The 62,500-nt window shown below is 37.0% G+C and overlaps 1 protein-coding gene across 1 annotated transcript; it reads right to left on the reverse strand.

The window, feature by feature from the left end:
• Window positions 1–16,149: 16,149 nt before the first annotated feature.
• On the reverse strand, window positions 16,150–50,892 carry LOC121421199. Its single transcript, XM_041615862.1, has 15 exons — window positions 50,738–50,892; window positions 41,775–42,147; window positions 40,993–41,420; window positions 39,513–39,775; window positions 38,661–38,693; window positions 30,140–31,752; window positions 29,432–29,587; window positions 28,725–29,125; window positions 27,387–27,480; window positions 26,165–26,314; window positions 21,763–21,933; window positions 19,988–20,388; window positions 18,645–18,738; window positions 17,475–17,621; window positions 16,150–16,260 (listed from the first exon to the last, which is right to left on the reverse strand). The coding sequence occupies exons 2-15, from the start codon at window positions 42,102–42,104 to the stop codon at window positions 16,150–16,152; spliced, it is 4,392 nt and encodes a 1,463-aa protein (XP_041471796.1). The 5' UTR covers window positions 42,105–42,147; window positions 50,738–50,892.
• Between the last annotated feature and the right edge of the window lie 11,608 nt (window positions 50,893–62,500).

Below are 62,500 nucleotides of genomic sequence, written 5' to 3' on the forward strand. Positions count from 1 at the left end.
GTTTTCGCAAAAAAGCAGGAGACATTTGATTAACGATGAAAAGTTTGAGTTGAATTCACATAAAAGAAAGAGGACCGAATCTTTCTGTTCATATACAAAAAAAAAATACACCGAAGTACTGTTGTTATATTTTTTTTCTGGGACATACAGTCCATTATTGGTTAAAAGTATGAGGGACAGACCAAGAAATTTACAAAAACAAGAGCGATTACGCAAAAAAAATGGAACATCCCCCCCCCCCAAAAAAAAGGGGCGATGGTCTTTATTCCGGATTTATGATGATTAAAGTCACCCCCCCCCCCCAAAAAAAAAATGCAAGCAAATACTCTTTCTCAGAGCTATCCCCTTGACCTCTTTGCAGATTCCTTGAGTCAAAATGAAATATACGTTAAAAGATCTGATATTAAGAAATTTGAAACGACAGGACGAGAGGTAAAATTTTTTGAAGAGAAAATGATTGGAATTTACGGACGTTTCGTTCAAAAGTAGGAAGTGAAACAGAGCCCTTAATGGGTACTGGTAATGAGTTAAATAGTTTGGCTGCTATATAGGAGAATGACTGGTTTTTTTTTATACTCGGTTCTTGGTTTTGCGAGATACAATTGTTGTGATGAGATTGATCTAGTAAGATAATAATTAGGTGTCAGTGGCATTGTTTGCAATAAATATCCAGGAGCAAGACCGTTTAAAGTTTTATACATAAGTATTTGGTAATTATAATCCACCCTTTTCTTGCTAATTGTTTATAAGCCGACGTAATCCAAGAAGATTCTTTGATTTTTAACGCACTGATAGATACAGTGCATGTTTGTTTGAAAGTTCAAAAAAATGTTTTTGAATTTGTTCCGCATGACGTCAACATCAGTTTCATTCATGAAACAATCATTCCAATCGATACTTTCAACGTCACTAAGAAATGCATTTTCATTGAAAAAAATGAAAGATCGGAATCGTGAGATCTGAGAAGGTGATCTCTGTGTTTTCAATTTTGTAACAACATTATAGGAATGGTCACTAGACCCAATAGACTGCACACCTGAATATAGCTCACCTATTGAGTTTGAAACATAATTTAGATCTATGGGCTTTTACTGAAAGGGGTCACACGACTTGGGTATTTGATGAGTTGTTTGAAACCTAGTGCTTGACTAATTTCTATTAATTTGTTTGATAGTGAGTTAACTGTGAGCATATTGCAGTTAAAGTCGCCTAGTAATATCATTCTATCTGAGAATGAAAATACTTGATCAAGATTGTTATCTAATTCATCAAACATGTCAATAGAAGGATGTGGTGGAATTCGGTTTTCGATAAATAATGCCCACATACAAACTGGCTTCATTTTTAGGCTTAAGTTCAATCCAGATCAATTCTAAATTTTCACTTTCAAGATCGTGCCTCCTTATATAAGGTACACCCTGTTGAATATGGTTACAGCCGATAGACCGCGGGTCCGATGGACCGCGGGTCCGATAGACCGCGGTCCGATAGTCCGCGGTGTGTGTAAAATTATGATCAGGACAACATAGTGAAATTCATTTCATCAAGAGGTCAAAAGGTCATTGATAGGAGTCCATGGGGTTCTATAACGATGACCCACAGGACAAATCGCCCCTGACATCTACTTCAATATTTTTATCGTCGGGGACTGTTACACCCACAAATGTAATAATCGCCCACAAATGTAATAACACTATACCCACAAATGTACTAACGCCCACAAATGTAATAACACTTTACCCACAAATGTAATAATGCACTTTAACCACAAATGTAATAATGACTTTACCTACAAATGTATAAATTTGAAGTGATTTTTGGCGAATTCGTTCTCAACTAATATCCTTTAGTAATGCGTTCATATAGCACAAAAGTTCAAAGTCTTTTTTCCAGACCGGTTAATGAAATATTACAGTACAAGTCCAAGTCTTTTTCCAGACCCGGTTTTTCAAAATTATAATATACGTCCAAAGTATTTTTACCAGACCCGGTTGTTTCAAAATTATAATATACGTCCAAAGTCTTTTTCCAGACCCGGTTAATTCAAAAATTATAATGCAAGTCCAAAGTCTTTTTTTCAGACCCGGTCGTTTCAAAAGTTATAATATACGTCGGTGAGGGGTAAAGACAGCACTCTAAGCCCAAGCATTTTAAGTGGGTTTAATTTTGAAGATTGGTCTCAGCTGTCATCTTTTTCAATATTTCTTTATCTTTTAAGTAACCGGGTCCAGACGAAAGACTAAGCATAATACTCGCTTTATTCCACATGAATACGAATATGGTCTTTTGTTTTTAGGATTGTTTAAATCATTTTTAAATCACCGGGTCTGGAATAAACACAACGCTCTAAACATGTGCTTTTCTACATGCATGGTCTTAATGTGGAGGATTGTTGGTTTTCAGATTCGTTGTTGGGGGTTGAGTTTTATTGATTTTTTATTCCTGAAATAGTTGTGTCTGGAGGAAACTCGATCTTCGACAATCGGTCTTCATGTTGTTCCACAGTAATTAGATTATTGGGTATTCGTTTTAGAATATTTGTAAAAACTATTTTATTTTTCAAATAGTAACCAAGTCTGGAGAAAGGATGTCTGCTTTACCCACGCGTTATTACAATGTTTTGTAGGGGTAGTAGTATTATTTTTTAAAAAAAGACATATTTTTACTGGAAGAAACTTTGGAAATTTGGTCTAAGATTCGAAGTTTTTCAGTTACTTTTTTTTGATAGCCGGGTCTGGAGGAAAGAGTAGGTTTTAAAACTCGTGTTATTCCACGAGAATAAGAATATAAGGTCTTATGTTAGAAGATTTTTTTGTAACTGTTTTAGGTCTGGAATAAAGACAACACTCTAAACCTCTTTTAAAATAGGTTCTTAGGTTGAAGGTTTGTTTGGTCTTAGACTTTGATTTTTTTATTTCTTACTATTAGCGTTTTATTTTTTTGAAGAAAAAAATGGTCGGGCTGAAAGACTACGCTTTATCCAGCATTAATAAGATTACGGGGTCTTTATACTGTTTTTAAACTGTTATTCATAATGTTTAAATAACAGGTAACCGGGTCTGGAGAAAAGACTACGCTTGATTCTCGATTTACTCTTAGTGCATTTATTCACAATATACACCGTATAAGTTGAAACAACAAAGACATTAATTCCACCAGTTTTTATTAACTGGGTTTGGAGAAAAGACTAAGCTCGATTCCCATTTTTTCCACAGGAATATAATAATCGTATCTTAGTGTGGACTTATATTATAAATTTTGAAACAACCGGTCTGGAAAAAAGACTTTGGACTTATATCACAATTTTTTAAACAACCGGGTCTGGAAAAAAGACTTTGGATTTATATTATAAGTTTTGAAACAACCGGGTCTGGAAGAAAGACTTTGGACTTGTACTTTGATGTTTTATTAACCCGGTCTGAAAAAAAGACTTTGCACTTTTGTGCTACATGAACGCATTCCTATAGAATTTTAGTTTAGAACGGATTCGCCAAAAATCCCTTCAAATTTATTACATTTGTGCTTAAAGTCATTATTACATTTGTGGGCGATCACAAATTATTACATTTGTGGGGAAAGTGTTATTACATTTGTGGGCGTTATTACATTTGTGGGTAAAGTGTTATTACATTTGTGGGTGCAGCACCCCCCCCCCCCCCCCCGGAAATATGCCCTCCAGACGCCATACGGAGCCTCTAAAATGCCATCGACTTGACGACATGGCGAGATACTTTATTTTACCATGTCGACTAAATAAGCTTATTATGTCCTCATGGCGAGATACGTTATCTTGCCAAGTCAGTCTACTTATAAAGAGTTTATGTCAACATGGCGAGATATTGTATCTTGCCCAGTCGACTTAAATATGTTACATGTCAACATGGCGATATATCGGGATTCTTGCGGGACTTGTACACTTCATATCTCGCCATGTGGACATATCGCTTTCACAAGATAGAATATATCGCTATGTCGAAATAATAAGCTTATTAATTACTTTAATAGGCGGCGGAAGCGGGGAGGGGGAAGGGCTTTCCCCCTAAATTTTAGGTGGGAGGACTGCCCCCCCCTAAATTCTTAGTTGAGAACCTTTTTGGTCGTCAATTTCTTTTCTACGCCCCCCCCCCTAAATTAAGGTAGACCACCCTAGAATATTTTTGCCCCCCCCCCTCATTTGGTTGATAACCTTTTTTTTTTCCTTGTCAAAATATTTTAGTGGTCCCTCCTAAAATTTTGGTTGATTTGCTTGTCAATTTTTTACCTGTGTCCATCCCAAAATTTCAGGTGGATCCCCCTAAATGTTTTGCCTTCGGCCACCAATGATTAATGAAGACATGGTAAGATAAAGTACCACGCCATGTCATCACGTTAAGGCATTTCACAATTACTAGTATTATTTTCCTAATTATCTGGGGTAATTGTCTGAAGAGTAAATTTTCGGGGCGGGGTAACAGCATAGGCGGCGGAAGCGGGGGGGACGTGTCCCCCCCTAAATTTTAGGTGGGGGGGACGGTCCCCCCCTAAATTTTGTTTTGATAACCTTTTTTTTTTTTTTTTTTTTTTTTTTTTGCTTGTCAATTTTTTTTTCCTGCGTCCCCCCCTAAATTCACGTGGACCCCCTTGACACGTGTGTTGTCCCCCCTAAAATTTAGGTTGATGACCTTTTTTTTTTTTTTTTTTTTTTTTTTTGGTTCTCAAAAATTTTTGGGCGCTTGTCCTATTTTTTACATGTGTCCATCCCAAAATTTCAGGTGGACACCCCCTAAATTTATTGGCTTCCGCCGCCAATGGGTAACAGTCCCCGGCGGTAAAAATATGGGGATAACATTTTTCTTGAAGTAGTTGTCAGGGGGTGATTGCCCTAATTGGGTTATTGTTATAGAACCCAGGCGCGGATCCAGGATTTCAAGGGGGGAGGGGGAGCAAATTTGACCTGATGTTTGGCGCCCATGTGTACTTATCGAAAAATGGCGCCCACTCCCTCCCGGCCAGGCTAACTAAAATTATCTTATAATCATATTTACAAAAATAAAGAACACTTTTTAATGTGTTCTTGAAAAAAAAAACATGAATACATAAATACCAAAAGGTAGGTAGGTGAGACACAGGGGCGGTTCCAGGCTTCGCCAATAGGGGGGTGGGTGGAAATTTGTTTCAGCCATATTTTCCCCGATCGGCAGCTCAAAGATGATTTTTGTTTGTTTCTTTGAAGGGGTAGTCCTCATTAGTCACTTCTTGGCTTTATTCTTATGAATTAATACATAATATCATTATCCTCATTTATATGATGCGAGCGCGAACTAATTTTTGGGGAAATTACTACGAACGCAAAGCGCGAGGGGAAATAAACTGATGACAAGTGGAATGCCTCTGGCCGTCTCACCTGCATCACGCGGTTCAATATAGCAGCAGTGCTGACTTTGAATACTACTCTAACTCGCACAAGATGTTCAGTGATACATGGTTACTCTTATGTCCACTTTTTATGAACTAGACCAATAAACTTACAGAGATATGATGGTTATTCAACAAAAACCCCAACATGGCCAAAGTTCATTGACCTTACATGACCTTTGACCTTGATCATGTGATCTGAAACTCGCACAGGATGTTCAGTGATACTTGATTACTCTTATGTACAAGTTTCATGAATCAGATCCATAAACTTTCAAAGTTTTGATGGTAATTCAACTGATACACCCAATTCGGCCAAAGTTCATTGACCTTTGACCTTGGTCATGTGACCTGAAATGCGCACAGGATGTTCAGTGATATTTGATTACTCATATGTCCAAGTTTAATGAACTAGACTAATAAAGTTTCAAAGTTATGATGGTAATTCAACAGATACCCCCGATTCGGCCAAAGTTCATTGACCCTAAATGACCTTTGACCTTAATCATTAGGCCTGAAACTTGCACAAAATATTCAGTGATGCTTGATTACTATTATGTCCAAGTTTCATGAATCAGATCCATAAACTTTCAAAGTTATGATGGGAATTCAACAGATATCCCCAATTCGGCCAAAGTTCATTGACCCTAAATGACCTTTGACCTTAGTCATGTGACGTGAAACTCATGCAGGATGTTTAGTGATACTTGATTGACCTTATGTCCAAGTTTCATGAACTAGGTCCATATATTTTCTAAGTTATGATGACATTTAAAAAACTTAACCTCAGGTTAAGATTTCAATGTTGATTCCTCCAACATGGTCTAAGTTCATTGACCCTAAATGACCTTTGACCTTGGTCATGTGACATGAAACTTTAATAGGATGTTCAGTAATACTTGATTAACTTTATGGCTAAGTTTCATGAACTAGGTCCATATACTTTCTAAGTTATGATGTCATTTCAAAAACTTAACCTCAGGTTAAGATTTGATGTTGACGCCGCCGCCGCCGTCGGAAAAGCGGCGCCTATAGTCTCACTCTGCTTCGCAGGTGAGACAAAAAGGATACCTGTTAAAGCAGCATTTAACAATCAAATAATGCGAGCGCGAAGCGCGAGCTGAATCTTTTTGAAATTGTCAGCCCCAAAAAGGAAATTCTAAGCTTTTTTTAACTCAAGCAGAATAGGTATATGCGTAAACAATTAAAGCAAGCACGAAGCGCGAGCGGAAAATTTCTAGATTTAGTCCTATAATGTTTACTGAACGAGACACTCTATTTATGATTTGTAAATTCTAAAAATATGAGTATTAATAATGCAAGCGCCAAACGCGAGCAAAAAAATTATACGTTTTAAACTGGTACCTGTTAAGGACTGCTTGCACTTAGCCATTAAGGCGTCACATATTTCAACAATCAAAAATGCGAGCGCGAAGCGCGAGCTGAACATTTTTGAACTTTTTAAAAGAATGGAAAATTTCAATCAGTTTTTGTAATCGAGAATAGGAAAGCTAAGTAATTTAACGATTGATGAGAGAGCGCGAAACGCGAGCAGAAAAAAAATCGAGATTTAGACCTAAAAGTGTGCCACTCTGTTCATGTTTTGTAAATCATCAAAAGGACGAGTAATATGGCGTCTTCCTACATTAATAATGCGAACACAAAGCGCGAGCAGAAAAAATATGATATTGTGATCTGGACCTAGATAATGATTTAAATTAAGAGAATAAGTTGGGTATCTAAATAAACATGCGCGAGCGTGTTTCATATTTAGACCAAGAATCTAGGCATTCGAAATACAACTTTAATCATGAAAATCATGAAACTTTGATAGACCGATCTGAAAAAAAAGAGTCAATTTCAGCTTTATATTTTTAGCACTTTGTTGAAAAATTGTAAGGTGGATATGGATCGCACTTAAAAAAGAGCTGATATTATTATTACTTTTAGTTTTGACATAGGACCGGGACATCCTTACGACATGCCATCATATGAAAATGAGGACTATCTTCCTATTCATTTTGATAAGCGCGAGATGAAACAAAGGGACAATTCAATTATTAAATTGATATCATATTTATTAATGCCTAATGAGGGCGCGAAATCTGATGATATCATGGCATAAAACTGAATATTACACTTTTGTGATTATGAATAGGATGCATCAGTTTATTGTTACGATACTGCAACAAATAACAATCAGAAAATGAGATATAAAGTTTAAATTTTCCTTTTTTTATTACAGGAAATTGATCATGTACTTAAACGAAATAAAACCAAATAATCTTACATTAATCTCTTGAAGTGGCTGATGTACAATCCAGGGTTATAGTTCACTGTTATAGTCCAATATATATTCCAGGTAGGCTGGGAAGATTCCTTATTGATGATGGCGATGATGAAACTCATGTTGAAGTACGATGAATAATAAGAGTCACTGTAACGAGTTGAAGCGTCCGTGAAGACGATGTTGATGTTGATTAACAGTCAAGTTCAGCAATCCATGGGTCGAAGAGTGTTCAATAAAACAGGTTGATGATCTCGATGAGAACTGAGAATTCCTCTCTCAAAATAACTGCAAACAGTTCATTGATGGCGGGCAAATAATTCCACACAATATAGATATTCCAGGTGGAAATAAACTGCTCTGATCTGGTGAAGTGATCTCATATGATGTGGTGATCAAGTGATCTAATATGATGTGATGATGATCTTGAAGAATCTGCCAGCTTTATATACTCATTACAGCTATCCTAGAATTCACTATAATGGAAAGTTCTAGCATTGTCTTCCAAAAGAATATTCTTCCTCTTTCAGGAGCCTTCTTCATTTCTAAAACATTCTTGAGTGACCTCATTGAAATCAACATGTGTAAACAAAATACCTAAGCCTATTCATTTCCACTACCAATACAATTCTATTGTTTGGCTTTTCCCTATTCAACAATAAAACTCCTTGGACTTTAAATAGGCAAGGCCTGCATAATAAAAGACATTCTGGAACGTTCTTTACAAATCTTTGCTATCCTTAAAGGAAATAACTAAGAGATGAATGTAATTGCTTTTAAAATTATTTTACAATTATTCTTATGTATAACATTATATAATTTTAACCATTAATGCGAGCGCAAGTCACGAGCCATAATTTTTGATAAACTCATGAAAAGGGGATTTTAAGTAGTTTGTTGTATAAACAATATTGGAACATTTATATAACTCGCCAATCAAAATGCGAGCGTGCAGCGCTCTAGCTGATGCGCCTTAACAATCAGACCCAGGGTGACCAGACGTCCCGTATTTCCCGGGATCGTCCCGTATTTTGCTCCTTTGTCCCGGCGTCCGGCAAACCTTCCCGGGACGCCTATTTGTCCCGTATTTCAGAATATTGAACAAAATATAGTCAAAACATAAAGTGACAAATTTTCATCAAATAACCAACATAATTATGACGAAGCAGAGACTACAATAAAATTGAGAACTGTAAATTTTGGGGAAGTTGTGCGGTAATTTACTTATCTTCATACATTGCAAACAAACTGGCCTCCTGCCTGTGTGTGACAGGCTACTATATAGGTAGGCATTTAGGATCGGAGCAGATTCTCAATGGTGCAAACAATCTCACATGATAAACAGTTTTTCCACCAAAATAATCACAAAATTGGCGGGAAATATTCATAATCATATCACTTAATAATCATATTACTTCATAATCAGATTACTGATATGGAGATGTAATCGGAGGAACAAGTTATTAAGTTTTCATAACTAGATCTAGTTGTTTCAACTTTCGTTTTGAGTCTTGTGATCTGTGCGAACTTATAATGGGATGGAAGAGATGTCTCTGTATGATGCCGTAATGTTTCATCTAATTATCAATTTTGACAATGTTTCACTTTGAAATTTAACTCATTTCCAAAACTTTTCATTTATTCAATTTAAAAGAAACATTGAAAAACAACAAATATTATTATGATTTTTGTTTGATTAGATTTTTTGCTTGAAACTTGAACTTTGTCCTCTTTCTTTCTTTTCTATCATTCTTTCTTCATCTTTCTATCCTTCCTGATTGCCATTTTCGTTCTTTATTTCCTATTTTTCCTGATCCTTTCATCTCTCTCTCTGTTCATTTTTCTTTCTTTCCTTCTTTCTCTTACTCCTTTCCTTTTTTTATTTCCTTTATTCCTTCTTTCCTTAAACTTTTCTTTGCGTCCTTCTCCCTTCCTCTCCTTTTTCTTTTCTTTCTTTCTATCCTTTATTTTTTTCCTTCACACATTTATAAATCTTCCCTTCTTTTCTTTTTTTCCTATATTCATTTCAAAGAATGACGGAAACTTTTTTTTCTCTCTTTTGTTATTTTTTCATCCTTCTTTTATATTCTAACTTTCTTCTATTTTTCTTATTTTTCCTTCATTTCTCCCTTATTTTTTCTTTCTTTCTTCTCAATTCATCTCTTTTCTTTCGCCTATTCTTTCTCTCCTTCATCTCTTCCAATTCTTTATATATTTTTTTTCATTTTCCCTTTATTTTTTTCTTCTCAATTCATCTCCTTTTTCGTCTATTCTGTTTTTCATTCTTTCGTTCACCCTCCCTTCCAATTCTTTATATTTTTCACAAGTCGAACATTGTAGCCTTTTTGGTGATATATTTTTATTAAGACCTGGCTTGGTCCATCCGCTCGTGCAGCGTGCTTTGACGATTGTCCCGTATTTCATTTTGTAAAATCTGGTCACCCTGATCAGACCAGAAAAGGGATATTTTAAAAACTTTATGGATTACACAAAAAAATAGGTACCTGATAAATCAAAATATTTGCGAGCGCGTATCGCAAGCAGCAAATGTTAACATTCAAACCATAAATTTGACATTTTTTACAGAGCATTTTTTAAAAACCAATTGTAAATTACACAAAATAATGAAAGTTCGATTTCCGAGGTGAAATATGTGTTGTATATTGACTTCCAAATTTGATATTCGAACTCCATATTGAACAAGATACGTAAATCACCTATTAGGCAATGTGAGCGCAAAGCGCGAGCGAAAGTTTTATATAGTTGCAAGAAAGATTGTTTTTATTTTCAAAGTCTTCCCCTCATCTTATTTTATGCCTTCGTCGTCCTTCTCTTCCTTTTCCCTCTCTTTTCCTCCTTTTTCTTTCTTTCTTTCCTTTTTTTCTTTTCTTGCTCCGCCAAGAGGGGGCGGGGAGCTCGACCCCCTGGATCCGCCTATGGGGACAAGGAACAGGGGGGAAAAGGTTATCATCGCCAAAGTAAGGTCATCTCGTCCCAAAAATGCATGTTTAATTTCGAATTAGAATGATGTATTTCTATGTTTATCAAAGACCAAAATAGGGGGACATTGTGTCCCCCCTACTATTTTAAGTAGGTAGGACACATCCCCTGGGATTTCCGCCCATGATGTAATATCAATGGGTGCGCAAAGCACAATTGATGGGGGGGGGTTCAATTTGGTTTAACTTCTCACCAGAGTAGGCCCTACTAGAATATTGTGAACGGGAGCTGTAGTTTCTGTACTGTTGTTTTAGTATACCCTTCAATATTATCAATGATAACCTCTAGGAAATATGCAATCTCGACTAATTATCTTCATCGGTGGCGTATTTATTCAGCATGGGTGCAGAGGGGGGGGGCCATGGCACCAAGATAAAAAAAAATAAATGAAATGGGGGGGAGGGTAGACGTTAAAGAAAATCTGAGATTTTATTATTGAAAAACACATTGAGGTATCTCACAAGGCCTAAATAAATAATGAGAACGCAAAGCGCGATCTGATTTCTTTTTTTTTTAGAATTTTCCTCTATTTTATCCTGAAAGCCTAAGTCAGGGGCGGACCCAACTTCCGCCAACAGGGGGAGGGTCCATTTTTTCACCCATGTTTTCCCCGATCGGCCGCTCAAAGCCGATTTGTCCAAGTGCCGTAATGAGCCAACAATTTCGAGGGGCTCGATATGGCGTATCGCATAAAATCAATAAGAACTTGGCAGTGAGCGAAGCGAGCAAGCAAATATGTTCACACTTTTATTACAAATATACAAGGTTGTGATAGATTTTGACATAATATTTGGAAAATAATAATATATTTCATCCAAATCCCTTTCCTTTTCTCTATATTTTTTCTTAGCCTTGATTCTCTCTTTTTTTTGTTGAGGGGGGGGGGCAAACGACCATGTCCTAACAGTCATTTCCTAGATTTACTTTATAAGCAACATAAATGTGTTATAATCTCGTAAGCCATATGCAAGCTAAAAATTAAATTTCATGTATATTGTCCTGAAAATTTAACATTCTGGGCAATGTTTGAGAGTCTGAACAGGACGCGTATGTAACTACATAATTACCGTGAGCATGGTGAGCGCAAAGCGCGAGCAGAAATGTTAAATATTATGGACTGGTCGAAAAGTTAGTCATCAAGACGATACATATTTCAACGATCAAACTGAACAATTTTTGATATTCCAACCTAAAAAGATGAGATTTCAAATCCCCTAATGGGACATTCGACATTCATTTCCAACTCTCATTTTCTTATCTTTCTTTCCATTTTTCTCTCTTCTTAATATTATTCTCTTCCTATTTTTTTCTTTTTCTTTGTTTTATTTTCTTTCTTTTCCCTCTTCCTCTTTTTTTCTCTTTCCCCCATTTCTTATCCCTCTTTCTTTTTCTTTCCTTTCCCCTTTTTTCTCTTTTATTTTTTTCTTCTCTCCCTCCCCCTTCCACTCTCTCTCTTTTTATTACCTTCTTTTCCCCTTTTCTTCCATCTCTCTTTTTTTATCTTTCTTCCCATCTTCCTCTCCATTTAAATATTCTTCTCTTCCTTCCTCTTTTTTTTCTTCTTCTTTTTCCTCCTTTTCATTTCTCCTAGCTTTCTTTTCTTCTCTTCCTTTTCCCTCCTCTCTTTTTCTCTTCTTTCCCCCGTTCTTCTCCCTTTTTCTTTGTCTTTCCTTTCCCCCTCTTACTCTCTTTTCTTTTGTCTTCTTTTCCCATCTTCCTCTCTCTTTTTATTCTCTCCTTTCCCCTCTCCCCTCTTTTTTTGAGCAGGGGGGATGGGTTAGGCAGTTTCCCCCCTATGGATCCGCACCTGATAGAACCCCATGGTCTCGTATCATTTGACCTTTGGACCTCTCGATGACATTTGATATATCTGATCATAATTTTACACGCACTGCGGACTATCGAACCCGCGGTCTTTAGGACCCGCGGTCTAGCGGACCCGCGGACTATCGGACCCGCGGTCTATCGGGATGTCCCCTTGAATATAACAGCAAACTCCGCCTCCTAAACAACCTCTGTCTTTTCTCTCCAAAAATTTACCTTCAATATAGCATTCATTGTTGCCAATAGTCTCATCTAACCAGGTTTCAGATAATGACATTAGATGATATGGACAGCGTTTAAGAAGACGTCGTATATCAACCATTTTATTGCGAAGACTTCTAATGTTTAAATGGGTAACTTTAAGTCCCTTTCTATTTGGAAATATAAGTGATTCGCGTTCCGACTCAATCTCATGGGCTGATGTGTTCACTGTATTGTCTATTAGATTTAAGTCTGTCTGATCTAAATCAGAATTATTCAAGCTTATTAACACAGATTGATACGAACTTTCATGAAATGGTAGCTGTTTCCACAGGCAACAAACACATTTCCAGACAGTGTTTGATCTGAAAAACGGTAATGACATGCCAGAGCAATTGAAATGTCCCCAGTTTTTACAGTTAATACAAAGCATACTGATTATTTCTAACGGTTTTATTCATATTTTAGACGGAATTGATTTTTTTTTTTTTTGAAAATCAGAACTGGTGTGTAAAACTTTTTCACTTCATAAATAGTCCCGAAAGGTGGGGTAGTAAGATGGGTAATAATTTCCTCAAGACATTATCTTAAGCCGAAGGCAATATTACTCTTTTAAGGGTAATATAATTGACGTTCCCGGAAATAAGACAGACTATATTCTTATTATAATCCAAATCAGATATCTAGAGCAAAAATCTTGAAAATGGAGACATTTATTTTAAGAATAGAATTCGATTGTATCAGGCTTATCACAGGTTATAGGCTCTGCACTCATTATGACGTACTTAGACCTGAGCCTGGAAGTGTAGATAATCAGGTCAGTTCTTTTCATGAAAGTATGTTGAATTGTTTTGAGGTTGTCAGTGAGGATAATATCAAACGCATTGTGAGCAATATGTCGAATGCCACTTCTTTATCAGATTCTCAACCTACTTGGCTTTTGAAAAAAAACTGTCAATTGCAATATTCCTATTCTGACCTCTATTGTAAACAGCTCATTATCATCGGGTACATTTCCAGATTGTGTTCATCAGGCTATAGTTACACCAATAATCAAGAGAAACAATCTGAATAAAGACACATTATGTAATTATAGGCCTGTTAGTAATATTTCACATATTGCTAAAGTGATAGAATAGGTAGTATCAATTCAAATAACGGAACACGTAAATGATAATGGCTTATACGATCTAATGCAGTCAGCATATAGATCCTATTTCAGCACTGAGACAGCCCTTTTGAAATTGTAGAATAACGTTCTGTCATATTTCGATCAGCATAAGTGTGTTTTCCTAGTCTCATTGGACCTAAGTGCAGCTTTTGACACCGTGGATCATACCATACTACTGAATCGCTTAAAATCTCAATTTCACATATCTGGTCTAGCTCTTAAATGGTTTAAGTCTTACCTGACTGGTTTGTCGTCTAGAGTAAGCATAGCCGGGAGTTGTCTGACCCGTGGGTAACTGAGTTTGGGGTACCCCAAGGGTCAGTTCTCGGGCCGATTCTGTTTAGTTTGTATATCACTCCAATTTCTGACATTATTAATAAACATGGTCTACAGTATATTTGTTATGCAGACGATATACATCTGTATTGTTCCTTTGACCCGCGCTCTTTTGAAAATATAAATGAAACACTTGAGAAAACCTATCTTTGTATTTCAGAAATTAGTAGGTGGATGTCATCTAATTATCTCCAGCTGAATAATAGCAAAACTGAATTCATAGCTCTTTGTTCTTCTGCCCGCCATCTTCAATCAATATCACATATCCAGCTTGATGTTAATGGTCAATGAATCCCCATCTCCACTAAAACTATTGTTCTTGGAGTATGCATTGATAACATGTTCACACTGTCTGCTCAAGTAAATCAGGTTGTCCGTAATTGTAATTATCATCTCAGCAATTTGTGGAGGATTCGTAGATTAATTGATCTTAAGACATGTCACCATGCTGTGCGAGCACTTATCCTTTCTCGGTTAGATTGCTGTAATAGTTCATATACTGTTTTGTCAGCTAGAGATAGAAGAAAACTTGAGGTTATACAGAATCGTGCCGCTCGTTTAATTTTTGGCTTTGGATTCCGAACTCATACTACACCCCTACTTAAGGAACTCCACTGGTTACCTCTATTCCAACGCATTCGGTTTATATGTATACAAAACTCTAAATAAATTAGCGCCTGAATATCTTAATAATACCATCAAATTATACACACCCTCTCGTAATCTTCGTTCAATCACTGACACATGCAGACTTTGCATTCCCTTGTCAAAACTCTCCTCTGCCGGAAAACGTTTTGCGGTAGCAGCTGCCAAGACTTGGAATGCTATCCCTCTTTCAATAAGAAATGTTTCCAGTGTTCTTGGCTTCAAATCATCCCTTAAGAATACCTTTTCCTCAATAACTAATATTTTCCTTTTTATCTTGAATATTGTAGTAATCATTGCAAATACTAAATTGTTACTAACTTTTGTACGCGCTATGGTACTTTTTGTTTATAGCGCCTCTACCCATTATGATGATGTTGATGATGATAAGTAAAACTGCAACATGCCAGTCAAGTTGGGAATATGTGCAATTTTTTTTGCTCGAAATTGTGGTATAGGGTGTCTTCTTTAATCCGAAAAGTGCCACCTGAGCATCCTTGGGAATTTTTGTTTGTTTTCATTGACGTCATAAGCCATGTGCATCTTTTTTTTTTGCATTTTTCTCTATTATGATTTTTCTATTTTACATAATAAACATATCACGTTCGATATCAAATTAAAGCTTATGAAAATTTAAATGTAAATATATATGTCGCGTGCCAGTTTAGCCATCTACAGGTCATTCAAATGGCATTAAAAATTTCGATCATATCTACCTAATCTTTATAGCAATGGTGAAACGGCAAAGGCCCCCTGGTGGAGCAGAAAGGTGAAAAAGATATCAGAATAAGGAAAATAATGAAAAAAAGGAAAGGATGAGGTGAAAAAAGATAAAAACAAACAGCGAAAGAAAAGTGTATTAAACAGGATGAAGGGGAATAATTTGGACATAAAAATGTATCCCCCCCCCCCCTTATTGGCAAATGGATACCCCTTGAAAAGTGTAGAAAAAAAATGTTTAAAAAAAATTGCCTGAGAAAATGTGACTTATTATGTTTTGAGTCAGTACTCGCATAACAGTAAAAATAATTGATAAGAATGCGCGTACTTCATAAAATGAGTATGTTTTCACGTAGATATAGTCCATGGCGGCAAGAATGTTAACTGGCCCATAAACACGACATTGATAGTTCGTTTTACCTGAAGATGGTGTTCTCCTCCCACACTCTCGCCCGCTCGGACGATTCGATCCCTCGCTGAGTGTCTCGTACTGGGACACAAAATTGTGCAACCTTAATATTTTGCCCCCCCCCCACCGAACTTGCGATCCTAAAATAAATAGCTCAAATGTTCAATTAGTTGTAATTTCAATACTAATATGGTTTCCCCGACGTTTCAATCCTGCAAGATAACGGAACATCTCATTAACAGTCATATCATCAAGCATCTTGAATATAACTTTCTGAATGTAAATCAATATGGATTTCAAAAAGGCCGAAGTTGTAAGAGTCAACTCGCCCTAACCGTCAGAGAAAACAACAAATTCATCACTTAAGTCAGTAAAATGGCCCTATTTCTTCCGCCAGTAAAAGTATAGTTCCGTAGTGGTTATATATCTTTCCAATTTTGATATAGGAAGTTCGGTAGGTACCCTCCCTAGAATCAGTGTTAGATTTTCAGTCATATTCATTCATTTTTGTCAATCAGCAATATCAAATTAAAAAATTGAGCAATGCACTGTAAAAAATCAAGTGCTAATTTAGCACCCATGGTGCTTGTATAGTGACTGCACTATACGAGTGTTGATTTTCTAGTTTGAATTTGAATCTGAAAATCAACACTAGTTGTGCAGCCACTATTCAAGCACTATAAGTGCTTAATGAGCACTTAATTTTTTACAGTATGGGTTGGGTTGAATGAATATCTTTTGCGTGCCAGTTGTGAGTAGGCACGTTCAACCGTATGCCCGTTCCATAAAGATGAAAAACTTGTATAATTCCGGCGAAGTACATACAGGTTATTTTTTTTTTAAATACCTCGCACCCCCCCCCCCCCCTTTGAAATGTCATTTCAATGTAAAATTCATTCAATTAAGTAGGCCACGGCTTATGAGTAAACCCATTACCCCAACGGAGAATTGCAGCTTGATCAGACTTTGGAGGGGGAAGTGGGAGGGAGGGGGGGGGTGGTCCGCTTCTACCCATTCTCAAAAAATAATTACCCCCCCCTCCTTAGTTTTGGATATCAGGAGATATAAATGTAAAATGATCTCTACAGATGTGTTCGATGAAACATGTAAACAAAGAGATATATGACATGAATGTAAATAATAAAAACAAAATAGCAAACATATTTTACACTCTTTAAAAAATGAAGTGCTAATTTAGCACTTACAATGTTTGTATAGTGACTGCACTACGAGAGATGATTTTCTAGTTAAAATTTAAACTAGAAAATCAGCACTCGTCGAGCAGTCACTATACAAGCACTATAAGTGCTAAATTAGCCCTTCATTTTTTTTTACAGTGCACCTTTAATATAATTTATGTCAGAGTTCTATGTAGGCCTATAATCATAAACTAACCATTTAGACATAGTTGATATTTTTTTAAAAGCATCCCCCCCTCCATCCCCGAAAAGGCAGATCATTTTCAGCAACACGGGCATTTCACTTACTTTTGAATCTACCTCTCTGCCATGAAGGTCTGGAAAGCACAAGTCATCTTCCTCCAGTCCGGTTAGAGTCAACTCACAAACACTCGTTCGATTGCAAATTGCATCTAACAGGTCTTTTGACAACTTGACAACCAATCTCCTTTGTCCCTGTTGAAATATACAGAATGTACTCAGAATGAAAACAAGTTATTTCCAAAATCAATAAAGCGATTCAAAAACAAAAATGTGGCAACCTGAAAACAGGATTTAATAGACACGAGATGGGGTACATTATACCCGTCAAACATTTATATTAACCAGAAGTACGTTGCCTTCCATATGTTTGGTTCAGTTCACGCCATTGCAAGATTATTTTATCTGTGACGGAAATAAGATTTGATAATGCCGACTGCAAATTGCTTTATAAAAAAAAACACAGAGCTCCTTTTTTCTGAAGATACCCCGCATGTGCTATACAATTGTATATTAGTAATGAATGTTTATGAGTGCAATAGACTAAATACTTCATGAGGTCAAAGATGAAATGATCAATTCAACGAGGTGTAGCCGAGTTGAATGGATCATTATTTCATCTTTCACCGAATGAAGTATTCTGTCCATTGCACTCATAAACATTCATTATTTATTTTATATGACACCTAAATATTGATTTTTTTTCATATAAAAGTGATGAATTTCGATACAAAACATGCTCATGCAGTGCGAGTTTGGTTTGTTGGTTGTTGCGTCATTATACCGTTCGCACTGCTATGCTGGCGCCTGCAGCTGCAGTCTTGGTGCGCGCGTGCAATGGACAAAATCGTATGGATCCAAAATTGCACGGTTGATGACGTCATTGCAAACTGGACTGAATGAACGAAATCAAAGAGCCAATCAAATCACAAGGATCTACCTAGGTGTCACATAATCAATAATACAAACATGGCACAGTACCTTCTACACGAATAAAAAAATCCTCCATTATATTATGTGTATCGCTCCATCCATTGACTTGGAGTCATAACATTGCCAATTTGGAGGATATTAGGTTTTAAATAACATTCCGAATTTAATTGCTTTATTGTTCTCTGCCACACGGGTCAGGTCCATCGCATGTTTTCACATTTCCCTAATCATTTCGGGGAATCGGCTACTGTTAATTATTGTTAATTACTTTTTCAATGTATTTACCTTGTTATGTTGAAGCGTTATTTTCATCCTGTTCTCAGCATTTATTTCTTCTGCCAGAGGATCCAGTTCGTCATCGGTAAAACAATCGATGATACTAGAATGAAACGTTGGCACTCTATTACATTGGTAAAGCTTGAAACTAATCATAGGCCAGGTTTCCCCGTTAAGTACTTGTTGGATTGAGCGAATCGTTGCTGACCCAAATCTAATTTTGTCTTAATGTTAATGTGTTCTCATTTTTTTTTTTATATATATAAAGACATTGATGCCGTTCTGGATAGGTCTAAAAGCATCGAGAATTTATCAATTATTGATATCTCTTGATAGTTAGGATATCATAGGTACGTAGGCTATGCAAAAAGTAAAGTTTGAACAGATTTTTTTGCACTTATTGGTCAAAATTACATAATGGGACACAATGCTATTTCGCTTATCATCTCAGGTGTTTGATTTTTCAATTACTTCTATCAAACCCTCTTATATGCTTCTCCCACTATACTTTTCCCCCTTAACCCCAGGAAACTGGTAGGGTTAAGGGGAGGGGAGGGGGCTTAGCCCCATCAATTTCCTGGGGTAAAGCTTAGAGCACTTCATTTTCACACTACGTTTTAGCAAAGTGGGCTAGCACGGTAAATAGTACGGTATACTATCTGGCCCTGCAAATAAGCAGGGTTTGCCGGCTTATTGTGGTGCTAGCACACCAATTGCGGTGCTAGGGATTGCAATGTGAAACGAAAATGGGCTAAGGAAATATAGGCTAAGCAAAAGCCAATCAAAGAAGTCAAAATTGCACGTTTATCATCAATATTCATGAGCTGTAGGATCGCCGGGGTTAAGGCGTTAACCCCGTCTAAGCAGATAGTATAGGGTTAAGAAAGAGAGTGTGAATCCGAAGGAAAAATAATATGGGGTTAAGGATAGTATGGGTCTAAGAAAATGCAATGTGCAAAGCACAATATAGTACTCATAACACTCAGGGCAACTGGCGAAAGATGTGCACTCCAGGTACAAGGTTTCCAATTGAGCTCCCATCGTTTTGAAGAACTAACCCTTCGGGTCTGTTTCATATAAGATCAATTTTGGCAATTTTTACCAGAGGTTTCTCAATATGGAATTTTCACTGGTAAAAAAAATGTTTCTGGAGGTTTTGTTCATTTGCAAGAAACTTTATAGCAAAAGATTAATGCAACAGGCCCCTTTCCAGTTTGTGCAAGCTGAAGCGCAGTTCGCCAGGAGCTCTATTATTCAAGAAGTGACGAAATACATGCTTTTCATCGCCGCTTTTTTTTTTGCAAGATAAGGCCCAGGAAATTGGTATGCATACAATTGAGAGTACGCCTTACCCTACTGTTTTCAAATGCTGGTGTTTTCTTAGATTTCGAAGAATAGATTCAGTGCGTTTGTTGCCCATCATCAGCTTTATGAAGACTAGAGAGGTGAGTTCAGGGAAAGCATCTGAAAAAAGTCTCCCAAGTAAATCAGGTTCTCCAATCAGTGCAATCAGATTGCTATTTAAGGACCGTATACCTCTTGTGTCTTCCTCTCCACGCTCAATTGATAACTCTTTCAGGTTGGCATGTGCCAATGTTTGAACTATCACCGGTGAGGTAGTTTGAAGAGTTGATACACTCATTTTTTTCAGCATAGGGAATACTAATTCAATTCTTGTGCCAAAGTTGTGTAATTTTCCAATCAGCCTATGATCTGTACATAGCAGTTGAACATTGCTGGTCGTTGTCCCGTCCTTGAGAAGGCAAGTCAAAAGAAAAAAAGACAGAAAAAGTTTGCAAATAAAATGAATCAAATTTGTAAATTGTTAAAATCATCAACTGTACCATTTCCATTATGAATGTAGTGATTAATCATAAGAATGCGACTATACGCATCAACAAGATATTACAAGATCGATTAAAATAAGATGTAATCTAAATGACTTTCCTAATTCCTAAGTAAGAGAATTGTGTAAGTTTATTTCGCTGCTTTTTTGAAAGTAAAACATTTCCATGGTTACGTCTGCGAAAACCCGGTTGTGCGAATGAAACACTTACCTTTGAAATATGGTCTAAGATGAATTTATAGAAATTATCCCTTGGAGTGCATATGACATACATCTCACCGATAATCATTGATCTTACCTTAATTCGAAAACAGATTTTTTTTTTATTTCGAATAGTTAGGTGATGAATAGTTTGAACAAATATTTCTCATATGTTTTATGTCATAATTACAGAATCATGATATTGATTTTTGTATTGAAACATATAATCCATTCCGACCGTTATATTAAAACTCCACTAGTCTATTATAATCTAATCCTTACAAGATTAATATTGATTAACGCACAAACAATTATCAACATTTAGATTTTAGTATTTTTAATGTTTCATTTCAGATAATTTCGTTTATTTTCAATACGTCTTTATATTATACGCAATCAAATAAACAAAATTTGTATGAACATTAAATCAAGGTAATCATATGAGCAGTTCGAAAATGAAAGAGGCTGCTAAAATGTTCGTGTCGTCCAATATTTGCAGGCAGATAACTGCACACTTTGTAACACAAAATCCTGGCAGGCATAGGTGCTATTGCTTTTACCAAATGGTGCCGTACAAGGGGTGACCCATGGGCTAAATACATGCAGTCTCCCAATCACATCTTAGTATGTCCCACATCATTACATAATGCCATAACCTCCTTTACACAACGTCCTATTTACAGAGGTTCAGATATATGCTCACTTTTTTGCTGATGCTTATGCAATGAATCTTTGCAATAATCAGGTACTTCTATTCGAATACAACAAAAATATTATACTTTTATTGTATTTTTGTATCGTAAATTTCTTCTACCGATTTCTGGTATGGTTTTCAGCTGAACTAGGATTTTTAGATGTAAACATTTCGAGTCCTTGATAAATATCTTGTTCTAAGAAACATCACCGCCTCTCCAGAAACAAGTTGAAACAATTTATTACATTAGAGATTAAAACTACGGAGAAATCCTAATTTCCTTCTTTTTTTGAAAAATAAGCCCGATATTATTTTTTTTTCATTACTTCAAGGCTCATAAATATTCCTTTCTGATTGAAAACCAAATATATCATTCTATATCCTACCTGGGATGAACAAGCACGAGCAGCGATCTCTCTGTAGAAATCATCATGGAAGTTACAGTAGTTGATCGTCAGGTCTGTAAGGCGAGGGAGGAGAGATAGAACTCTTCCAAGACAACATGATTCTGATTGCCGATTCGCAAGATCCAAATTGTAGACCTCTACTGTGTGGATCTATAGAAATAAAAACGTGTAATGAGTAAGTGAACCATGGATAAAACACTCTACATCAAGCATGGCGGCTTGTCATTGTTCAAAACTCACCTTCACTCGACAAAGGAAAATATAATTGGTATAGTGTCGAAAATCTGTCTATCTGACGGTCAATCGGATCTGGCTTGCCCTAACCATTAACCCGTCTCTGTGTTCTAGTGATTAAGGCACCGGCGTTCAAAGCTGGGGGCCTGGGTTCGATTCCCGGCAGAGACATTTTTTCGGCATCACTAATTTTTCCAAAGGGTAGATAGCTCTGGAGAACCTTGATTTAAGCTACGCCTACCATTGTTCTCTTTGTATATATATAAAAATGCGCAATAAGATAAAGAACATTTGCATCAAGATTATCATATAAGCAGTTCGGAAATAAAAAAGGCTGCTAAAAGCGCAGTTTTTTGGGTGCTGTCTCCAATTGAATTTTGAATATTCATAGTAAATGTATGTTATACTATATTACACTTTCTATTCATTGAAATAAATTAGATAAATGGAAACAACTTGTGGCAACTCTCTTGTAAATTGTCTTTTTTATCTAATTACTTTCAATGTATTTCCTCCTTTCTGATGAATGCAGGTATTCAGGCTTGTATTAGCTGCATGGGATCCAACTTGGGCGCTATTTATTATTCATTAAGTCATCTGCACCGAAAAACAGAAGAATCAATAACAGGGGGGAACCAGCCTTCGCAAGCAGGGGGGGGGGGGGATTTTCAGCCTTTTTTTCTCCGATCGGCCGCTCGAAGATGATTTCTTGCTTGTTTATTTGAAGGGGGTAGTCTTATAATTCATTTCTTAGCTTTATTATATAAATCAACATAAATATATAATATCATAATCTTTATTCTATAATGCGAGCGCGAAGTGCGAAAGTTTTTTTTTGAAACTGTATGTATTTTTTTTCCAAAAAATCGAACATTTTGAAAAACGAGATGTGCCTGCAATAATTACTACTTATCTGACTTATTATGTTTTGAGTCAGCATTCGCAAATAATTGATAAGAATGCGAGTACTTCATAAAATGAGAATTTTTTCACGTAGATGTGGAGCGTTGTGGCCTAGTGGATAATTATTCTGACTTTGAAACAGAAGGTCGTGGGTTCGAATCCCTGCCATGGCGTAATTTCCTTCAGCAAGAAATGTATCCACATTGTGCTGCACTCGAATCAGGTGAGGTAAATGGGTACCCGGCAGGATTAATTCCTTGAATGCATGAGCGCTTAGAGGCACCTCGAGCTAAAGCCGGGGTAATAATAATAACAACGCGCCTCGGAATACAATATTTCTAGATAGATGGCGCTGTATAAATGCCTATTATTCATGGGGGCAAGAATTATAATTCCCAAGAATGTTTTTTAACTGGCCCATAAACGCGACCTTGATAGTTCGTTTTACCTAAAGATGGTGTTCGCCTCCCACACTCTCTCCCGCTCGGACGATCCGATCCCTGAGTATCTCGAACTGGCAACAAATTGTGCAACCTTAATATTTTGCCCCCCCCCCCCCACCGAAAAAAAGGGTTTTCTTGCGCGCATACTTGCGATCCAAGAATAAATAGCTTAAATGTTCAATTAGTTGTAACTTCAATACTAATATGGTTTCTCCGACGTTTCAATCCTGCAAGATAATGGAACATCTCAATAACAGTCATATCATCAAGCATCTTGAATATAACGTTTTGAATGTAAATCAATATGGATTTCAAAAAGGCCGAAGTTGTAAGAGTCAACTCGCCCTAACCATCAGAGACTTGTCTGACAAAAATTGATATATTTCAGCAAATTTTTTCTGATAGGGTAGTAGTTGATTGGGAGAGTGCAGAGGGTTCAGCAAAGGTATTATCAGACGTGCTGCAAAGGGAGACGCGTGCAGACAAAGTAGCAATCAGTAGCAATCAAAGCAACTTATATGTTTATCAGGCAGTTGAGTAAGCTATGCTTCCTGTAACATTTTCCGAAGGATGGTAAATGGCGTGTTCGGGGGGGGGGGCTCTCAGTATAATGCGTGGTGGGTATGTGCCGCGGAGCGGCCGCCCATTTTTACACTCAAATTTTCGTTCCAAGACATACACTGTTAGAAAAAATAAAAGAAGTTCCTGCAGCAGAGTCTCGAGAACACCTGTAATCTTACCGAATTGCGTAATAATCATTCTGTAAATTCATAAAACAAGAATTTTTCTGCAATTTAACAGAACAGCTCTGTTTAAAAAGGGGAAAAGGGTGTTTTATTCAAGGAAATTTGTAAGATTCCATACATCAAATACCAATTTCCTGTAAGATTACGCAATTCGTTAAGATTACAGGTGTTCTCGAGACTCTGCTGCAGGAACTTCTTTTATTTTTTCTAACAGTGTAGCGTTTCATATTAGTGAGAAAAAGACCAAAGAAAGCCGCTCCAAAGCATAGTATTTTCTTCTAATCGAGAAAAAAAAGAAGAAATCCGCTCCAAATTTACACCGTTCCGGCTGCTTTGATCCGCTACAATGAGCTGCAATTTTAGTGAAAAGCAGCCGGGACCATCGCCTCTGCGTGAGCGCACCAGGCGGCACCTGTGCCGCCGCGCCAGCTGCATGCACTTATTGGTTCCAAGTATAGTTCCATACTGGTAATATATCTTTCCAATTTGGAAAAAGGAAGTTTAGTAGGTACCTTCCCTAACACCAATACAGCAGTGCTCGTTGATATACGAGAACATGCAACGCATAGACTAACTAATGTTAGCCTACACAGCCTAGTCTCGGTATAGAAACACAGAACTACTAATCACAATTCGTCACCTGATATACCTCTTCTGTAACCTTGCACATAACCATTAAGTTCAGTTTTTGGACCTCTTGAGTCTTGATGATTGAAACATGTATACTAGTGAAAATGTTTTGCTACTGAATAGTAAGGGCTGCTGTTTCATCCACTAAGGAATTCCCCTTGTAATAGGCTATAGTCTTGCTTTTAGGGTTCACAGGCCTAATTCATCTCCCATACACTCGTGTGTTAAAGTGGCACAAAAATAATTCATAAAAAATGAGGAAATTCGAGGGTTGAATGTTTGCTACCAGTGGATAGGATAAATGTCTGACATTCCATATCTTACCAGAAAAGGGTACATCGACCGGCTCATTTCAAAAATGAATCAGCAATTATGAAGACTACACCTGACGGGATCAAATATTCATTACTGGCGCAAAAATTCACTACTGAATGACACGCGCGTGTAAGCTAAAACAACAACAACAACAAATTAATCACTTAAGTCAGTAAAATGGCTCTAATTCTTCTGCCAGTAAAAGAAGAGTTCCATAGTGGTGATATATCTTTCCAATTTTTAAAAAGGGAGTTCAGTAGGTTTCCTCCCTAGAATCAGTGTTAGATTGTCAGTCATATTCATTCATTTTTGTCAATCAGCAATATCAAATTAAAAAATTGAGAAATGGGTAGGGTCGAGAGAATAACTTTTGCCTGCCAGTTGTGATTCGGCACGTTCAACCATATGCCCGTTCCATAAAAATAAAAAAAAACTTGCATAATTCCGGTGAAGTACATACAGCTTAGTTTTTTTTTTATAAATACTTCGTCCTCTGCCCCCCCCCCCCTCTGAAATGTCATTTCAATGTAAAATTCATTGAATTACGTAGGCCACGGCTTATGAGTAAACCCATTACCCCAACGGAGAATTTCAGCTTGATCAGACTTTGGAGGGGGAAGTCGGAACGAGGGGGGGGGGGGGGGGGGTGGTCCGCTTCAACCCATTCTCAAAAAAATAATTACCACCCCCCTTAGTTTTGAATATCAGGAGATTTAATTCTAAAATGATCTCTACAGATATGAAACATGTAAACAAAGAGATATATGACATGAATGTAAATCATGGAAAAAAATAACAAAAATATCTTACACACTGTAAAAAATGAAAAGTTAATTTAGCACTTACAGTGTTTGTATAGTGACTGCACTACGAAAGATGATTTTCTAGTTAAAATTTAAACTAGAAAATCAGCACTCGTCGTGCAGTCACTATAAGAGCTAAATTAGAACTTAATTTTTTACAGTGCACCATTCAGATAATTTATGTCAGAATTCTATGTAGGCCTGTAATCATAAACTAACCATTTAGTCATGGTTGATATTTTCTAAAAAGCCCCCCTCCATCCCCGAAAAGGAAGATCATCTTCAGCAACAGGGGAATTTCACTTACTTTTGAATCAACCTCTTTGTCATGAAGGTCTGGAAAGCAAAAGTCATCCTCCCCTAGTCCGGTTAGAGTCAACTCACAAACACTCGTTCGATTGCAAAGTGCATCTAACAAGTCTGTTGATAACCGTTTGACGTGCAATCTCCTTTGTCCCTGTTGAAATAAACGGAATAATAAAGCTATCGTTTCAAATGTCTTTACAGTCAAACTACTCAATGAAAAGGTAAGTACTCAGAATGAAAACACTTTATTTCCAAAATCAATAAAGCGATTCAAAAACAAAAATGTTGCAACCTGAAAACAGGATTTAGTAGACACGAGGTGGGGTACATTATACCCGTCAAACATTTATATGAACCAGAAGTACGTTGCCTTCCATATGTTTGGTTCAGTTCACGTAATTGAAAGATTATTTTATCTGTGACAGAAATAAGATTTGATAATAATGTCGACTGCAAATTGCTTTAAAAAAAAACCCGCAGAGCTCCTTTTTCTGAAGATACCCCGCATGTGCTATAGCAATGAATGTTTAGGAGTGCAATAGACAGAATACTTCATGAGGTGAAAGATGAAATGATCAATTCAACGACGTGTAGCCGAGTTGAATGGATCATTATTTCATCTTCATCTTTCACCGAATGAAGAATTCTGTCCATTGCACTCATAAACATTCATTATTTGTTTCATATGACACCTAAATATTGATTTTTTTCATATAAAAGTTATGAATTTCGATACAAAACATGCTCATGCAGTGCGAGTTTGGTTTGTTGATTGTTGCGTCATTATACCGTTCGCACTGCTATGCTGGCGCCTGCAGCTGCAGTCTTGGTGCGCGCGTGCAATGGACAAAATCGTATGGATCCAAAATTGCACGGTTGATGACGTCATTGCAAATTGGGCTGAATGAACGATATCAAAGAGCCAATCAAATCACAAGGATCTATCTAGGTGTCACATAATCAATAATACAAACATGGCACAGTACCTTCTACACGAATAAAAAAATCCTCCATTATATTATGTGTATCGCTCCATCCATTGACTTGGAGTCATAACATTGCCAATTTGGAGGATATTAGGTTTTAAATAACATTCCGAATTTAATTGCTTTATTGTTCTCTGCCACACGGGTCAGGTCCATCGCATGTTTTCACATTTCCCCAATCATTTCGGGAATCGGCTACTGTTAATTATTGTTAATTACTTTTTACAATGTATTTACCTCGTTATGTTGAAGCGTTATTTTCATCCTGTTCTCAGAATTTATTTCTTCTGCCAGAGGATCCAGTTCGTCATCGGTAAAACAATCGATGATACTAGAATGAAACGTTGGCACTCTTTTACATTGGTAAAGCTTGAAACTAATCATAGGCCAGGTTTCCCTGTTAAGTACTTGTTGGATTGAGCGAATCGTTGCTGACCCAAATCTAATTTTGTCTTAATGTTAATGTGTTCTCATTTTTTTTGTTATATATATAAAGACATTGACGGCGTTCTGGATAGGTCTAAAAGCATCGAGAATTTATCAATTATAGATATCTCTTCATAGTTAGGATATCATAGGTACGTAGGCTATGCAAAAAGTAAAGTTTGAACAGATTTTTTGCACTTATTGGTCAAAATTACATAATGGGACACAATGCTATTTCGCTTATCATCTCAGGTGTTTGATTTTTCAATTACTTCTATCAAACCCTCTTATATGCTTCTCCCACTATACTTTTCCCCCTTAACCCCAGGAAACTGGTAGGGTTAAGGGGAGGGGAGGGGGCTTAGCCCCATCAATTTCCTGGGGTAAAGCTTAGAGCACTTCATTTTCACACTACGTTTTAGCAAAGTGGGCTAGCACGGTAAATAGTACGGTACTATCTGGCCCTGCAAATAAGCAGGGTTTGCCGGCTTATTGTGGTGCTAGCACACCAATTGCGGTGCTAGGGATTGCAATGTGAAACGAAAATGGGCTAAGGAAATATAGGCTAAGCAAAAGCCAATCAAAGAAGTCAAAATTGCACGTTTATCATCAATATTCATGAGCTGTAGGATCGCCGGGGTTAAGGCGTTAACCCCGTCTAAGCAGATAGTATAGGGTTAAGAAAGAGAGTGTGAATCCGAAGGAAAAATAATATGGGGTTAAGGATAGTATGGGTCTAAGAAAATGCAATGTGCAAAGCACAATATAGTACTCATAACACTCAGGGCAACTGGCGAAAGATGTGCACTCCAGGTACAAGGTTTCCAATTGAGCTCCCATCGTTTTGAAGAACTAACCCTTCGGGTCTGTTTCATATAAGATCAATTTTGGCAATTTTTACCAGAGGTTTCTCAATATGGAATTTTCACTGGTAAAAAAATGTTTGCGGAGGTTTTGTTCATTTGCAAGAAACTTTATAGCAAAAGATTAATGCAACAGGCCCCTTTCCAGTTTGTGCAAGCTGAAGCGCAGTTCGCCAGGAGCTCTATTATTCAAGAAGTGACGAAATACATACTTTTCATCGCCGCTTTTTTTTTGCAAGATAAGGTCCAGGAAATTGATATGCATACAATTGAGAAAACGCCTTACCTTACTGTTTTCAAATGCTGGTGTTTTCTTAGATTTCGAAGAATAGATTCAGTGCGTTTGTTGCCCATCATCAGCTTTATGAAGACTAGAGAGGTGAGTTCAGGGAAAGCATCTGAAAAAAGTCTCCCAAGTAAATCAGGTTCTCCAATCAGTGCAATCAGATTGCTATTTAAGGACCGTATACCTCTTGTGTCTTCCTCTCCACGCTCAATTGATAACTCTTTCAGGTTGGCATGTGCCAACGTTTGAACTATCACCGGTGAGGTAGTTTGAAGAGTTGATACACTCATTTTTTTCAGCATAGGGAATGCCAATTCAATTCTTATGCCAAAGTTGTGTAATTTTCCAATCAGCCTATGATCTGTACATAGCAGTTGAACATTGCTGGTCGTTGTCCCGTCCTTTAGAAGGCAAGTCAAAAGAAAAAAGAGAAAGAAAAAGTTTGCAAATAAAATGAATCAAATTTGTAAATTGTTAAAATCATCAACTGCACCATTTCCATTATGAATGTTAGTGATTAATCATAAGAATGCGACTATACGCATCAACAAGATATTACAAGATCGATTAAAATAACATGTAATCTAAATGACTTTCCTAATTCCTTAGTTGGGAAATTGTGTAAGTTTATTTCGCTGCTTCTTTGAAAGTAAAACATTTTCATGGTTACGTCTGCCAAAACCCGGTTTTGCGAATGAAACACTTACCTTTGAAATATGGTCTAAGATGAATTTATAGAAATTATCGTGGAGATTTGTTTCCAGAAGTTTCACTGTTGTCAATGAGCTGGACGATAAAACTGCGTTGGCTATAACAAGAGATGTCGACGAGCCAAGCTTTGTTTTTCTTACGTCCAGTGTTTTCTGGCAGTTAACAAAAAACATAAATTATAATATTTGAATGAGTTGTGTGACGGTTGGATGGTAATGTCGTTAGGAAATAGAAATACCACTCTTAAACGATAATAATTATTAGAAACAATAACGTTTGCAATAGGAATGATCATTATAACTGTCACAGAAACGATAATGGCTATATTAAAAATATACAAAACTTTTGTTTTATCATTATCATTTTGATTCTGTTTTGTTTTTATTACTGTCCTTACTATTATCATCCCAATTGATATTTTCATAATCACCAATCATATTCATTGGCATGATCTTTCATATCATATTGTTTCTTTCTTACTATTTAATGTGTATAATTATTGTTATTATTATTAGTAGTAGTAGTAGTACCATTATTTTCGAATATAAGAAAAGGTACTTGGTTTTATACTGGATGCAGTAATCAACTCTGATACCAGTATATTATGCACACGAACTATCAAAATATGGAAGTACAGAATATTTTTTTTTGTACATTTGACCAATATTATGAAGTAAATGAGAATGTGATTATATTTGACAAACCACTCCATGATGTTCGTTGATGAACAGGTATCCAGACACCGTATGCGCAGACAGCGCCTTGTTGATCGTCAAAGCTCTGTCTTCTGCATCTAGCCATTGTCCTACCCTCTTTGCAGCATCTTCGTGATATGCTTCGAAAGTGACGTCAACAAGGAAAGCAATATCTGTTTTCTTCCTCTTCGATTTTTTATTTCCAGAATACAAATGATGCAATCTATCTACAATGTCTAATCCTGCTTCCTTTAGCTGAGCAGCAGTGAAATAAAGGAGAAAACGGAACTCCTGGGGATTTTCTTCCAGCAATCTTTCCGTCAACCCGTTGTATTTTTGGAGATCAGATTCGTAAACAGAAGCAAGATAGAGAGCTGCCACGTATTCCTGGAACAGTTTATGAGGAAAGAAAACGCTTGCTGTTACGGCCTGGGAATCACGAATGGATCTTTTATGTCTAGGTACATGTTCTTGCTCTTTGCTAAGTATCCCTATTCTGCAACTTGTTGTCATGGCGTCCTTACAAGAGCTGAAGTCATCAACTTTGAAAACCAACTTCTTTTCTAGGAGCCCCTGAAATGCGACAGAACCGATCTGCTTGAGGCATTTTTCAGCAGCTTTCAATTCATTTTTCGATTGTTCTTCATTCAGAGTGTTGCTAGGCTTCAATTTTGATAGATAATGGTCTCGTAAGAAAATTATCATTTGTTCAAATAATTGTGAGAATGTCTTCAGTTTGCGTATTATTTCTCGTTTCTCAACGCCGATGTCTTTCCACAAGACGCAAAGCATAGCTACATAGATTGGGAACGGGGCCATGTTCTCCTTGATGACGTCATTTCCTTGTATGAACTGCTGTAGATCTAATCCAGACTGTCTATCCTTTGCAAAGAATTTTCCGATGTATTTCGATACATTTTTAGTACTAAATCCCTCTACAGCAATAAAGCAATAACAACGACTCAGCTCCTGGTTGCATTTGATCTGATCTGCCCTCCATGGCCTCGTTGTTACCAGGACTGTGCACTGCTCAAGCATTTTCAAGCGTAGAATCTGAGAAATACCTGAAGTGTCATCGGTCGAGAGGTCCCCATTATACTCATCAAATCCATCAAGTATAATCAGAATCTCCGAAGGATGAGAATTCATGTAATTCGCGATCTGTTCGGGGCTTACGTTATTATTGTTGTGAAGATAATTTTTCATGATATCACCAATTGATTCACCCTTGATAACGTTGCGCAGTGGTACAACAAGTACCCAACTGAAGTGATTATACGCTTCCGATCCATTGGTCCAGTCCCAAGCAATCTTTGAACATAGCGTTGTTTTACCAACCCCACCTTCACCTTCAACTAGGAGACGTTTAGGAGGTACTCCATTAATCTTTGTAGTTAGAAGATCCTTGTATTCAAGTGATCCTTTCTTCTTCGTTATCCCCATTTCATTTCTCAGAAGAGTTAAGTTAGTGTAAATTTCTTCGAATTCATAGATTAGATCGAAAGCAAGCGGATCAGGCTTTATTTTACACATTCGTTCTCTATAGAATAACTTGAGTTCTTCAGCGCACCGAGAAACCTGCTCCTCGGTCATGGCCTGTTCGGTGGTCCCCTTGTTCGGCACTGAACGGACAATAAGGAAAACAGAAAAAAATCCAAATATTTCTTTAATGGTCATACCGGGAGGGGGGGGGGGAACTTCCATTGACCAATGGATATCATGCGCGGCCATTGGTTCTCGAAAAGCACTCTAAACACGTATTTTCCATATTCTAAAAATGCACCTCTAAACAAGTATTGGCGTGTGAAACCCTACCCTTAACAAGTATTGGAAACAAAACGATACTCTTGGTAAGTATTCCGTAAAATGAACCCCTAAACAAGTACAGCGATATTTTATTGTTATGTCACGGGCCCGTCGATCGGTCGTCTGTTTTACCTTTACACATTATTAATTTTGCTTTAATATACGGCCCACTTTCTACACCTCGCGAAAATAAGACTCTAAACACGTAGTGTTGGGGGCAAAAAGGACATCCTTTTTAAAACATTTATTTTTGTTTTATCATCCCCGCAAATTTGACCCTAAACGCGTAGCTTTCCTAGCGAAATATAAACAACAAAAAAAGTAAGCTCCCCCCCCCTAAATCAAATTGCTGTAACTTTTGAACGGAATTATTTTGAGATAAGATATTTCATAGGTGGTTTTCTACACTCATTAAGCAACTCCCTTGTGAAAAATGAGATTGATCGGTTGAGTCATGCATGAGTAATTAAAGATTGAATTAAAAATGACCATTTTTGAAAGTCACCAGAGTTTTTCAGATTGTGCAAATACAAAGTTGGGCAAAAGTTGTTTTTAGGTGAATTTTATGGTGTTAATGCTGTTTTACTATCCATCATTTAGCTGTTGCACACACAATTTTGATATCGTATGTTCATGGTTGAGTGAGCACAATATTGGAGGGGCCGCATAAGCAGGGGGGGTTTGGGGGCCCCCACTTTTTTTCAAAAGCATGTACAAAAATGTAAAACTGACCATACGATTGTGATGTTTTGCATGGTCAGCCGCCACCCCCACACTTTTGGCTCAGCACCTCCCCGACACATAAAAACCGTTCCGTGGCCCCTGTATTGTGACACATCTTCATAGGGGTTTTTGGTAGTATCCTCTACTACTTGTTAGGTCTTATTAAAATTTGAAAATGTTGGTGGCTACCCTGATTATAGGCCCCTCCCCCATTTGTTTATTCTGGATCCACTGCTAAGTTTTCGATCGTGCTCGCTCAACCATGAAAATGTTTAAAATTCGGAAAGTGTGTGGTGATAGAAATGATGGATGATAAAAACAACAGCAATTAGATTCACATTTGAAACCGAATTGCCCCCAATATTCAAATTATTACCCTTTAAAATCAGTCTGTGACATTGAAAATACCCATTATCTCACTTTGATGCATGCCCACTCATCCATAAATAAACAAATCGATTTCATTTTTTCTACAGAATTCTGCCCATAGGTTGATAAACATTACTGCCAAATGACATTGCTAACGACAGCCTTGAAAAAAAGTTCCACCATATTTAATAAAGGGTTACTCTTAAGGGTCTTAAGGGTTATTCTTAAACATATTCACCCATAATGAACACAAGTCTATGAGAGAGGAAGTCCAAATTTTAGCAAATAGGAAATAAGGGTTTCTTTCATGGAACGTTTTTGTTACTTCTGCCAACAGTTATTTCATGAAATTTCGCACATGACTTCAGGGTAACACTTTCAAAAAGGCGCGATCACCAAAATAACAATTCGATACGGCACAGAGTGGGGCCAATGCCTTGAACTTTCTTTTCATTTGCATATTTTTTCGAATATTGTGTGCTCACCGATGCATTAAACATCGAGATTTTTATAAAAATAAAATCAAATGAACCATGCAAGCAGGTTTGTGACAGATATCCATAGTTACAAATTGCATTTTTTCCAATAACGTAAAGAAGAGCTAATCACATTCCACATGTTCATTCAAGCGTGAATGTTTAAACGCCTTTGAATCATTGAAGCATGTTAATTGCTCATGAACATAACGAAAAAATGATAAAAGATCAGTTTCAGTTACCAAAATGACACAATACTTGCCTTTGATATTTGAAAATCGTATGTTTTGTTTTCAATAAATGTTTATTGAATCATGAAACGATGAAACGATGAATACTGTTGAAGATACTCTTCCCAAAAATAATTGTCATCTTATTCGATTATTTTTATTGATAACAATATGTAAACAAATCAAATTATAGTAAATTAGGACTTGTGTTTATTCAACAGTGAAATTCAGCCCAAAAAGTTGTATCGTCTTGTAGAAAGTACTTTTTACAAGCCTTCTGACTATTTTTCATGATTAGAATGTGGAATCAGTTCCTTTAAAATGGAATCAAAGTCATGATATTTGGCTTGTGACTTTTGAAAAGTGACATTTTTGCCTTGCGATGGTGCTCACTGAAGCAAATACGTCCATAACATTTACTCAGAGGGTAGCTTATAAAATTACCTACACGCTCATGTAAAAAATATATCAAAAACTCGCATTGGTTCGGAAATTATTGATGTTTGTTCAAGGGGGGACTTACTTTTTTGTTGTGTATAGATACCCTTTTTTCATTATTTTTGTGTTTTAGACACCTTTATCACGTTACGTACGTAACGTGCCCTGTCTTGAAAAAGACATCCTTTTTACGTGTTTGTTTGGTCGCGCATGGTATCCACTCGTCAATGTAAGTGCCCCCCCCCCCCGGTTGGTCATAAGGGCATCTCACAATAATGTCCATGCATTCAACCAGTTTGCATTAAGGAATAATTGTCAAATGATATTTTCCGCCTTTAAATATGAAACCCAGGTCTACATATTAAATGTGTCAGAAATATTCTTAATGATTCATTTAGAACTCACAGTGCAGAATCTTATCTTTATACAAGAAAATGGGTACATAAAGATTAAAGGATGTTTGAACTGTGCGTGGTCTCTCATTGACTGTGTCTTATTAATACATAGTCTTAAAATATACGTTATCAGATATCTATTAATTGTTTTGCTACGTGGTACATAATTATTACGCTATAAATGCAATGAGTAGTTCATTACCATGTTATCATTCAAGTGGGTCTACTTTTCTAGACTACATTACAAATATGTGTTTACTTAAGAAATTCGACGGAAACAAAACATTATGAGTGGTCGAGGACTCGACATGGCGGTTAAAGTTGATAGGTGCATATTCTTTTTTAATATTTAATTCACATTTTTCGCTTGCTTATGTTTTGTTGCGTTATTGTAATGTTAATCAATGCGCTCGAATTTTTTTTTTTCAATCGCTAGAATGTCTGTTTTGCCATATGTACTGAAAAATTGTACATTTTCTTTTTCAAACTTAAAGGTAATATGAAAAAGCATAACTTCATGTGAATAACTGAAATATAATTCACAAAGCCAATGCTAAAGGTATTGTTCTTTTGCAAAGCATATAATGTTAACATTAGAGAGAAAATAAGTTATTACTATTGTATAGACAATAGGTCGGCCGTCAGATGGTAAAACGTTCTATCTCGAAAATCGCTGTTCTGTGAAAAAGTGCACTGCGCCCATCCCGCTCCCCCACTCACCAAGGCCCATCGTGACGATATTGTTTTATACTGAGCTGTGATTTACATGGAATGGCGTAGGCTTGATTTTCATTTTGTTAATAATTGGGAGGTTTGGAAAAGTGTAGACAAACGAGTATTAAACGAAAAATGAAATGTAAACCAAATTTAATGATAAAAAACTTAGTGAAAAAATGTTGGAGATGTCTGATATAAGCCTTTCTTCAGTTTTATTTATGTCCTCAGATCCAGTTGGCACAAAAAGGGTAAAGGTTGTGCTTAGTGTTTAAATTTCAGTTTGGGTGGCAAAATTGTTAGAAAATGCTTGAATGTATTTGTTTTATTTCAATTAACTTACAAGGGCAAGGAAAATGTATGAGAAATGTTTCGCAGGGTAAGATTGATTTCGCCCTCTCTCCTTGTCACAGCGTGAAAACGAGTATTTCTGCGCAAACAGATTTCTGCGAGCTTTACAAAAATGGAAAGTGCTCACTCAAGTGTAACATTCTGTCGACACTTTTACTTCAATTGGATAGATGAGACCCAAACCCAAGAATATAAGTGAAAAAATTACCCACATGTTGTATATTTTTTAATTCCCAGGTCTTTTTCAAAGTGTAAACTTTTTTTGATACGCACTGTACATTACAAGATGGTAAAATGGTTTATCTTCTAAATAGACCATGAACGCTATTGTCATACTATGGTAAAATGGTCTATCTTCTCTTTAGACCATTTTACCGTATTATCGTATGGTTTAAATACATAGTGAACGAAGGCATACTCATCGATTGCGCGCAGTCGAACTTTTCTAGTTTGATAATGAAATTGTATTGTTAAAAGTAATAGGATAACTACGGAGCATTTAAAGTTCCATCAACGACTTGGCGAGACAATTCATCTTGCCATGTCGACATACTGGCCTTATTGTGTCGTCATGGCAAGATAACGTATCTCGCCAAGTCGACTTGTAGAAATTTATATGTCGACATGGCGAGGTACGTTATCTTGCCAAGTCGAGTAATTAAACATTTCATGTCGACATGGCCAAATATGAAGTGTCCAAGCATGGGTGTCAATCACGGGGGGGATGGGGGATGTATTCCCCCAATATTTCAAGTTGAGGATGGCCTGTATTATCATCCCCCAATAATTTAGGTAGACAAATATAATAATGATGATGAAAAAATGAAAAGTTTGATCACGATGATTATACTATGTCATCAATCAGTTTATTTCCCTCGCAATTTTTGTATATTGTTATGAAATAAAAACATTCTTTTCCAGGACTTCTAAACAGATGGGTGGAGGTTCAAAATGAAAAAAATGAAATGTTTATGTATATGATATTAACACATGGCATAAAAGGACCCCGACGAATAACAAATTTTGTTGATAGGGTGTTCTATCCCATCAGTGTTGATGAAATCAATTTTAATAAATCATTAATTAAAAGGGTGGAAAATAAACGGGACTAAAAGGGTTGCGAGTTAAACGGGGAAACCCACATGGACGTAAATCCCAGAGGGGGTAGATCTTGAAAAAGTAAAAATAACTTTTCTCAGATTTACCCCTCCCCACATGTAAAAGGAGCTTTCCTGCTGTTCGACGAGTGAAGTCATGGCTTCGGAGCTCCATGACTCAAACACGCCTCAACTGCGTTGCAATGTGCCACACCCACTGTGCAATTTCATCCTTTTGTTATTTATTCCAAGAAAAAAAACCTTTGCGTTTCCATAGAGTATAGACTAATCACTTCATTCATTTGACTGGTTATACACACTTTACCGATGTATGTCATGGTAGTATTGTTATGAAGTTCGGCATTCAGTAAACCTTTGAACAAGAATATACCAAAAATGAACATGTGCACAAAACGAAAGTCACCCCTACTCGCATATCAAAATACCTTAAATTGAACGATAAGTTTTGGTCAATAATATTTTGCAGGAGAGCATTGATTTCCTCATTACCTATCTATGTGGAAATGAGGTGCCTATAGTCATAAAAGAGTGAGCCCATATCAAATGTAAACATTTCACTTTTATAAAGTCATAATGGTCGTTTGGTGATCAGTAGCTCATATGTATGGTGCTTTTGTTGTATGGGGTTGGATGTAATTAATATTGAACATTTTATCATGTGACCCTATCAGATACCTCTCATGAAAATATTGAGGTTCAGTGAGCTCAATATAATATGATCATACTTTTACAATTTTTGATAGGTGAAATCAATTACTGGTTTCACAAAGAATAATCATTTATTTCGATCTAAAGCGTATCTTCGGATATGAACATCGGATTTTCTCTTTCCATGTTATTCTTGTTATTGTTAAGGACTTGAATAACTAAACTCGATAGATTTTTTCTTATTTTGGCAAAAAGAAATCTCTTTTGAGTTTGAAAAGAGATGAAAATTTTGCATTGTATATGATCAAACTCATGCGGTACGTAAATTTCATTTTAACACATGTATCAGCTGATATTACAAACTGATGGTTCAAGATATGGAGAAATATCATAACATGATGTTGAGTTTTGATTGTTTTTATGTTAGTTTTTGTTTCCTGCACTTATAAAGCATTTAAAACATATTAAAATCCAGGGTTGAAATCGTCAAAGGAATGACGGTAAGCCCGGTGGCGCTCTAGAAGGCACACGGTTTGTAATTTGTGTTAGTCTTAATTTGTCCGAATCTGCATTTTATCATCATGCATTAAGAAGAAAAAAGATATTGCCAGTCGGGTTAGATCTAAAAAAAATACAAGTACAGTACGCTGCAACAATGAAGGAATTTCCAAGAACAACATGCACATCAACCACTCCCAAATGTCCCAACTTGTGATTTTAGTGGGGGCAATGTTGAAAGATCCCCATCCACAAGAACATTTGTGTCAATCATCCCCCCAATCAGGAATACCGATCGACACTCATGAGTCCAAGGCCTGGCGAGTGTCCAAATAATTTAATACGCGTGTCCGTGTACCTTCATTACGTAGCTGCAGCGTTGCTGCTCGACGTCCACGCTCGCGTCGGAGAGAATTTAGATCAACCGCGCTGTGACGTGGCGGTAAACTGGTCTAACTCGAAGATAAACTATTTTACCATCTGACAGCTATGATTAAAAAGCCTCACTTAAGAAGGTTGAAAGGTTAATGAAGAAAAATAGCTCGTTTTATCTCCAAACGATATTACCGACAACGGCGTAACTGAGATAAACTGGTCAAACTCGAAGATAAACCATTTTACCATCTCACAGCTATGATCAAAAAGCCTAAAAGAAGGTTAAAAGGGTAATGTAAAAGATAGCTCGTTTTATCTCTAACCGATATTACTGACACTGAAGAACACAGACATGATACATTTTTGTCGAAAAAATAAATCGTACTCACCATTCTCTTCAGTTTCAGATTTAAGATATTCTCCTGAAAGAAATGGAAATTTTTTGAAATGTTTTTCAACACGATTGTTTTATTTATCCACATATTTACATACTCCATCCAATGTACAACATTAATGTGACAAAGTCAGTGTCGATCAAACCAAAAATGTTAATAAAATACATACATTTGGCTTGCTATAAAAGGCCGTGTATAAGTTCAGGTTATTTTTTATGAGCAGTTGCAAGGGCTAAAATGAAAAGAACGGCTATTTAGTGGAGTGTAAGCTTGCAATTTACCAAAATATGTCGTAAAATGAAGGACAGCGGATAAAGCATGTTAATCTTATCCCAACATTTACAAGGCCATTGCATTGAGCATGGCTTTAGCTTGTTTAGGAAGACAGTATTGGAATACCCGACCATATACGGTAAACCACTGTCGTCGGTATGCCTTATTGTATTTTCGAAAGAAACAATGGAAAAAATTGTTAAATCTGGTAAAAATTTACTTGAAAGTTAAGTGCAACTTGGGTCAGTGTATTACATACGTTGAAAAATATAGGATTACTAAGTAGTGATATATAAAAGTAAGAAAATTTTAAAAGAAGTTACAAGATCATTCAATGAAGAAAAATCCTATAATGACCCAAATCCAACATGACTCTAATCGGATTTTTTTTTATTCTTTTGGACTCATCTGTGTTGTGCATGTAGCATTCTTTAATTGAGTTAAATCAAGATATATGATAGTTATAAATACTTTAGACAGGGTCAAACACGTTGGAAGTTCTAACTGATAAATAGCGAACGATGAAGACAGTTTTAGTCTGATAAAATAGCTAAAATACAACAATGTAGTCACCTTCCAGTAGCCTTTTCTGAAGCGAACCCATGTTGGTATCTTTCAAAATTCCTCCAAGTACTGCCCTGCAGTCTGTGCCATCTCTCTGCCTGATTTTCCATCTACAGAACAGTTCGATCAAAGCTCCTGGGATGTCTAGGAGACGTTTTGTCAGAACATTCTGGCCCTCTGTGTAGCTGAAGCCAAGACCGATGCACAACTCGTCGTAGACGTTACCAGGAACCTCTTTCGCAAGTAATACAAGTTCCTTTTCTTGAAGAGTACTATCAATCGAGCAGCATTGGGGGAGGGGCAATGGGCTCATGTTAAGATTTAAAGATCATTGATTAAAATGTATATATTTCAGCAACATAGATGAATTTTTAACCTCTGAGTGAGGGAGTGGGATGCTAGGGGAAAACGACAAATGACATACAATAAAACAACATATACACTGTAAAAAAATTGGGCAATATTTTACCCAATATTTTGCCCAACGTTGGGCCGATAGTCAACCCTACCAACTACTGGGCAATATTTTACCCAACGTTGTTGGGGCATTAATGTGCCCAACTGTTGGGTAATATTTTGAACTACATTTTGGGGGACATTAATTTGCCCAACTTTTTAATAAAGTTATTAACCCAACATCTGGGCAAGGCCTACACTCACTTCGTGTACCTGGTCCGTGTCGATCCGGAGACCTTATCCGAAAGTGCTTTGCATGCACAATAACGCTGCATACAAGTGCAAGTGCATAATTGAGTGAAGCAAAAACAAAACAGCGTCAGATATATGTCATGTATGTAGGCCTATTCTGACAAATTCCTTACAAATTATGCTTAACGTAAAGTCCAAAATAAAAAAATTAAAAAAACGTTTAAGCAACTCATCTATGAAAGATTCAGCGAGGCTCCCCAGCCCCCAGTCATCTAGAAGCTCCTCCATATCTTATCGACCGTGTGTAGCATGCTGCAAGCGCAACTCGTGATCGTAAAGTTTCGCAACATTTACCACTCAGCAGGGCAATTACTAGCCCAACAATTGGACATCTGTATTTTGGCAGCGGCAGAGTAAAAATTTGCCTAAGTATTGGGCACATAATGCCCAACAAAACAATAACCAACGTATATATTACCCAACAAAAAAATGACCAACGTAAATTTACTCTTTTTTTCACAGTGTAGCGGTCTGGTAAAACTTGTAAAAGGGACACATTGCAATAGTTTTTTGTAAGGTGCCATTATTTAATATTTCTTTTTTCTAGTTCATTATTTAATGAAGTCAAACCGGTATGTAATTGGGATATCATGATCCAACAAGTCAAAACGTATTGTAGCTTATACACAATACACATGGTGTCGATGTGATGCAAGAAGTACAGATTCATATCATTCTATCTTTTGAGGATATGCTTATGTAAATACTTTGATAAAATTACCACATACACATTTGTCTTAAGTAAATTATTTTTTTAATCTATAATCCCAACTGTATTTACCATTCACGAGGGCCTGGGTTGAGCTCCACATCCCCAGCAGTAACAAGCATTAACTCTTGTAGATTAGGCTGCTGAGGTAACTGTTCATTAACCGCTTCGTTCGTGCCAGAGCCGTTGTTTGAGGCAGAGGCTGTGGAGTTGTGACACTCTCTAAAACTTCGCTCCCGTCGGGAAAAGGGAAGGAAAGTGGAAAGAAAAAGTGAAAGTAAAAAGAGAAAGACGACAAGGAAGGGAAGAGAAACAGAAACGGGAATACCAAATCCGGGAGAAAGGGACAACAATAACGAAGAAAACAATAGGAAAATAACAGGAAAGCAAAAATAAAAGGAAGGAGACAGAAAGGAAGACAGAAAGGGGCGGGATAGGCAAACTCCCGAGGTTGGATGTGTCGGTGTACTTAATGAAGTGGAGTCTGTCTGAGATGTAACCTGTTGAGAAAAAAGCATGTCATGTTACCGGCGGGCGCAGAGCTGTCGAAGAACGCCATATGGCTAAGCTGTCATGTCATGCTGGGAAAGGGGAGGGGGATAGGACAGGCATAAAATGAAGAGTAAGAAAACAGGAAGAAGAAATGTTAATGGGATAAGAGCCGGAGGGGAATAGTAAAACAGATAATGATCTCTGAGGTTATAATGTTTTTTCGCTTCCATTGCCTATTTAGTGCTAAGAAGATGTATGTATTCCATTGTTCTAAAAGTGACATCTCAGACATTTCATGCTCTTTTAGTTTACCTTCCCCATGGAAATGATTTTGTTAAGAAATGATCACAAATGTTACCAACCGTTTGACCAGATGGTTCATGATGTAACGTATCACTCCCTACACAACACGGCTGTGGTGAATCTTGACCCGCTTTAGTGCTTGGTTCGGCATCGCCTTGTTGATTTACCAACGAAGAATCACATGAATCCACTTCATCTTGTCTGGGCTTGTGATCTTGCGACCCTCCTTCAGAATCATCCTTCTTCGCTTTCAGTCGTTTCCAAAGAACCCTTAACCTCTGAATACGCTCTTTAAGCAATTCTTCTCTCATCTCTCTGACCACCCATTCTTTTATCCTATGGATAAAAGTTCCGATTCGGACTCTCCACTCACTTAAAGCCACGGGCATGTTGACGGAATCAGGCGACACTTTCAGGATAACAAGCTTTGATCTGGAAAGATAATGATACATTGCTTAAAAGACAAGTTCACTCCAACAAAAAGTCGAATAAAAAGAGACAAATCCAACATGCACAACACTGAAAATTTCATCAAAATCGGATGTAAGATAAGAAAGTTACGACATTTTTAAGTTTTACTTATTTAAAAAAAAATATTTGTATTCACATCCTAGTCAGTGTGCAAATGAGGGAACTGATTGCATCACTCACTCACTATTTCTTTTGTATTTCATTATATGAATTATGGAATATTGGATTTTTTGGTGAAATAAGTTTTATTTCGCCCTGAACATGTGGATCTATAACATTGTATAAAATTTTATGCTTCATTCAAATTGGCCTTTATTGTCAAATCTGGAAATATCTTATAATTGAGCGTTGTGGCCCAGTGGATTAGTCTTCGGACTTTGAAACAGAGGGTCATAGGTTCGAATCCCAGTCATGGCGTAATTTCTTTCAGCAAGAAACTGATCCACGATGTGCTGCACTCGACCCAGGTGAGGTAAATGGGTACCGGTAGGAAGTAATTCCTTAAGAAGCTGTGTGCGCTATGAACGCCTAGCTTAGCCGGGTAATAGAGGAGCGCCTTGAGCACCTCACAAGGTGGAAATGTGTGCAATATAAATATCCTATATTATTATTATTATTCAAACAATAAAAAAAGAATAATGAATGAGGTGACATCAGCGATTCTCTCATTTGCATGTGATTTAATATTGTGCATATAACTATTTTGTCAAAAATAGCAATGAATAGAGAAACTTTGAAATGTCATAGCTTTATTATTTTACATCCGATTTTGATGGAATTTTTCAGCATTATACTCTTGTCTGATTTTTCTCTATTGATTCAAATCAACATTTTTTTTTCCTGAGCTAGACTTGAACATTAAATATTTTCGCCTGAAAGTAGTGCATTAGTATTGTTATCATTTACGGTAATATGTGTGGTAGAAGTTTAAGTTGAAGGTTAATATGAATAGCTTGTTTGCAAACGGGGTTAGATCTACTTTATACCATTCCGAGAAAACCATGTTTGTTTTATTCTCCCATATTGCAATATTCTTGTGCGAAAGAAGATTTTCATGATGTACTACCATATGCGAACATAAAATTGGATATCTAGGACATTTGCATGTCTTTGCATTTTTCGAAAATATTACATTTGTGGATATAGCCCCTTTTGCAACAACTGAAATGAATCCAACCCCTAAAAAAAGGGTGATATTTCTTGCCATTTTTCACTTTTTAATTGAAATTTCAACTTTTCTTTGGTATCAACTTATATAACTACTAAAACTTTATACATTACACACAAATGATAAAATTTGATGATCAACGGATCTAACCCCTATGATTAAAAATTGAGCGTTTCATACAAAGTAGATGTGGTAGTATTGTATTGTTAGCGTCGTAGTAGAAGTAGTAATGGAAAAGTAGTAGTAGAAGTACATGTAGTAGTAGTAGTATAGAAATAATACATGTAATAGTAGTAATAATACTATTATCATTAGTAGTAGTAGCAGCAGCAGCAGTAGTAGTAGTAGTAGTAGTAATAGTAATAGTAGTAGTAGTAGTAGTAGTAGTAGTAGTAGTAGTAGTAGTAGTAGTAATGGTAGTGGTAGTAAAAGTAGAAGTAGTAGCAGTAGTAGTAGCAGTAGTAGTAGTAGTAGTAGTAGTAGTAGTAGTAGTGGTAGTGGTAGTAGAGGTAGAAGTAGTAGTAGTAGCAGCAGCAGCAGTAGTAGTAGTAGTAGTAGTAGTAGTAGTAGTAGTAGTAGTAGTAGTAGTAAAAGTAGTATTAGTAGGAGTAGTAGTAGTAGTAGCGGTGGCGTAGCTACGGGGGGCCTGGGGGGCACGTGCCCCCCCCCTGAGATTTGGTGTGCCCCCCAAGGTGCCCCCCAGAAAAAAATTTGCAGAGCAAAAAATAAAAGAAAAAAGGGAGAAAGAAGAAAGAAGGAAAAGAAGAAGAAAGACAGAATAAAAAAGAAGAGGAGGAAGACGAGCGAATGAAATAATGTGAGGGGAAGACTTGCAATTACAAAAAAATATTTTCATGTTACTATATAGAATTTTTGCTGGCGCTTCGCGCCATAATTGCCTGTTCTAAGGGATTTATATCTTGCTCAATAGGCTGATGTGGAGCAAGTTTTGAAGTCAATATGCAAAACATATTTTAGCTCGGACATCAAACTTTCATTATTTTTTTCATTTACAAATTAAGGTGCTCTGTAAAATGTCCGTTTTATGGTCTACATATCAGCATTTTAAGCTCACGCTGCGTGGTCACATTGTTTGATTTGCCAAGTTTATATTGTCTACTTGTATTCCATAATGTTCCATTAAAATAAATGTGTTCAGAATGCCCAGATTTTAGGTCTAAATATAAAACACGCGCGATAGCCTGCATGTTCTTTATATATCCAGTTTTACATCAGAATATCAATAATTGTCTGCTCACGCTTCACGATCGCATTATTAATGATACCCAATTGACTATATCCTACTTATGACTTACAAAATATGAATAGAGTGTCCCGCTTTTAGGTCTAAAATCTCAATTTTCTTCCTCTTGCGCTTCGCGCTCACATCAATTGTTTAGTTACATACCTATCCCATTCATTAATACAAAAATTGCTTAGAATGACCATTTTTTTAGGTCGGAATGTCAAAAAAATTTGCTCGCGCTTCGCGCTCGCATTATTGAAATATATACCGTCTTCGTGGGTAACTGTAAGCAGTCCTTAACAGGTCCCTTTTCGATAATGCTAGAACAGTTGATAAAAATTTCTGTTCGCGCTTGGGGGTACATATGAACCTTGTTCAGGATCACACATAACATTGCCCAGAAAATTAAATTTTCAGGAAAAAAATTAAAGTAAAGTAAAAAAAAAAATCGCTCGCGCTTTCGCGCTCGCACTTTTTATAAGGCTTATGAGATTATTTTATGTTTATGTTGTTTTATAAGAATAAAACTAAGAAGTGACTGATATAGGTGAAGATAATTTCTGGCCTGGTCCCCTATTGGCGAAAGTCGGATCCGCCCTTGTGGACACATAGACACACACCGGAAAATGGCCGGTGCCCCCCTGAACAAGCAAGGACCCCCCAGTGCCCCCCCCCGGGAAAAAAATCCTAGCTACGCCACTGAGTAGTAGTATTAGTAGTGGTAGTTGTAATAGTAGTAATAGTAGTAGTAATAGTAGTAGTTGTAGTAGTAGTAATAGAAGAAGTAGAAGTAGCAGTAGCAGCAGTAGTAGTAGTAGTAGTAGTAATAGTGGTAGTAGTAGTAGTAGTAGTAGTAGTAGTAGTAGTAGTAGTATAGTAGTAGTAGCAGTAGTAGTAATAATAGTAGTAGCAGCAGTATAGTAGTAGTAGTAGAAGAAGTAATAGTAGTAGTATTAGTAGCGCCACTATATGACTTTGTGTAAGTCGTATGGCGTTCCAAACTTCATGGCCGACTCGGTCATGGCAATAAATTGCCTTCACCCCTACCTGAGGTCGTCTGGGAGTTTCTTCTTTTGTGTAATGGCGTGGTGGCACCGTCGGGATCTGAACCTAGACCATTCAACTCAGTGTTATTCCAAGCACAGAGGGAACTTTATTTAATCCATGGGACCGGGCGCTCGAATGTAACTTTTTCGTGATAACGTCAGGTTAGCTCTTTTTCTTAGGTGAATCGTAGTCCCACATACGTCTGAAGATGTATGGATTTGCATCAACGCAGCGATGCGCCATTGCTATGCCCGGGCCCATTCTTGGTGATGCGTCGAAGAGGCGATGCGCTCCAGCCCCCCATTTTCCTGCTGTCGTGCAGGGGCAGCAGGAGAGTGATTGCTTCGTACAAGTAGAGGTACGAAGTGGTTATACCATTAATGTGGTGAGCAAATCAGTTGTTGACCATTGTGGTATTATTATTGAATTTGATGTTGACTATGACAGTTTTGATTTTTCTGAGTCTGATGCTGATGAAAACATTCCTTTGGTTAGGGGATTCCCCACACCCAGGTCGAGTGTGATTGGCAGTAGTTCTTTTGTGTTATCATACGAAGATTATAATCTATGGTTTGATGGTTTAGTGATTGCAGATGATGCATTTGTAGGTCTTGGTCTCCGAGGTGACATCCTCGTCGGTGCACCGTTTATGGAGCACAACGATGTGATTGTTTGGCCTTCCAAGTGTTTAATAACATTCGGTGACTTGGGACTTGATTTCATTTACCACGATTCAAATGAACACCAGCCTACAGATCTCACACAACCACAGCATACAAATGGTAGCTTAGACGTACAACACAAACATGAGAGAAAGCCGGATAGTTCAATAGTTTGCCTTGATGACAAGACTGAGAACAAGATTGAATGTGCAATTGTTGATACATGTACATCCAATGCATGCCTGGTGAGCGAAGCGTTCTCCCATTGTGACATGACTGTGAGTGAACATGAGTGTGGTGCACCCCTCAGTATCAATAACCATGGTTACCATGAGTCTGCATATGAGAGTGAAGGAAACACCTGTCATGAGTGTGAAGGTGACATGATGATTGGTGATAACATCCTACATGAGAATGATGGTGACATGATAAGTGATACTGATAACTATTTACATGAGTCTGAAGGTGACATGATGAGTGATATCTTACAAGAGAATGAAAGCGACACGAGTGATGATAAAATCTTACATGAGAGTGAAGGTGTCACAGTGATTGATGACAATATCTTACATGAGTATGAAGATAACACGATGATTGGTGATAACATCTTACATGAGAATGAAGGTAACATGGTGAGTGATGATGACATCTTACATGAGAATGAAGATAAGACGATTGGTGATAACATCTTACATGAGAATGAAGATGACATGAGTGATGATCACATCTTACATGAGAGTGAAGGTGACAAGAGTGAAAGTGACATGATATGTCATAACATCTTACTTGAGAGTGCTGGTGAAATGATAAGTGACAACATCTCTCATGAAACCATGAATGTAGATGAAAGTGAGGTTGATTCATCAGTTGATCTCAATAACATGTCTATACATGCCTACAACAATGTCAAAATCTTACAAGGTATAACCATAAATGACATCATACCTACATGTAACACTGAACACGATCTCTCAGACACGTATCATGAGGTCTACTGCAAACCAAATTGTGTTGCAAGTACACCCCATGCCTATGAACTACCTGATACAGTTATAGATGTTTACAACAATCCTGTTGCGTTTGGTTTCTTGGCTGTGTATTGTCGGTTTGCTTGCAGGTCCCAAGAGGAACATGTAAATGTTCCAGGTCCTCCGGTCTTTATTACTGAGCATAGCTCTGGGCCTGTTAGTTCGTCATATGACGATGGTGTTGCGCACTCTGATGTTCTGTCTTTCCCTGACGGTGACTCACAAGTGAATCGTAGAACAGATTGTTGCACGCCTAAGCGTTCAGATACTACATACAATATCGATTGGACCATAGCTGATTCGAATCGCGATAGTCGTACCAAACACGCTCCGGGTTCCGATTCGTCTCGCAGTGCCACATATCGCAGCTACTATGCTCCTCGCAAACGAGCATTCGAGTCGTACTGTCGTAACCATGTTGTTGATCGTACACGAACAACAGGTCTCTTCGCAGTCAACAAACCGGTCGTTGAATCGTATCATGGCAGCTCGAGCAGATGTAAACTCTCTCACAACTCTCTAGCCGCTTTGAGTACTTACAAAGAGTACTACAGCATTGACTGTTCGTACGGGACATCTCCAGAGATGCGTAGCCGACATGCCTCCGTCACTACTAGGTCCGTGTCAATGTTCATAGATCGCAACTCGCACGCCTCTCGTGTCGTTGAGCCCGTGTGCTCAGTTCCCGACATTCGTTACCATGACAACTACGCCACGTTTAAGCCTACATATCCTCCTGATGCCAATGTTCCTGCTTCAACTACAGACATCATGCATGGTAACTATCGTGATCCATTTGGCCCACGTCTGGACGATGCTGATCTTCACCTTACTGGCTGGCCTTCAGTTGGAGACAATGGCAGGTCCGACCCTGTGACAGGCGCTTCTTCGTTGGTTTCTCCAGTGACTAGCCACATGGTCACTCTTGATGACAGATCCTATGATTGTCATCGACAGGCCTCTTTCGCTGGTCATTCTGTGCTGGACCCTAGCCCGTCTTCCTCTCCTGGTCCTACCTGCTGTGACGCATACCTTACCTGGAGTCTTACCCCTTGGAACCGTGGTCCCCGACCGCCCTCACTGGAAGACGGATTGGATCTTTTGTCCGAGGAAACTCTGGCTGCCTGTCCCAAGGTCGAGAACGTCTTGTACCCGGTAGACAGTCAGGAATATTCCATGATTATCGTTGGCCTCACCTCGTTGAAGAGCCCCTCCCACACATTCTACTGGACTTTGGTACCAGACTTTGACCCCACTTGATTGATGCCTATCCAGGTCAGCCTAAAGCGCTGATACTTTTTTCATCTGGACTTTGATGATTTGAACCTTGTTTTCCACAAGTTTTAACCTTGAACTTTCGTTTCCCGGCTATTTTGCTTTTACAATTTATTATACAATGTCTCGCTAGATATTTCTTTTATTTTCAGATTTTTGGTTTATATCTGATTGTTAACCATTTATTATTCGTGACCTTTGATGATGGTTGTTTGTTACATTTTGTGTTGATTCATGTGGATTTGCATTACCTTGGTTGCGAGGTTGTTGCGTTTGTTAATAATTGGTAGGAATGAACGATTGTGCAGACGTTCTGATGTCTTGCTTAATGGATGTACTTGTCTGTTGATTTTTTATTGCTTGTCCTTATGATAACTGCGATAACATTGTCTTTTTTGTCATGTTTTTTTTAACTGAAAATATTGATATGGTTGCTACCTAATTTTTATTTGCCTTTATGTCACTGCCTATGTGACGCCCTTGCATTTATGACATGACTTTCGTGATGTTATGTTGTCGGTACCTGATATTTCCATTTTGTTCTTTTCAGATACAGTCTTTTACATGTTTTATAGCGTGGTGCCCTCTGTGCAGGGTGTAGTGATTAATTTGTTTAAGCACAGTTAGGATCGTAATAGTGATTTTTTTCTCCGGTACTTCAATGCAATTGAGCTTAGTTATTTTCATTCTGGTTAATTATGTGATTATGTTTATTTCCTATTTTACTTTGTGTCCCCTTTTTGACATGCTTATGTTTGTTTCAGATTTTTTTTTTATTGTTTTAAGTAAATAGATATTGGATCATATGGAACTTGATTATCATATGTGTGTAGGTCTTGCTGCGGGCTTTTTCTTTTAGTCGTGAATGTATTACGTACTTGTATAGAGTGTACGGATTTCTTCTTTTGAGGAAGACGGAGAGAAAGGTGGCTTGTGTATTTTGATTGTTTAGTAGCTTATACATGTACATGTACATTTATTTATCTTTTGTTTGACGTCAAGGCCTGTATGCATTTTGTTTAACTAATAATATGCCTTTTGATATTGTTTTTGTACCATTTTGGGGCATTAATAATTGACTTTGATTTTATACCAACTTGGCGGATTGGTTTATGTAATAGGTTAGGCATAGTTTAGCCGTGAACTATAAACAGTTTAAGTTGTATAATCTCTAAATTGAGTATAAGTTTAAGCCAGATATAGAGTTTAGTTGTGTCACCAAATAATGCCTATTTATGTGCATTTTGGGTTGTTATTTGAAAGACATATATTTATGTCAAGAAGCTATTCAATTACCAGTTGTCTTAGTTTACTTTTTAAAGATGGTAGTCTGTACAGTTAGTAATTGCAGAAGGTAAAGAAAGATTGAAATGGTTGATCAGTTTGTTTCACTTAAGGAGTAAATGTATATAGTGTAATTCATGTGTAGAGTTGTATTAAGTTTTAAGTTTTGGCTGTCAATTCTTGGGTTGTATAAATTTCTGGATTTGCTTATATAAAACATATGTCCTCTCAAATAATCACGGGAATGAGAAAAAGTGGTCACGCCACTATATGTTATGTGTAAGTCGTATGGCGTTCCATACTTCATGGCCGACTCGGTCATGGCAATAAATTGCCTTCACCCCTACCTGAGGTCGTCTGGGAGTTTCTTCTTTTGTGTAATGGCGTAGTATAGTAGTACTAGTAGTAGTAGTAGTAGTAGCAGTAGTAGTAATAGTAGTAGTAGTAGTAGTAGTAGTAGTAGTAGTAGAAGTAGTAGTAGAAGTAGAAGTAGTAGTAGTAGTAGTAGTAGTAGTAGTAGTAGTAGTAGTAGTAGTATAGTAGTAGTAGTAGTAGTAGTAGTAGTAGTAGTAGTAGTAGTAGTAGTAAAAGTAGTATTAGTAGGAGTAGTAGTAGTAGTAGTAATAGTGGTAGTAGTAGTAGTAGTAGTAGTAGTAGTAGTAGTAGTAGTGGTAGTAGTAGTAGTAGTAGTAATAGTGGTAGTAGTAGTAGTAGTAGTAGTAGTAGTAGTAGTAGTAGTAGTAGTAGTAGGTAGAAGGAGGACTATGACTCGTAATAGTTGATGTAGTATGTTGGAACCAGAAAGAAAGACGATAGTCTGCATTAATATCATGGCACTTACTTGCAGGGAATTGTGCTTGCCTCTAGTAATCTACATCGGACGTGCACTGTATGAAGGCGTCGTATATACCAAAGCCAAACTTCTACTCCAAATGAAACATTAATTTTCGTCAGTCAAATTCACACTTTTCATTTGGTAAGAAATGCGTAGAAAAAGAAAGGAGTTCCACTTGCATATCTCATCGTCAAATAGCGTTTTTATAAAATAATATTTAACACAGAAGTGAAACCATTTAGCTGTTCATATTGTAAACTGTCACTAAAACCAGACAAACGTGGTATTCCCCGCTAACAAAGACGCGCCCTGATAACTATTTCCCGTGTCAAAGTGCAAAATGATTTTTAATTGTATAGGACATGCTAATTTATTCGCTCAACCGTCAGACTCAAAGTCCAAGTTCAGTCTGCCTGTTTGGGAGCGGTTAGTATTCATGGCAATATGATTATATTGTGGAGTGGGGCAGTTCTTATGGCTGTCTATATAAACTACAATGCGAGACAGTCAGTGGCAGTGTCAGGTATAAAGAATGAAATTACAAGACACTCGAAATATCATTACACTTCAGCGTCAATCATTATGAGCAATCACATGCGATTCTACCAAGTGTAGCATATTGGACATGAGGGAAGATCACATGGCAAAATGATGTATCTGAAAATTTTGATTTTTTTTCAGGTTTTTACACTTTAGTGTGGTACGGTATGTCACTGACACAGCTCCCGTAGGACTAGCGTGCCAAATTTTTTTTTTTTTTGTTTTGGCTTCAATAGGGTCCCCTTAGATAAAAAACGATGGGGTTCAAATTTTCAGACCCCTCCTTCCCTTTGTGGGGTCCTTTTTGGCGCCATATTGGCCTGTACAAAGCCCAATAGGATAATCCATTGTTTTCAACCTTATTTCTCACTTTTCTTCGCCAATTATATTTTAAAGTTGTCTGAAGTGTATGAGAATGAATATTTGATGATGTTGTGATGTCAATGTTTTTTTTTAATTTACCATATGGGGGCGGACTTTACGAAAAATGCCCCACAATTTTAAAATATTGCCTCCCAAAATATTTTCCCCCTTTTTTGGCACTAAAATTAGGACAAAAGGATTACAAAATGAAATGAATATGTTCTGTTATACAATCCAACAACAGAGGAATATATCACATGTAATGTATATCATTATTTTGGGTCAATTGATGTAAAAATCATCCCCATTTCAGGATTTTATGCATTAAAAACCTTACCACAACACTAGAGGGCGCCATAACTTATGATAAGCAATTCCCTTAAAAAATCAAATTCTAGGCACTGTAATTTTATCAATAAATTTGAAAGCTGACACATTTCAAGAGCAATTATTTCCAATGCCGATTTATAGTATGGGCATCTAATTTGTTTTGATTCACCCCCCCCCCCCCCCGGAAGGGTAGAATCAAAACAAATCCAGGATTTTTTTTATTTTTAGCCTAAGGCAGCCATTTTGCCCCCCGTCACTTTTTCGACGGGGGGGGGGGGGTAGAATCAAAACAAATTAAAATCCAGGATTTTTTTTATTTTTAGCCTAAGGCAGCCATTTTGCCCCCCATATGGTAAAAGTGAAAAATTATTGACATCACAACATCATCAAATATTCTTTCTTGTACACCTCAGACAACTTAAAAATATAATTGGCGAAGAAAAGTGAGAAATAAGGTTGAAAACAATAAATTATCCTATTGGGCTTTGTACAGGCCAATATGGCACTAAAAAGGACCCCCCACAAAGGGAAGGAAGGGTCTGAAAATTTGAACCCCATCGTTTTTGTCTCACCTGCGAAGCAAAGTGAGACTATAGGCGCCGCGTCGGCGGCGGCGTCAACATCAAATCTTAACCTGAGGTTAAGGTTTTGAAATGATGTCATAACTTAGAAAGTATATGGACCTAGTTAATAAAACTTGGCCATAAGGTTAATCAAGTATTACTGAACATCCTATTAGAGTTTCATGTCACATGACTAAGGTCAAAGGTCATTTAGGGTCAATGAACTTAGACCATGTTGGAGGATTCAACATCGAAATCTTAACCTGAGGTTAAGTTTTTGAAATGTCATCATAACTTAAAAAATATATGGACCTAGTTCATGAAACTTGGACATAAGGTTAATCAAGTATCACTGAACATCCTGCATGAGTTTCACGTCACATGACCAAGGTCAAAGGTCATTTAGGGTCAATGAACTTGAATTGGGGATATCTGTTGAAACCCCATCTTAACTTTGAAAGTTTATGGATCTGATTTATGAAACTTGGACATAATAGTAATCAAGCATCACTGAAAATTTTGTGCAAGTTTCAGGTCTCATGATTAAGGTCAAAGGTCATTTAGGGTCAATGAACTTTGGTCGAATCGGGGGTATCTGTTGAATTACCATCATAACTTTGAAAGTTTATTGGTCTAGTTCATTAAACTTGGACATTAGAGTAATCAAGTATCACTGAACATCCTGTGCGCGTTTCAGGTCACATGACCAAGGTCAAAGGTCAATGAACTTTGGTCGAATTGGGTGTATCTGTTGAATTACCATCATAACTTTAAAAGTTTATGGATCTGATTCATGAAACTTGTACATAAGAGTAATCAAGTATCACTGAACATCCTGTTCGAGTTTCAGGTCACGTGATCAAGGTCAAAGGTCATGTAAGGTCAATGAACTTTGGCCATGTTGGGGTTTTTTGTTGAATAACCATCATATCTCTGTAATTTTATTGGTCTAGTTCATAAAAAGCGGACATAAGAGTAACCATGTATCACTGAACATCTTGTGCGAGTTAGAGTAGTATTCAAAGTCAGCACCGTTGCTATATTGAACCGCGTGATGCAGGTGAGACAGCCAGAGGCATTACACTTGTTGGTCTAAGTGGACCCTATTGAAGCCAAAACAACTAAAAAATCAATTTTGGCACGCTAGTCCTACGGGATGACACACCATACCGCTCTTTTTGTGAGGTTTTTCCGGGAGCTCTTTCCATTTATCTTACTCTCATAATTACAGGTATTTTTATTTTCAAAATAGCATGGGGTATCTACAGTACATTTTTTTTTCAAATTTGCCCACTCGTTTCATGGTAAAAGGATGTATCTGCAGATACGATACAAAAATGCCGCAGAAGAGCACATTGATTTACGGTAAAATGGTGTATCTGTTAGTTACACTTTTCTGCCATGTAATGAGTGAGCGCACTCAGCTTCGTGAAATATGACAAAACGATGTATCTGCAACATACATCTTTTTCCAATAATGGTGAGCCACAAACTCTACAGTGCGTATTAAATTAAAGTTTACACTTTGAAAAAGTCCTGGGAATTAAAAAATACACAACACGTGGGTATTTTTTTTTCCACAAATAATCTTGGGTTTGGGTCTCATCTGTCTAATGAAAGTAAAAGTTTTGTCAGAATGTTACACTTGAGTGAGCACTGTCCATTTCTGTAAAGCTCTCAGAAATCTGTTTGCGCAGAAATGCTCGTTTTCAAGCTGTGTCAAGTCGAAAGGACGAAATCAAACTGACATTACGAAGGATTTATCATACATTTCCGTTGCACTTTTAGTCAATTGGCATAAAACGGATACATTCAAGCATTTTATGACAATTTTGACACCCAAACTGAAATTTCAACACTGAAAGAGCACAACCTTTACCCTATTTTTGCCAGCTGGATCTGAGGACATAACTGAATCTGAACAAAAGTTTATATCAGACATCTCCAGCATTTTTACACTAAGTTTTTATCATTGAAAGTTGGTTTACATTTCATTTTTCATTTATTTCTTGTTTCTCCACACTTTTCCCAAGCTTAGTAATGACTAACAAATGAAAATCAAGCTTAAGCCATTCCATGTAAATCACAGCTCAGTGTAAATCAAATATCGTCACGATGGCCTCGGTGTGTTGGGAGTGGGGGGGGGGAATGCACTATTCGAAGTGTTTTGGACAAGGAAACAAGTCAACAATCATGACAATGTAGAAGATATCTTCAAATCACTTTTACTAGCTAAATTCCATGTGTTCTTCATGATTAAGGTCTACTTTTATTCACATAACTATTTCAAATTTCTGCACAAATAACTTTTCCCTATCTTTTCAAAAGTAAGTGGTGCCCACTCAAGCGGAGATATTTTTGACAGTTATATCGTCATTTGCTTTAATGGACCTGTGCCAATGTTAAAATGTGGAACAATCTTCAGGATATTACAAATGTATAATTTTACAGGATCTTTTCAAAGTGTAAACTTTTTTTGATACGCACTGTATAGTTGATGGCAAAAAAATATATATCTGCTGCATATAACAATTAGCTCAGATTGTGTGCCACGAGAGTCAGAGACTAGTTTATGGCAAAATAGTGTCATCTGCAATTACATACACCTTTTCCATAAATTGTGCACCCGGAAATCAAGCACTAGTCTACGACAAAATAGTGTATCTATACATTTTCCACACTTTGTGCGCCTCAAAAGTCAGAGGCTAGTCGGAGACTAGTTTATGATAAACGAGTGTACGTGCCAAATACGCCTTTTTGTCATGTCTCTATACTTTCAAATAATAACAATGACAATGATTTTATTGACCCATGTCACCCTGATTCGGGTATTAGGAGCACTATCATAGAACGTTATGTGTTCAAAATCATTTCATGAATAACTGTATTTACGCAGTATTTAGAAATATGTACAATTGCATACAATACCTTAAGTAAAAATGTAAAGCCTATAAACAAAACAAACCGTAGACATAATGATCAGTTATGCTTAAAGGACACATCCATACACCAACTTCATTGAAAAGAGACCACTATGTAAACATGCAGCGCCGTAATAACAATCTGTTTACATTATTTGATACAAAGAGCTTAACCAACATAAAACTATCACGATTCAAGAGCCCTTTAATGAATAATGTGCATTAATATTTGCAGGGGCGGATCCAGCTTTCGCCAATAGGGGGGGGGGGGCCGAAAACTATTTTGATCAACATTTTTTTGATTGGCCGCTACTATCTGGCCTTTTTTTTTTGGGGGGGGGGTTCAGGGGGTAGTCCTAACTAAAGACTGAAGTTTTAAGTATGTGTTAGTATTTATTGCTATAAACAACAATATAAGGTATCTCATGTAGTCTTAATATATAATGCGAGCGCGAAGCGCGAGCTAAAAATCTTTGATATTTTATGTCCTTAGAACTGAAGATTCAGAGCATTTTTTATAATCATGAACAAAGATAAGTATCAGACTAAACAATGCGAGCGCGAAGCGCGAGCCGAAATTTTATCATATAGTAGCGTGAAAAGTGACTCAATTAGGACTGTTTTTAGTGATTAATGAAGAGGATACAAGTATCACCAATTAAATAATAGGAGTGCGAAGCGCGAGTTCAAAATTTCTGATATTCCGACCTGAAAAAAAATGAACAGTCTAAGCGCGTTTTTATTTAAATAAACAAGCTGTGTGTCTCAAACAATTTAATGCGAGCACGAAGCATGAGCTTAATTTTTTGATATACTGACATGATAAAGGAGCATTTTGACAAATTTTGGTAAGAATTTCCAAAGAGCATAGGTTTCTCACAAATCAAACAATGCGAGCGCGAGCTGAACATTTTGATACACATTAACAATTTGTGTAAATCAAACAAAATAATGAAAGGTTGTGCGAGCTAAAAAAATGTGTGCAAATTGATATCAGAACTGGATATATTGTATATATATTGGTTATATATTAGTGTCATTTAACCCTCTTGAATGGGATTCATTACACAGGCAATGCGAGCGCGAAGCGCGAGCGAAAATTTTTATATAAAGTATATTTTCCAATTCTTCCCGTCACCTTTTTTGGGGTATCCTTCGGGGTCGGGCCGGTCGTTACGAGGCTGTAAATTACCCATCATGGGTAAAATACCTCTTTCTTACCTTTCTTTCTGTTTTTCGTAGTTTCTATCAAGGTAAAGAGTACACTTTTTTCTGCAGGTTGTCAAAAAATAGAGGGGGGCCGGGGCCGGCTCGGCCCCTCCTGGATCCGCGCCTGAATATTTGTATACATCTAACATCATGTGTATAGACCTTATCATCAATCAGGTTACCATTTTACTGATTTTTTTTAATGTCTCAAAGTCCCGTATAGTACCATAAAAGTTGAGATGCATTTTTAGCACAAAATTTACTGTAGAGAACATCATATTTTCTTAAGGAATGTATGAAGTGTCTCACTTTTATTGTGTAGAAAGTTACGGAAAAATTGCAGACACAAAGATTTGTTTTACTGAGTGCATAATAGCCTACATTTTCGAAAAATTTGAAGGCAAAATAGGCAGTGTAATCTGAAATGCATTTTGCAACGTATACCATTTGGGCTTCTCTTAGACCGATCAATACTTTACGAATCAAACACAGAGGCACATTTTAAAAAAAGGGGGTACAGTCATTTTCCAGGAAAAAAAGATTTTCACTAATAAAGGTTATTTCTTCTCGTGTAGAATTTGTGTAAGTATGTCATTTTGTCACTAAAATATTTGCTGTGACTCTCAAAAGTTGAGGCACACTTTTGTATGAACAACAATTTACATTAAAAATATTGAATAGACTCTCAAAAGGGGGCATTGGCCGGAAATGCCCCCCCCCTCCCGATCCGCCTCTGAATTTGCCATAATTCTAACGAAGGATTTTTCTGCAGATACACCCTTTTACCATGATCTGCCCATGAAAACTAATGTATGTATCTGCAGATACATCATTTTGCCGTGATTTGACAATGAGCACCAAATGGTGTATCTGCAGATACATCCTTTTGCCGTGATTTGACAATGAGCACCAAATGGTGTATCTGCAGATACATCCTTTTGCCGTGATTTGACAATGAGCACCAAATGGTGTATCTGCAGATACATCATTTTGCCGTGATTTGACAATGAGCACCAAATGGTGTATCTGCAGATACATCATTTTGCCGTGATTTGACAATGAGCACCAAATGGTGTATCTGCAGATACATCATTTTGCCGTGATTTGACAATGAGCACCAAATGGTGTATCTGCAGATACATCCTTTTGCCGTGATTTGACAATGAGCACCAAATGGTGTATCTGCAGATACATCCTTTTGCCGTGATTTGACAATGGGCTCCAAATGGTGTATCTGCAGATACATCCTTTTGCCGTGATTTGACAATGAGCATCAAATGGTGTATCTGCAGATACATCCTTTTGCCGTGATTTGACAATGAGCACCAAATGGTGTATCTGCAGATACATCATTTTGCCGTGATTTGACAATGAGCACCAAATGGTGTATCTGCAGATACATCCTTTTGCCGTGATTTGACAATGAGCACCAAATGGTGTATCTGCAGATACATCATTTTGCCATGATTCGACCATAGAAACCAATCAATGTAAGCAAAAAGTAAATTTTCATGATGTACTACCATATGCGAACATAAAATTGGATATCTAGGACATTTCCATGTCTTTGCATTTTTCGAAAATATTACATTTATGGATACAGCCCCTTTTGCAAACAACTGAAATGAATCCAACTCCTTAAAAAAGGGTAATATTTCTTTGCCATTTTTCACTTTTTAATTGAAATTTCAACTTTTCTTTGGTATCAACTTATATAACTACTAAAACTTTATACATTACACACAAATGATAAAATTTGATGATCAATGGATCTAACCCCTATGATTAAAAATTGAGTGTTTCATACAAAGTAGATGTGGTAGTATAGTATTGTTAGCGTCGTAGTAGAAGTAGTAATGGAAAAGTAGTAGTAGAAGTACATGTAGTAGTATAGAAATAATACATGTAATAGTAGTAGTAATAATAATACTATTATCATTAGTAGTAGTAGTAGTAGCAGCAGCAGCAGAAGTAGTAGTAGTAATAGTAGTAGTAATAGTAGTAGTAGGAGTAGTAGTAGTAGTAATGGTAGTGGTAGTAAAAGTAGAAGTAGTAGCAGTAGTAGTAGTAGTAGTGGTAGTAGAGGTATAAGTAGTAGAAGTAGCAGCAGCAGTAGTAGTAGTAGTAGTAGTAGTAGTAGTAGTGGTCGTAGAAGCATCAGTAGTAGTAATAGCAGTAGTAGTAGTAGTAGTAGTAGTAGTAGTAGTAGTAGTAGTAGTAGTGGTAATGGTAGTGGTAGTAGAAGTAGTAGTAGTAGTAGTAGTAGAAGTAGTAGTAGTAGTAGTAGTAGTAGTAGTAGTAGAAGTAGTAGTAGTAGTTATAGTAGTAATAGTAGTAGTAATAGTAGTAGTAGTAGTAGTTGTTGTTGTATTAGTATTAATAGTAAAGTAGTAGTAGTAGCAGTAGTAGTAGTAGTAGTAGCAGCAGTATAGTAGTAGTAGTAGTAGTAGTAGTAGTAGAAGTAGTAGTAGAAGTAGTAATGGTAGTAGTATTAGTAGTATAGTAGTAGTAGTAGTACTTGTAGTAGTAGTAGTAAAAGTAGTATTAGTAGGAGTAGTAGTGGTGGTAGTAGTAGTAGTAGTAGTAGTAGTAGTAGTAGAAGTAGAAGTAGTAGTAGTATAGTAGTAGTAGTAGTAGTAGTAATAGTAGTAGTACTACTATTATTATTATTAGTAGTAGTAGTAGTAGTAGTAGTAGTAGTAGTAGTAGTAGTAGTAAAAGTAGTATTAGTAGGAGTAGAAGTGGTGGTAGTAGTAGTAGTAGTAGTGGTAGAAGTAGTAGTAGTAGTGGTAGTAGTAGAAGTAGTAGTAATAGTAGTAGTAGTAGTAGTAGTAGTAGTAGTAGTAGTAGTAGTAGTAGTAGTAGTAGTAGTAGTATTAATAGAAGTAGTAGTAGGTAGAAGGACTATGACTCGTAATAGTTGATGTAGTATGTTGGAACCAGAAATAAAGACGATAGTCTGCATTAATATCATGGCACTTACTTGCAGGGAATTGTGCTTGCCTCTAGTATACAAATATGCAATGACACTCGAGGATCTGGCTAAAACTATTCGCATCGAAGGAACATCACATAGTACTATTCTCCCGAGGGCCATCGGCCCGAGGGAGAATAGTACTATGTGATGTTCCTGAGTGCGAATACTTTTAGCCGGTTCCGAGAATATGTCATTGTATATTTGTTTTATATCCCTTCCACTTATACCATTTACAGCGAAACGATTTTTAATAAGTTGATATAGAACAATCGTCGAGAAGTTGACAAAATAATAATGGATCGTCTGTTCAGCGAGCGCACCTGGTTAGTGCAGCTCGCCGAAAGTTTCCCGTGGCATGCAGTGGAGAGTACCGTTTGGCTGAGTAGCGCTCTGCGCGCATATGCATCGCACCGCACACCTCGCGTATCGCGAGGTAGGGGGGGGGGTCAAAAAAACGTATAGTTCACTTTTTCCCTAGGGAAAAAATGGACTATGCGTGACGTCAGCAAGGAAAATGAACTATATCACGGCAAACGTTTATCGTAGTAAAACTATTGTTTTTCTCCTTGTGTACACTCTCAATACAACAATCTTAAGTAAGGGATATAATAATCTACATCGGACGTGAAATATATGAAGGCGTCGTATATACCAAAGCCAAACTTCTACTCCAAATGAAACATTAATTTTCGTCAGTCAAATTCACACTTTTCATTGGGTAAGAAACGCGTAGAAATAGAAAGGAGTTCCACTTGCATATCTCATCGTCAAATAGTGTTTTTATAAAATAATATTTAACACAGAAGTGAAACCATTTAGCTGTTCATATTGTAAACTGTCACTAAAACCAGACCAACGTGGTATTCCCTGCTAACAAAGACGCGCCCCGATAACTATTTCCTGTGTCAAAGTGCAAAATGATTTTTAATTGTATAGGACATGCTAATTTATTCGCTCAACCGTCAGACTCAAAGTCCAAGTTCAGTCTGCCTGGTTGGTGGAGAGGCTAATATTAGGGACAATGTGATTACATCGTGGAGTTGGTCAGGTCTTATGGCTGTCTATATAGACTACAATGCTAGACAGTCAGTGGCAGTGTCAGGTTCAAAGATTGGAATTACAAGATACTCGAAATGTCATTAGACTTCAGCGTCAATCACTATGAGCTATCACATGCGATTCTACCAAGTGTAGCATATTGGACATGAGGGAAGATCACATGGCAAAACGATGAATCTGAAATTGTAGACTTTTTCAGGTTTTTACATGGGGGGAGTTCCGGGAGCTCTTTTCATTTATCTTCCTCTCATAATTACAGGTATTTTCATTTTCAAATTAGCATGGGGTATCTACAGTACATTTTTTTTCAAATTTGCCCACTCGTTTCATGGTAAAAGGATGTATCTGCAAATACGATACAAAAATGCCGCAGAAGAGCGCATTGATTTACGGTAGAATGGTGTACCTGTTAGTTACACTTTTCTACCATGTAATGAGTGAGCGCACTCAGCTTCGTGAAATATGGCAAAACGATGTATCTGCAACATACATCTTTTTCCCCATAATGGTGAGCCACAAACTCTACAGTGCGTATCAAAAAAACTTTACACTTTGAAAAAGTCCTGGGAATTAAAAAAATACACAACACGTGGGTAAATGTTTATTTTATTTTATTATATGAATCATGAAATATTCAATTTTTTCACAATCGTCCTGTGAAATAAGTTTTATTTCGCCATGAACATGTGGATTTACCATTGATTAACATTCTATTTCAGTCAAGTTGGTCTTTATTGTTAAATCTAGAAGTATTGTATAATTCAAACAATAAAAAACAAATAATGAATGAGTTGACATTATCAGGTCTCTCATTTGCCTGTGACATAACTGTCGATATATCTATTTTGAGAAAAAATAAACGAAACTTATATATTATATTATAGCTTTCTTATTTTACATCCGATTTTGATGGAATTTTCAGCATTATGCTTGTTTGATTTTTCTCTGCTGATTCATATCAAAATTTAACTGAGCTGGACTTGAACTTTGAATATTTCGACCTAAACATGCTAAAAGCTGTGCATTAGTACTGTTATCATTAACGGTAGTATGTGTTGTAGACGTTTTAGTTAAAGGCTATACATGAAGAGAAAATCATGTTTGTTTTATTCTCCCGTCTTGCAATATTCTTGTGCGAAACTAAATTTTCATGATATACAGGTTGCACGGGCCTAATCACAACTGGCAGGCCATATATAGTATTCGAGCCAACCCATTGCCCAATTTTTATTTTATTTTATATTGCTGATTGACAAAAAATGAAAGATTATGACTGACAATCTAACACTGATTCTAGGCAGGGTACCTACTGAACTGACTTTTTGCCAAGTGTAAAGATATATCACCACTTTTGAAGTATATTATTAGTGCCGGAAGAATAAGGGTAATTTTACTCTCTCAAGTGATGAATTTGGTCCCGTCAGGTGCAGTCTTCATAAATGCTGATTTACGTTTAGAATGAGCTGGTCGATCTACCCTTTTCTGGTCAGATATAGAATGTCAGACATTTATCCTATCCACTTGTAGAAAACATTCAACCCTCGAATTTCCTCCTTATTTTTTTATGAATTCTTTTGAAGTGCCACTTTAACACACGATTCTATGGGAAATGAATTAGGTCTGTGAGCCCTAGTAGCATTTGAACATAAAATTGGATATCAAAGATATCTGCATGTCTTCATACGTTTTAAAAAAAAATACATTTGTGGATCTAGTCCCTTTTGAAAACAAACTGAAATGAATCTAACCTCTTTTGAAAAAAGGAGGTGATATTTCTTTGCCGTTTTAATGGCAATGTCAACTTTTC

Source organism: Lytechinus variegatus, chromosome 9, assembly GCF_018143015.1.
Source record: "Lytechinus variegatus isolate NC3 chromosome 9, Lvar_3.0, whole genome shotgun sequence".
In the NCBI taxonomy this organism is placed as follows: domain Eukaryota; kingdom Metazoa; phylum Echinodermata; class Echinoidea; order Temnopleuroida; family Toxopneustidae; genus Lytechinus; species Lytechinus variegatus.

What these genes read in the sequence shown, in the direction of transcription:
- LOC121421199 (XM_041615862.1), bottom strand. Translation starts at nt 42,104, where the DNA reads ATGCCCGTGGCTTTAAGTGAGTGGAGAGTCCGAATCGGAACTTTTATC. An exon ending in ATGAACCATCTGGTCAAACG is followed by an intron (nt 41,421 to 41,774) that starts GTTGGTAACATT and finishes TTTTCTCAACAG; the next exon opens with GTTACATCTCAGACAGACTC. An exon ending in TCTTAGACCATATTTCAAAG is followed by an intron (nt 29,126 to 29,431) that starts GTAAGTGTTTCA and finishes TGCCTTCTAAAG; the next exon opens with GACGGGACAACGACCAGCAA.